This window comes from Heterodontus francisci, unplaced genomic scaffold (assembly GCF_036365525.1).
Source record: "Heterodontus francisci isolate sHetFra1 unplaced genomic scaffold, sHetFra1.hap1 HAP1_SCAFFOLD_591, whole genome shotgun sequence".
NCBI lineage: Eukaryota > Metazoa > Chordata > Chondrichthyes > Heterodontiformes > Heterodontidae > Heterodontus > Heterodontus francisci.
Window position 1 is genome coordinate 598,386 of NW_027140238.1, and position 72,089 is coordinate 670,474.

Consider the following 72,089-nt stretch of genomic DNA (forward strand, 5'->3'; position numbering starts at 1 on the left):
TCTGTGTATAAAATGGTGGGAGCTTTACATCAGTGTAAAAAATGGAGGGAGCTTATCTTCTGTGTATAAAATGGAGGGAACATCCCCTCTCTGTACAAAATGATGACAGCTCTCCCTCTACATTTAAAATGGAGGGCGCTCCTCCAATGTGTATAAAATGGTGGGAGCTCCCCCTTTACAAAAAAATGCAGGGGAAGCCCACAGACATCTCATCCTTTTTAACTCACTTTTTAACCATTTTCTTACCAGAGACAGGGTTCGTACAATATAAACAGAAGCATGGTCAATTCCGGTCTTAACTGGTGCATTGATAACTGAGACTAATGTAAAAGGTATAGGGGATGCAGCGGTCTCGAGTACAAAAGTCAGGAAGTGATGCTAATCCTTTATAAAATAATAGTTTATCCTCGTTTGGAGTATTGTCTCCAATTCTGGACACTACACATTAGGAAGGACATAGATGCTTCGGTCAATGTACAGAAAAGTTTTGCTAGCATGGTTCTAGGGGTGATACGCTGATAGACTGGAGAAGCGGGCGTTGTTCTCTTTATGGTGGAGAAGTTTAAAAAGTGATTTAATAGACGTGTTTAAAATCATGAAAAGTTTGGATAGCGTAAACAAAGAGAAACTGTTTCCAATGGCTGAAGGATCAATAACCAGAGAACGTAGACTGAAGGTGATTGGCAAAAAAAAAAAGAGGCAACATGAAGGAAAACCGTTTCTTTTTAACAATACTCGCTTTGGGTTTGAAATGCACTGTCTGATGGTACCATGGATATTGATTCAATAGTATCTTTCAATAGGAGAATTGGATAAATAACTGAAACAGGAAAAGAATGAAGTGTTGGGGAAGAAGAGGAGAGTGGCACTAAGTGGACTGCTCTTCAAAGGAGCTAGCACAGATTCAATGGATCGAATCACCTCCTACTGTGTTGTACTACTCTTTGATTCTATAGTCATCTTCTGAGAGAGACAGAGATAGACGAGGTGAGGGAAAGAGAGGGAGAGAGATAGACGGGGTGAGGGAAAGAGAGAGAGAGAGGGATAGACGGGGTGAGGGAAAGAGAGAGAGAGAGAGATGGGCTGATGGGGATAGAGAGAGACAGGGTGCGGGAGAGAAAGATACCTGTGATGGAAAGGAATAGAGAGAGAGACAGGCTGAGAGAGAGACACACACACACGGTCAGGGAGTGGGCGAGGAATAGAATGTCTCCTCGGGATGGGATGTGCTCGAGGGGCCGAACGGCCTCCTCCTGTCTTCCTAAGGTCTTTATTAATATTACATCCTGATATAAACAAGGCCTTGGTCATTTTTTAGCAAATGAAATGCAAGTAATTAACAAGTTCTCCTTTAAAATTATTAATTCGAATTCACAATAGTATTTGTGTGAATTTGGGGTTGACAGATAATATGCTGTTTATTAACATCACTGAATAAATTAATATTGAAAGATTCAATGTCATTTTGTTCCCATCCTTGTTCAAAGTCCTACTGATTCCCTCGAAGTTCTAACCCGAAGGAGCATTTCTGGCAGTGCGGGGTCCCTTTAAGAGGTTGGGACTGACTCTCTCCCTCCTCCCTCCACCCCCCTCGGGGTCACAGTGCTGGGTCAGGGGTCACAGACTGTACAGACACTGGGATTGACCAATGACCCCTGACCCCAAAGGCAAGAAAAGGAAAGCAAAAATTCTCCTGGTCCCTGTGAAATCAGATTGACAATAAGTTGAAAACCCGAGAGTGAGATATAAAAGGAGAAAAGAGAGATTATGATGCTTGTGAAAACATTATTTAAACAGAAGGAAATATTTGTGTTTATCTGTCTAAGTTGGTCAATGTGAATATATGTGTCTCTGTGTGGGTTTTTCTCTCTCTCGATCAGTGGGAGTGGATGTGCCTGGGTATGGATTTCTATGTGTGTGTGTGTGTGTGTGTGTGTGTGTGTGTGTGTGTGTGTGTGTGTGTATGTGTGTGTGTATGTGTGTGTGTGTGTGTGTGTGTGTGTCTGTGTGTGTGTCTGTGTGTGTGTGTGTCTGTGTGTGTCTGTGTGTGTGTGTCTGTGTGTCTGTGTGTGTGTCTGTGTGTGTTTTTATCTGGCCGTGTTAGTCTGTCTGTGTTTACTTGGCTGTCTTTGTGTCTCTGTCTGTTTGTGTTTCCAATTCTGGATGTGAGGGTGGGCGAGGACACTAAGGACACACTCTAATCTCTTATTAAAGATCTTTCATCTTAACAACTCCAATAAATATACAGAAATATCCTGCACAAAATATCAACCAGTTGTATCTTAATACTTGTCAGGACAAAAGTTCCCCTCTCAAACACGGCCTATGAATGGTTTATATGGGCTGATGATACAAAGATAGGTGGTACTGTAAGCTGTGAGGAGGGCACAAAGATACTGCATTGGCAGATGGACGGGTTAAGCGAGTGGGCAAGAAAGTGGCTGCTGGAATATCATGTGGAGAGATGTGAGGTTCTTCACTTTGGCCAAAAGAATAGAAACAGAGAATATTTTTCAAATGGTGAGAAACTATTAAATGTTGGTATTCAGAGGGATTTCGGTATCCTTGTACACAAATAACAGAAAGTTAACATGGAGGTACAGCAAGTGGAGTGTTGGCCTTTATTGCAAGGAGGTTAGAGTACAAGAGTGAGGAAGTCTTGCTGTAATGGGACAGGGTTTGGTGAGCCCACACCTGGAGTACTGTGTACAGTCCTGGTCTCAGTACTGAAGGAAGGATATACTTGTCTTAGAGGTGAGGAGGAGAGGGAGGGAGATACAGGGTAAGGGGGAGAAAGAGAGGGGGGGTGAGGGGGAGAAAGAGAGAGAGGGGTGGGTGAGGGGGAGAAAGAGAGAGAGAGAGACCGGATGATGGAGAAGGCAAGAAATAAAAAGTCCCAAAGGTGCAGCACAGGGTCCATTAAAAAGCAAAATCTGACACCAAACCCATATAAATTGAGATTAAAAGCTCGATCAAAGAGGTTAGTTTTAAGGAACATCTTGAAGCAAGTATGAGAGGTCGAGAGGCGGAGAGGTTTAGGGAAGGAATTCCCCAGTATTAACAGGCAGTGACATTAATTCCTGATTGTCGGTAGAGATTTGTTAGGAAAGGTTATTAATGTTTACGGAGCCGAGACAGCTCAATGTGGATAAGGAGCAAATCAGCCAAGACCTGAGTGAATGGCGGGACAGGTTTGAGGGGCCGAATGGCCTTCTCCGTCTTCCTAAGGGCTTTAATAATATCACTGCCAATGCATTTCTGTTTGAAAAAGGAAGTGATGTGAATCCTTTATAAAATAATAGTTTGTCCCCAGCTGAGGTGTTGTGTCCAATTCTGGGACCACACTTTAGGAAGTACATGGAGGCTTTGGTGAATGTACAGAAGAGATTTACTAGAACGGTTCCTGGATGAGATTATTACAGTTACACTGATGGACTGGAGATGCTGGGCTTGTTCTCCTTAGAGCAGAGAAGATTAAAAGGAGATTTCCCTTTCGTGAAACCATGTTGACATTGTTTGATTGCACTATGTCATATTTCTCAAGCGTGTGCAGGTACTGAGGGACCTGGAGGATCACGACCAGTGATCTTTGAAGGCGATAGGATATATTAAGAGAGTAATTCATAAGACGTATGCGATCTTAGTCTTCAGAGAGACAAAGAGAGAGAGGGAGGGAGCGACGCGCAGAAAGATGGAGGGAGAGACAGGGAGAGATAGGCAGATTTGAGGAGAGATTTTACATCTAACCGTGTTAAAAAAATATCAGAAAGATCAAAATCTGAAAAATATGGCCACACACAACAACTGAAGTCACACACCATCCTCACTTGGAACTATATTGCACTTCCTTCACTGTCACTGTGTCAAAAATTTGGAACACCCTCCCTAACAGCACTGCAGCTGTACCAACCCGCCATGGAGTGCAGTGGTACAAGAACATGGCTCACCACCACCCTCTCAAAGGGCAATTAGGGATGGGTAATAGATGTTGGCCTTGCCACTGACACACATGTCACTTGAATCAAATTAATTTTAAAAACACAGAAAATTGACACTAAGCCACTTCAGAACTGTCACAATATTAAACAACGGGCTTGGGGGAATTCCTGAACAGTCAGATTTATAGACTCAGGGCCTGGGGGAAACTCTGAATTGTCACAACTTTAAAGATAGGTCCTGGAGGAAATACTGAGCTGTGACAACTGTAAACGTAGGCCCTGGGGGAAATACTGAACTGTCACAACTGTAAACACAGGGACTGGGGGAAATACTGAACTGTCACAACTTTAAAGATAGGTCCTGGAGGAAATACTGAGCTGTCACAACTTTAAACATAGGGACTGGGGGAAATACTGAACTGTCACAACTGTAAATACAGGGACTTGGGGAAATACTGAGCTGTCACAACTCTAAACACAGGGACTGGGTGTAATACTGAACTGTCACAACTGTAAACACAGGGACTGGTGGAAATACTGAGCTGTCACAACTTTAAACACAGGGACTGGGGGAAATACTGAACTGTCACAACTGTAAACACAGGGACTGGGGGAAATACTGAACTGTCAGAACTTTAAACATAGGGACTGGGGGAAATACTGAACTGTCACAACTTTAAACACTGGGACTGGGGGAAATACTGAACTGTCACAACTGTAAAGACAGGGACTGGGGGAAATACTGAACTGTCACAAATTTAAACACAGGACCTGGAGGAAATACTGAGCTGTCACAAATTTAAACACAGGACATGGAGGAAATACTGAGCTGTCACAAATTTAAACACAGGACATGGAGGAAATACTGAGCTGTCACAAATTTAAACACAGGACATGGAGGAAATACTGAGCTGTCACAAATTTAAACACAGGACCTGGAGGAAATACTGAGCTGTCACAAATTTAAACACAGGACCTGGAGGAAATACTGAGCTGTCACAAATTTAAACACAGGACCTGGAGGAAATACTGAGCTGTCACAAATTTAAACACAGGACATGGAGGAAATACTGAGCTGTCACAAATTTAAACACAGGACCTGGATGAAATACTGAACTGTCACAACTTTAAACACAGGGCCTGGAGGAAATACTTAGATGTCACAACTGTAAACACAGGTCCTGGATGAAATACTGAGCTGTCACAAATTTAAACACAGGTCTTTGATGAAATACTGAGCTGTCACAAATTTAAACACAGGTCTTGGATGAAATACTGAGCTGTCATAACTTTAAAAAAGGGTCCTGGGGGAAATACTAAACTGTCACAACTTTAGACACAGGGCCGTGAGAAAATACTTAGCTGTCACAACTGTAAACACAGGGCCTTGAGAAAATACTGAGCTGTCACAAATTTAAATACAGGTCCTGGATGAAATACTGAGCTGTCATATCTTTAAGACCGCAATTGTTGACAACGCGATCGGTAGGTGGCGCTGTTTTGGCACATGCGCAAATACAGCATGTGCCACGAAAACGTCACAACTTGCGACTGTGGCAGCTGCCAGGACGAAAGATGGCGCTGCTCAAAGAAGCACAGAGATGAAACCTGAAAAACACGTGGCAGAATTCAATGGCCGGAGTGAGAGAGTGGAGCGGGCCGGGGAGAGCTGCGCGGGGGCCGGGGACAGCATCGCGGGGAGACCAGCGATGGCGGTGCCGGCGGGCGAGGGGGGGGGGAGGGAGAGGAGGAGGGAGGGGGGAGAAAGTGGGAGGGGGAGGGGGGAGAAAGAGGGAGAGGGAGGGGTGGAGAAAGAGGGAGAGGGAGGGGGGAGAAAGAGGGAGAGGGAGGGGGGAGAAAGAGGGAGAGGGAGGGGGAGGGGGTAGAAAGAGGGAGAGGGAGGGGGAGAAAGCAGGAGAGGGAGGGGGGAGAAAGAGGGAGAGGGAGGGGGAAAGAGGGACGGGGAGGGGGGAGAAAGAGGGAGAGGGAGGGGGAGAAAGAGGGAGGGGAGAAAGAGGGAGAGGGAGAAAGAGGGAGAGGGAGGGGGAAGAAAGAGGGAGAGGGGGAGAAAGAGGGTGGGGGAGGTGAGAAAGAGGGAGAGGGAGGGGAGAAAGAGGGAGGGGGAGAGGGGGAGAAAGAGGGAGAGGGGGAGAAAGAGGGAGAGGGGGAGAGAAAGAGGGAGAGGGGGAGGGGGAGAGAAAGGGGGGAGGGGGAGGGGGAGAGAAAGAGGGAGAGGGGGAGAGAAAGAGGAAGGGGGAGAGGGGGAGAGAAAGAGGGAGAGGGGGAGAGAAAGAGGGGGAGGGGGAGAGAAAGAGGGGGAGGGGGAGAGAAAGGGGGGAGAAAGAGGGAGAGGGAGGGGTAAGGAAGGGGGGAGGGAGAAAGCTGGGGGGAGAGGGAGGAAGGGGAGAGAATGGGAGAGGAGCAGCGGAACGGATGAGGAGTGCCTTTTTCAGTGCATGCGCCATAAACACAACAGCAAAAGACTTACTGGCCAGTGCCTGGACCCGGTGACACCAAGGTCTTCACACGCTCGCTCCCCGCGGCTCTCTGAGGCCTCTCGCTTCCGGCCCTCTCCATTCAGCCGTTCCCTCCAGCTGCGGATGCCCAATCCAGTTGCTTTCTCCCCAACCCAGTTGCTTTCTCTACTTCTCCACAGTTCTTCAGGCATTGCAACTGTTTGGTCCCTGCATTTTGCATACTCCCTCTCCCCACCCCTCCCCGCTCTCCCCACCCCTCCCCCTCTTCACCCACCCCTCCCCCTACCCCACCCCCACTATAGTTGAATATCTGAAGTGCAGTTGCAAAGTCGGGGAAATAGCATGCAAAACAAAACCTCAACAATTCTGTGTTTAATTATTGAAAAGTTTTATTAAGTTCATTAAGTATCCGAGGAACTGCTGTGCATGGATACATGAGTGTTGTGTCCAGCATTCCCGTTAGACAGACAGGCCGAGTCTCTGCTATGCACAGCTAAAGAGATTGTTCCTGGAGAGCCTTGTGGTGAATAAACGCTTGGCTCTCTATTCCACTACTGTATTGTCCATGTAAAGAAGGCAAAGTCACAAGAGTCTGAGCTCAGTCTATTCTTGGTGAATGTTCCCCAAGCGCATTCCAATGTGCATTCCCAATTCATCCATAAATGCAATGTTCCTTTCCACATCGTGACGAGCTCCGCAGCATGATCCAGTTGCCTTCGTTGCTTGAATGCTGACCTTAAGTCTCAAGGATTGTTTTCTCGACGGCATGTTTTACATGGATAGAAGAAAAGCAAATCAGAGTCAGAGCTTGCCTCCCTCTATCCACTGAAATTACTGTTGTGCACACCTTTTTAAGTTCTGCAGTGAAGGCACCAATTGATAACGTCGCCAATGAAGCACTTATTACCCACCTCAGATGCAGGAATCAGCACATCCTTGCGTCCTCTCCCGCACTGCCACCTTTGCTTGAATGCCGTCCTTAAGTGTCAAGGATTGTTTTCTCAAGGGCACGTTTTACATGAAAGAAAATAAGGAAAGCACATCAGTGTCAGAGCTTCCCTCCCTCCAATGAAATTACTGTTGAGCATGCTTTGTGTTCTGCGGTAAAGGCATGTACTGATAACACCGCCAATGAATCACTTAGTACCCACCTCAGCCGTAGGAGGCAGGATGATGTTACTGCCCCTATCTCGTGATGGTTCAATGCTGCTCTCAGGAAAAACATGAATGATGTGAGGGTGCTGGAAAAGAAGCACATTTCTTTTGGGCTATGAACATAAAGCTGGCCATTTAGCCCAGCAGTTCCCTGCCAGTGGTTATGTTACTCGTGCGTCTTTCCATCCATTCCCATTTAATCCTGCCTACGACTATCACCAGTTGTGTTCACAGCAAGAGCATTCACATTTCTGCTACCACTGGACACGGCATGCTTGTTTCTTTTAGTGCTCAGTCTCTTCTTGCTGGATGTTCCCCAAGTGCTTGACCCCTTTGGACGCCCTCTCTGCTTGACAGGCAGCAACTGGCAATTGCGGAGTCTCACAAGGCTCTGCATGGTTGTTTCAACGTCGGATGGGGCAACAGGTGGCTGTGTGTCCATGAGCACTGCCCTGATGGGTGTCGGAGCAGGTAACTGTGTGCCCATGAGCACTGCCCTGATGGGTGTAGGAGCAGGTAACTGTGTGCCCATGAGCACTGCCCTGATGGGTGTAGGAGCAGGTGACTGTGTAACTGAGCAGCAAGGAGAGGGTACCGCAGGTAGGGGAAATGGAGATTTGAACAGGCAGGCATATGTATGGTCCATCAGATCATTAGGCCAGGGGATGAGACGCTCAGGATCCAGGGTTTGTGACACGTGACTGATGTCCAGCACGCGGCCACCTCCATCCGAAGGTGCTTCCGGGCAATTGTTGGGCATAGTAAATGGCTCCATCTCATCAGCCAGTCCTGGCTGCCAGCGGAGAGTCTGTTTCCGCAGCCAGTCCAGTCTCCTCATGAATGCTGCCGTTCCACTCTGCAGAACGGCCTGTTGTAGCTGGTACAATTGATCTGAAAGCAAGCGGTAGTTTTCATTGTGGCTGAGGGGCCTTGGCTGTTCCTCTGCAATCACAATGGCAGCAGCCATGCCTGTTATCGTTGGTGTCTGAGATGCATGCCAGCGACAATTGGAAGCGAGCCTGTCCAAAGGCAGACCCAGATGCCTCTGCACAACAACAGCATGTTTGCCAGGCAACAAAGTCTGAATGGAGAAGATGCAGCTTCAGGTAGCCGGGCCATCATGTATCTACAGTGTGTACTGTTTGGCGCCAGAAATCACAGTCACTGTGCCTTCATCCTGCTACATGCGGTGGCCCAGACAATGGAAATGTTTTCCGAGCAACTCACAACAGGGACTGGAGAACATGCGGTGGCCCAGACAATGGAAATGTTTTCAGAGCAACTCACAACATGGACTGGAGAACATGCGGTGGCCCAGACAATGGAAATGTTTTCAGAGCAACTTACAAAGGCAGAGCAACTTACCTTGGAACAATCTCCTGTGTCAAATAAAAATGAAGCACGTCTCCAAAACGAATAAATAATTCAGATAAAATGCGAGAAAATGCCCGACGAAACCTCCCCTCCTTCCACTTTCAAAAAGTCGCGCCGAAGTATTGACGCATGCGCAGAGGACAAACTGGCGCGTCGGCGAGGAAGACGAAATAACGCGATGACGTCACTGCGCATGCGCACAACAGTGGTGGCAGGTAGTACCGCAGCGCATGCGCAGAGATGAAGAGACTGTGTGCGCATGCGCGTACCGCGTCGTCTGCGCAAAGCGGTCCTGGTAAGCCAGACCGCAGCGCATGCGCAGGGGGCATGAGACCGTCTGCGCATGTGCGCACCGCGGCGCATCCTGATGACGTGTACGATTAAGTAGCGTTGTCATGAATTACTTTGTTTTGTTTTTAGTGATGTCCACTAGAGAAGAAAATATCCTGGTCTGGCCTACATGTGACTCCTGATCCACAGCAATATGGTCGCCACTTAAGTGCTCTTTAAAATTGCCTATCTAATGACTCAGTGCAAGAGCAATTAGGGATGTGAAATAATTGCTAGCCGAGCCAATGATGCTCACATCCCACAAACGAATAAATATAATGTAGGCCAGACAAGGTAAGAGTAGCAGATTTCTTTCCCTAAAGGGACATCCGTGCACGAAATGAGTTTTAACATCACTCAAAAATGGTTCATGGTCACCATTACACTAATTTCTTTTTAATTCCAGGTTTATGAATTGAATTCAAATTTCACCATCTGCCTTGGGATTCGAACCCATGGCCCATGAGCATTAGCCTGAGCTCTGGATTACTAGTTCAGTGAGATTACCACTACGCCATACCTCCCCAAATTACTGTAAATCCTGTAAGAAAGAAGGTTTGTTTTTCGTCTTGTCCATCTTGAACTTTTGCTTATTTGTCTTATCTTTAATCAACGCTATAACTTCTTCGTATTTCTCCTCGAAGACCCATTTAACATCTTTATAAGACATGACTTTATTAATTTGCATTACATATTCTCGTGTAAATGCCTTTGGGTACATTAAGGTCGCCACACCCTCCTAAAGCGGGTTCCCTCTCAAAACCTGTGTTGGCCAGTCTCGCGATCCAGAGATCCTTCCATTCTTCCCAAAAGTGTTTGGAATGTGCCAAGTCTCAGAATGTAAGATTCGAGAAGATGGTGGTTGATAACCCCCTTCTAAGGTGAAAACAGATTTGGCAGCACAAAGCTTGTTGTGAATCGACTTAATTGAGATAAAGGCAAAGACAAGTTAGTTCAGTTTTAAGGTAAACCATAGTCACAAGCTCAGGCAATAATTAACAGTCTAACACAGATCCTACCCATATTTGAGACTGGAAAACAGAGCGCATAACTCTTTTTCTTGCAGCGTTTGGTCTTCAAGTTTTTGGTAAGTCTAGCTTTCTCTGGTCTCCTGTTGTTCTCAAATTCTCTGCCGTACAGTGTCAAAGACAGGACTTCTTTTATCCTGGCAGCTTTCCAGTTAACTATCCCCTCTGCAAATCAGTGACTAGTTTTGTATTAAAGGATGTCTTTTTTAACCAACCAAGGATCATGATCTGATGGTTGCTAAACGTTCCAATTTTCACAAGTGTTGTGTTGATTACTTTACCCAATGCTCTTACATTTCTAGTTTCCTTATCTGAGTAAGAGACAAATCTAGATCGATGCTGTTTCCACTGTCTGCTCTCATGGTCTCACCCTTTTGCAAATAAGCATTTCAAAACATGACATAATCTCCCAGAATCCCTATAACTTGATATCTTGTCTCTACTGTGCCCTATTTCTCAAGTTTCCCCACTTTACCAGACTACAAGGAAGGGTTCTAATAAAGCTAAATGTTAGTTTCTAACAAAAAATCAATTGTTAGTTTATGATATCTAGATTTTAACAATGAGTACACTGGTTAGTAGATTGTAGTAACCTAATAATCCTACACAGATGAGTGATTGAGCGTTTTCAGTGCCTAATTTGCTGAGGCAGGGGCAGAGGACAAAGATGTTCGGGGGGTGAAAGTGGCGTCACTTCTGCTGAATCCAATATGAAGTCAGAAGCTCAGGTCAGGGATGAATAGGGATCGTATTTTACACAACATCATATTCAGCCTGATGCAACAGCTAAGAATGACGATGGAATCAATGGAAAGGGTTTGGAGTTTGTGGCAGAGCCAAAGGTGGATGCTTCACTCTGCCCCATGTATAATTGGAGGAAATTGCAGCTCATGGGAAACAGACTGCTAGAGTCTGATAAAACAGAGGCAGTGGAGGGTCGAGAGAGACGATGGAGAGCTGGAAATGGGGGTTGTCAGCACCCATGTGGAAGCGAACCCCATATCTGTAGATATTGTCGCCAGCGGGCAGTGTGTAGATGCGGAAGAGGAGGGAGCAAGAATGGATTGATTCCAGAGGTAACAGTGCTGGTGTGGGAAGAGAGGCCATGGCTGGAGATGCTCTGGTTACAATCAGATCCGTAATATTGGAACCAGGCGGGGGCAGTTCCACTGAAAGTTACCAATGACAGAGGTATGGTAAGATCACGGATGGATTTGCTGCATGTTTGGAGCAGTGACTGGAGATGAGGAGTGGTGAGGACATGGAAAATTTTTAATCCATGGGAAGAATTATAAATTGAAGTACTTAGAGGACTGGGATCCAATGCAGGTCAGTTAGGCTGAAGATGTTGGCGAGCTGGACTTGACGAGGGTTGGACATGGAAGCAGGGATTTGGAGCAGTTGATAGTGGACGAATGTGGAATATGAGTCTCCGGTCAGAGGTGAACTAGAGGAAAGGAGTAAGGAGTTGGCAAAATTCTAATTTTCCCAGAGGCATTAACCACAGTAAAATAAACAGGTAAATATCTACAGTGAAATAGCAGAGAGAAGATTGTCTTTTATTCTTTCATGTGATGTGGGCTCTGCTGGAAAGCTCATCATTTGTTGTCTTTGACAACTTGCTGGGCCGTTTCAGACGTCAGTTAAGAGTCAGCCGCATTGCTCTGGGTCTGGAGCCACATGTAGGCCATACCAGGTAAGGATGTTAGATTTCCTTCCCAAAAGTATTTAGCGAAACAAATGGGTTTTTACAGCAATCGATGATTATTTCATGGCACATTTAAATAGAATAGTTTTCAATTGCAGACTTTTGTTAATTAATTGAATTTAAGTTACAGCAGCAGTCATGGTGGTATTTGAACCCTGTCCGCAAGCTTTTAGGTTTTGGGCTGTGGGCGAAGTCATTGGGGTTCTGGGTTGCTAGTCCACTGTTATTATGATTCCGTGACTGCCTCCCCAATGGACGTGTACAGTGTCTGTAACCTAATATCACCCACAATAGTTTTTAGGCTGCAAACCTGAATGTGGTCCCGAATCAAGGACTCAAATTTCATATTTTAATTGGGAAAAGGCAGGAACAGAGTGAACCAGAATTGCTTTTGTCCCTGGATTCAGGGTACACTACAGGCAGATCAGCGACATTTAACAATAGAAAAGCCAGGAGTCAACAAGATTAAAACAATAATATGGAAAATGAATGTTACGCCTCTCATAATTGTAATATCCATCCAGTATATTATATTCAATGCGAGAAGTATAACAGGCAAGGCAGATGAACTTAGAGCTAGGCTTAGTAATTGGATCTATGATGTTGTTGCTATTACAGAGACTTGATTGAGGGAAGGACAGGATGGGCAGCTAAATGTTCCCGGATTTAGAAGCTACAGGCGGGAAAGAGGGGGATGTAAAAGGCGTGGGGGAGTTACATTACTTGTTCAGGAGAATATCACAGCTGTACTGCGGGAGGACACCTCGGAGGGGACGTGCAGCGAGGCAAATGGGTGGAGCTCAAGAATAGGGAGGGTGCAGTCACAATGTTGAGGGTTTTCTACAGGTCTCCCAACAGCCAGCAGGAGGTAGAGGAGCAGATATGTGGACAGATTTTGGAAAGATGTAAAGGTAACAGGGTTGCTGTGGTGGGTGATTTTAACTTCCCTTATACTGATTGGAACTTAGTTAGTGCTAGGGGCTTAGATGGGGCAGAATTTGTAAGGAGCATCCAGGAAGGCTTCTTGAAACAGTATGTAGATAGTACAGCTAGGGATCGGGCCATACTGGACCTGGTATTGGGGAATGAGCCTGGGCAGGTGGTCGAAGTTTCAGTGGGGGAGTATTTAGGGAACAGTGACCATAATTCCACAAGTTTTAAGATAATTGCGGATAAGGATAAGAGTAGTCCTCGGGTGAAGGTGCTAAATTGGGGGAAACTAATTAGAACAATATTAGGCAGGAACTGAAGAATTTAGATTGGGGCGGCTATTTGAGGGTAAATCAACATCTGACATGTGGGAGTCTTTCAAACGTCAGTTAATAAGAATCCAGAACTAGAATGTTCCTGTGAGGAAGAAGGATAAGTTTGGAAAGTTTCGGGAACCTTGGATAACGAGGGATATTGTGAGCCTAGTCAAAATGAAGAAGGAAGCACTCATCAGGGCTGGAAGGCTAGGAACAGACGAATCCCTTGAGGAATATAAAGACAGTAGAAAGGAACCTAAGCAAGGAGTCAGAAGGGCTAAGAAGGGTCATGAAAAGTCATTGGCAAACAGGATTAAGGAAAATCCCAAGGCTATTTATACATATATAAAGAACAAGAGGGTAACTAGGGAAAGGGTTGGCCCGCTCAAGGACAGAGAAGGGAATCTATGTGTGGAGCCAGAGGAAATGGGCGAGGTACTGAATGAGTACATTGCATCAGTATTCACCAAAGAGAAGGACTTGGTGGATGATGAGCCTAGGGAAGGGAATGTAGATAGTCTCAGTCATCTCATTATCAAAAAGGAGGAGGTGTTCGGTGTCTTGCAAAGTATTAAGGTAGATAAGTCCCCAGGGCCTGATGGGATCTACCCCATAATACTAAGGGAGGCAAGGGAAGAAATAGCTGGGGCCTTGACAGAAATCTTGCATTCTCATTGGCTACAGGTGAGGTCCCAGAGGGCTGGAGAATAGCCAATGTTGTTCCTTTGTTTAAGAGGGGTAGCAAGGATAATCCAGGAAATTATAGGCCGGTGAGCCTTACATCAGTGGTAGGGAAATTATTAGAGAGGATTCTTCGGGACAGGATTTACTCCCATTTGGAACAAATGGACTTATTAGCGAAAGGCAGCATGGTTTTGTGAAGGGGAGGTCCTGTCTTACTAATTTGAGTGCGTTTTTTGAAGAAACGACAAAGATGATTAATGAAGAATGGGCAGTGGATGTTATCTATATGGACTTTAGTAAAGCCTTTGACAAGGTCCCTCATGGCAGACTGGCACAAAAGGTGAAGTCACACGGGATCAGAGGTGAGCTGGCAAGATGGATACAGAACTGGCTCTGTCATAGAAGACAGAGGGTAGCAGTGGAAGGGTGCTTTTCTGAATGGAGGGATGTGACTAGTGGTGTTCCACAGGGATCTTTGTAGTAAATATAAATGATTTGGAACTAAATCCCATTTCATATTCCATTCCCTACACTCGCCACAAGACAGAAAATACATTTTATATTCATAGCACAAAGCACAGAAATGATTTTAACTCTAAATATTAGATTATATTTCAGTGATAATCTGATCTATTACGGTGGAGCTTTGAGAGAGGGGACAGTAACTGCAATAAGATGGGGACACCAGCTGATGGAGCTGGCGAGACGGAGCAGTAACTGCAATGAGACAGGGACACCAGCAGATGCAGATGGTGGGAGGAGATTGTTGCTGTCGGGAGACCGGGACACCAGCAGTTTAACAGGGAGCCTAGCAGATGGAGATGGAGAGAGGGGGCAGTAATTGAAATCAGACTGGGAAACCAGCAGATTGAGATGGTCAGAGATCGCAAAACTGCCTTGAGACAGGGGCACCAGCAGATGGAGATGGTGAGAAGAGATACTTACTGTCGGGAGACAGGGGCGCCTGCAGGTGGAGGTGGTGAGAGCCGACAGTAACTGCAGTGAGAGAGGGAGACCAGCAGATGTTGTCTTTGAGTTCGACCAATACCTGCAATGACGCAGGGACAGCAGCAGATGGAGATGGTGCGATTGGGCAGTAACTGCAGTGGAACAGCGACACAAGCAGATGGCAATTGTGTGAGGGAGCAGTAACTGCAGTGAGACAGGGACACCAGCAGATGGCGAGGGAGAGAAGGGGCAGTAACTGTATTGAGACAGGGACACCAGCAGATGGAGATGATGAGAGAGGGAAAAAGCTGCAGTGAGACAGGGACACCAGCAGATGGAGATGGTGATGGTATATACATTTATGAGTAGCCTTGATAGGATAGGTTGGAAGAAACTTTTTTCAATTAGTAGAGGCGTCAATAACCAGGGGTTATAAATTTAAGGTAAGGGGCAGGATGTTTAGTGGGGATTTGAAGAAAAGAAATTTCACCCAGAGGGTGGTTGTGATCTGGAACACTGCCTGAAAGAGTGGGAGCGGTAGGAGCCCTCAAAACATCTGAGAAGTATTTAGATGATCGCTTGAAATGCCATAGCATACAAGGCTGCGGGCCAAGTGCTGGAAAATGGGATTAGAATAGATGGGTGCTTGATGGCCAGCACAGATACGATGGGCTGAAGGACCTGTTTCTGAGCTCTATAACTCTATGACTGCAAGACAGTATCTTGGGTTTTATTAATAGGTGGCCTAGAGTATGAGAGCAGGAAAGGTATATTGAACTTGTATAAGACACTAGTTCAGCTTCAGCTTTAGTATTGTGTCCAATTCTCGGTGCCGCACTTGAAGAAAGATGTGAGGGCATTGGAGACAGTGCACGAGAATTCACGAGAATGGCTCCAGGGTTGAGGAATTTCAGTTCTGAAGATAGATTGAAGAAGTTAGGGCTGTTTTCCTTGGAGAACAGAAGGCTGAGATGTGACTTAATAGAGCTGTTTAAAATCATGAGAGGTCTGTAAAGAGTAGATAGAGAGAAACAGTTCCCACTCGTGAAAGGATCGGGAACGAGAGTCCAAAAATTTAAATAATTTGGTAAGAGAAGCAAAAGTGACACAAAAAAAAGCTTTTTCACACAGCGAGTGGTTAAGGTCTGGAACACGCTGCCTGAGAAAGTGGTGGAGTATATTTCCATTGAAGAATTCAAAAGGAATTAGACAGGAAGAGGAAAGAAAATGAAAACTGTGCAGGGTCATAGAGAGAATGCAGGGGAATGGGACTGAGGGAATCACTCTTTCAGAAAGCCAGTGCAGACATGATGAGCCGAATGGCATCCTTCGACACTGAAACAAATCTGTAAATCTGTGAATTTGTGAATAGGAGCATAGGAACATTAGGCCATTCAGCCCATCGAACCTGCTCCACCATTCAATACGATCATAGAAAAAAGAACAAAGAACAAAGAAAATTACATGGCTAATCATTCAATTTGACGTCTTTTGCACATGCGATCCTCATATCCCTTTATGTTATTTGTATTTAGAAATCTTTCAATCTCTGCTTTAAAAATACTCAATGACTGAGCTTCCACAGCTCTCTGGAGTAGAGAATTCCAAAGATTCAGAACCCTCTGAGAATAGAAATTTCTCCTCACCTCTGTCCGAAGTGACTTCCCCCTTCCTTTGAGTTGTGACCCCTGGTTCTAAACTCCATGTGCAGTCTCACCAAGCTTCGATACAATTGAAGCAAGACTTCACTACTCCTCCCGTGATAAAAGCTAACATACCAGTAGCCTTCCCAATTGCTGGCTGCACCTGCCTCTTAACTTTCAGTGACTTATTGACGAGGACACCCAGGTCCCTTTGTGCACCTACACTTTCTAATCTCTTACCATTTAAGAAATACTCTGCACATCTATTCCTTCTATCAAAATGGATAAACTCACCTCCTGACTCCATTCCTCCATTTCACTCCTGACTGGCCAGGCAATCCCCACCTGCCATCAATGTCAACTGATCAAAAACACTGCTGTACATGTCCAGTCCTCACCAAGTCTCGCTGTGAGGCTCCTGCATAACAGGGGTCTTGAATAACACTGAGAGCTACTTCAGTGACAGCGTCGTCAGTTGCACAGAGTTTGCAATAATGCCCAACACACCTTTCCATCTGCTTTCCAGATTCAGTGATAATTACCACTGTATTTATCTAAATGGAGCCGTTTTAGTTACTGCTGGCCCCATTGCTTTGTTAATTCCTTCATACACCCCTCTAGCATTCCTGGAGTCAGCAGCAGATTGTGTGTTGTTGCAGATTCAACCAGTATTTATTGGCGCAGTGCCGGCAGGCTGCTAAGAATTATTCCTGGCAGCTCTGAGAGGATCTAGCATTTTTTGTTGTTGTTGGCAATACGCTTGTAGTTCATGGAGGTTTTCATTTTAATTACAGTCACTGTCTCCATTTCAGTCCAATAAGTCTCAAAGCAGTCAGCCTTCCTCTGATCTCTTTTCCATACACAGTGAGTGCAGAGTAACAGATGGTGACGTTCAGATGATCCTATTTCGACACCACACTCAGAACTGTGGTGTTGTTCTCTGAAAGAGCCTCATAAAGAATGTTTCGGAACTCCTGGGAGCGTTTTGGTTCAGTGGTTCGGAAAATGTTGATCTTCTTTGATGGGTAAAGCTTCCTGGGATGAAGCTTGGCCTTGATACACACCAGGGAATTATCAGCGTCATCGTCAGCACATTGATATCTGCGAGTGATGAGGGCACTGTTGAGGGTGATAAGTCTTGTGATGATAAGATCTCGCCGGTGCCATGAAAATGTTCTCAGATGCTGTCAGCACATCATTTAGCACGGTTGATCTGAGTAGCTTTTTGTCACAAAGGGTCCATGGTGTCAGTATAACTGTAATAAATTCTGTCCATTTCCGTTCGTCTTTCTATTCCCCTGGTACACTATTCACGTTGGTCAAGAGTCGGTACCCACCCTTTCGTTGAACTCCCCTTGAAGATACAGTCCCAGGGTTTTGGGAATACTCCTGATGGCAGCTTCAAGTGTCTCATCCAGTTGATCCTCGATGTCTGGGAGGGAGGCGAATTTTACAGCATAGATGCACATGGGATTAACTGGGCCCACACTTGCTGATAGGAGAAGATTACTAAGCCTCTCGAAGCCTCCAGCCACGAGTTCCAATCAAGGAAAGTAGTGTTTTTTTTAAATTACTGTGAAACACACTTCATGCTCACATGTTGCCTCTTTGTACTTTCCAATGACTGAAGAACATGTAGTGTTTCTCATTAAAGTAACCTCCAGGAGCGAGTCTGTTTTCTTATATGTTACTTACTCCCCTGTTAATTGTTATCAAATGAAATAAAACAATTAACAGTAACTTTATACCCTGTGTATGAGCTGGCAATCCTGAGTAAACAATCACTGGGACTGTATTCCACTGTGTATCAGTTACCAAGTCGAAAGTGGTAACTAATTGTAACATAATTCCCCTTAAACTGTTATGAAACCCAATGTTAGAATTCGCAATAACTTTAGGTCATGTATATTAGTTATTAAGATGAATTCAACAATGGTGTATCGTGTCCGAGTAAACCAATATTTTTTAAAGTTCATTGCTGGCTAGGCCAGAATTTAATTCCCAAAATTAATTGACCTCGAGAAGGTGTTGGTGAGCTGTCTTCTTGAACCGCTGCAGTACATGTGGGGTAGGCACACCCACAGTGCTGTTCGGAAGAGAGTTCCAGAATTTTGACTCAGCGACAGTGAAGGAACAGTGATATAGTTCCAGGTCAGGATGGTGTGTAACTTGGAGGGAGACTTGCAGGTGGTGATGTTCCCATGCATTTGCTGCCCTTTTCCTTCTAGTTGGTAGAGGTCGCAGGTTTAGAAGGTGTTGTCTAAGGAGCCTTGGTGACGTTGCTGCAGTGCATCTTGTAGATGGTACACACTACTGCCACTGTGTGTCGGTGTTGGAGAGGGGATATGTTGATGGATGGGGTACCAATCAAGTGGGCTACTTTGTCCTGGATGGTGTAGAACTTCTTGAATGTTGTTGGAGCTGCACCCATCCAGGCTAGTGGAGAGTATTCCATCACAGTCCTGACTTGTGCCTTGTTGATGGCGGACAGGCTTTGGCGAGTCAGGAGGTAAGTTACTCGCCACAGAAGTCCTAGCTTCTGACCTGCTCTTGCAGCCAATTCAGTTTCTGGTCGATGGTAATCCCAGGATGTTGATAGTGGGGGATTCAGCGATCAGAAATTCATTGAATGTCAAGGTGACATGGTTATATTTTCTCTTGGTGGAGATGGCTTTTGCCTGGCACATGTGTGGCGTGAATGTTATTTGCCACTTATCAGCCCAAGCCTGGATATTGTCCAGGTCTTGCTGCATTTCTACACGGACTGCTTCAGTATGTGAGGAGTCACGAATGGTGCTGAACATTGTGCAATCATCAGCAAACATCCCCACTTCTGACCTTATGATTGGAGGAAGGTCATTGATTATGCTTAGGCCTAGGACACTACCTTAAGGAACTCCTGCAGTGATGCCCTGGAACTGAGATGATTGACACCTACCTTCCTTTGTGTCAGGTACAACTCCAACCAGGGAAGCGTTTCCCCCGATTCCCAGTGACTCCAGCTTAGCCAGAGCTCCTTGATGCCATCGGCCACCGAATGACGGCACAGTGACACAGTGGTTAGCACGGCAGCCTCACAACTCCAACCAGCCGGGTTCGGTTCTGGGTACTGCCACGGCGGAGGCTGCAAGTTCTCTCTGTGACTTTGTGGGTTTTCTCTGGGTGCTATGCTTTCCTTCCACATGCCAAAACTTGTGGGATTAAAGGTAAATTACCGATTATAAAAAGTACCCTGGAATAGGTAGGTAGAAGGAGAATTAAGGGATTAATGTAATGTTAGTATAAAATGGGTGGTTGATGGTCGGCACGGACTCGGTGGGCCGAAGGTCCTGTTTTGGTGACTCGAGATGCTGCCTTGATGTCAAGGGCAGTCACTCTCATCTCATCTCTTGAGTTCTGCTCTTTTGTCCATGTTTGAACCAAGGATGTAATGAGGTCAGGAGCTGAGTGGCCCTGACGGAACCCAAACTGAGCATCACTCAGCAGGTTATTGCTAAGTAATTCCCGATTGATAGCACTGTCGATGACACCTTCCATCACTTTACTTATGATTGAGAGTAGACTGATGAGGCGGCAATTGTCCGGGTTGGATTTGTCCTGCTTTTTGTGTACAGGACAGAGCTGAGCAATTTTGCACATTGCCAGGTATATGCCAGTATTGTAACCTTATTTTCATGTGTACCAGTCATTTTGCAATTATGCCATTAACAGTAAGCTTATTCCCACTTGCATTGCATCTATCCTCGTACAATAATCTACTGCAACGTTATTCCCTGTTCATTAGTTATCAGGCACAATAAACAACTTATTGTAAACTTATGCTCTGTACATTAGTTATGAGGTCCAATTTTGTAATTAATGGTAACCCTCTTTCCCGTGTATTGGTTCGGGATCTCAATCTATCAATTAACCGCTGCTTGATTAGCTGTACACGAGTTATCAAGCACAATGCAACACTACTTGCAAATTTATTCCATTGTGTATCGGTTATCAAGGCCCATTTAAGAAATAATTGCAACTTTATTCCCTTGCATGTGGTTATGTAGCACAATATAACAATTTACTGTCTATCCTCTTTCCTGCATGTTCGTCATCGTGTCCACTTTAACAATTAACTGTAAATTTATTCCGAATTTTATTGCTTGTCAAGCCAAATTTAGCAATTACCTATCGTGTTGTACTCATGTTCAGTCATTATTTCGATCCGTATAAGAATTAACACCTTTCATTCGTGTATAACAATTGAACAATTAACCATGAAATGGTGCACCAGCTTATTCACCTTCCTTTGATCATAATCCAATATAACAATTCACTGTAGTTGTTTGACCCTTGCATAATTTATCATATCAAATATAAATAATGTATTTTCCCCATGTATTGTTTAAGATGTTCAATTTTCTAATTAACTGTAACTCTGTTAAGCCGTTTATTAGCTATTGTGTCCAAATTAACAGGTGACTATAGCCTTATACCCCATACAAGGGTTATTATGAACAACTGAACAATTAACTAATGGCATTTGCCCCAGTGTATTTGTTATTTTCAATTGAAAAAAGGGACAGTAACTTTATACCTCTACATACAGTCTATCTGGCCAAATGTACTTATTAACTGTAATTTTTATACCCTGTACTAGTTATCAGGTCCAATTTAACAATTGGTGACAACGCTATTCCTTGTGAATTACTTCTCAGGTCAAATTAAATAATTAATTCTGACTTTGTTCCCCTGTGTATTGATTATTATGTCTGATTAAACAACTGACAATAACCCTATTCCCCTGTGTATGAGTTACCATGTGTAATTCTACTGCGACAAAATTCTGCATTGGTTACCATACCCAATTGAATATTTCATTTGCCAATCAATTTCCTGTATATTGTTATCAAACCCAATACATCAATGACGTTAAATTTAGGCACCAGTATAACAATTGCCATATCAGATTTAAATTGCGATATTTTTTTCCCTTAGGTGCTGTTAAATAAATATAATAACTGTAATATCCTTAAATGGTTCATTAGCTTCCATGTCCAATTTAGCATTGCAGTGATGTTTTTAACCCATATATTCTAATCCCGACCAATTAAATGAATGATTTTATTATCTCGTGCTTTTGTTACATTGCGGCACAGTGGCGCAGTGGTTAGCACCGCAGCCTCACAGCTCCAGAGACCCGGGTTCGATTCCAGGTACTGCCTGTGTGGAGTTTGCAAGTTCTCCCTGTGTCTGCGTGGGTTTTCTTCGGGTGCTCCGGTTTCCTCCCACAAGCCAAAAGACTTGCAGGTTGATAGGTAAATTGGCCATTATAAATTGTCACTCGTATAGGTAGGTGGTCGGGAAATATGGGGATATGGGATTAGTGTCGGATTAGTATAAATGGGTGGTTGATGTTCGGCACAGACTCGGTGGGCCGAAGGGCCTGTTTCAGTGCTGTATCTCTAATCTAATTAACGGCAACTATATATCCTGTGTACCAGAGATCTGGTCCAATATTGCAATTACTTGTCCCTTTCTTCCCTTGTACATTGGTTATCATGTACACTTAAACAATTAATTGTAAATTACTCACCTGTGAATTATTATCAAACACAGTATAATAATTAACTGCAACTAGATAGCCTGTATATGAGTTATCAAGCCCAATTTCGCAAGAACTGGAACTTTATTTCACTGTGTATCAGTGATCAAGCCTAATTTGTCATTTGCCTGTAATTTTATTTCTTTGTGTATGAATTATCATGACCAATTTAACCATTAAACATAATTCAATTTTATCACAACAAACCTATGCCTGCTTTGTTATTTCCAAATTAACAAACAGCTGTAGTTTTTAACCCATACACCGGTTATCAAGAACCATTTAACAATTAACTAATTCTATTAGCTAATGTATTAGTTATAAGCATTTGAATAATTTACTTCCACTTTATTCTGCTGTGAATTGCCATAAAACCCAAATGAACTTCCAATGCAAATTTCTTCCCCTGTGTATTTTCTCAATTTCAATTTCATAACTAAATATAGTCTTTACACCATGATGTTTTTTAAAAATCAAGCCCAACACAGCAAGTGTGCTATCTATCATGTTCAATGTGATGAATAACTGCAACTTCATTTGAAATTGTTCACTTTGGCAGGAAGAATAAAGACAAAGCAGAGTATTACTTAAACGGAGAATGACTGCAGAAATCCAAGGTAAGAGGGACCTCGGTGTTCTAGTGCAGGAGTCACAGAAAGGTAGTATGCAGGTAAAGCAAGCAATAAAGAAGGCTAATGGAATGCTATCCTTTATTACAAAGGAAATTTAAAATAAAAGTAAGAATGTTATGCTTCAGTTATACAAGGCATTGTTGAGACCACATCTCGAATATTGTCTGCAGTTTTGGTCTTCCTATTTAAGGCAAGATGTAAATGTGTTAGAGTCAGTTGAGAGGAGCTTTACTGGATAGATACCTGGAATAAGCGGGTTGCCTTTTGAGTAAAGTTTGGCAGACTAGGCTTGTTTTCACTAGAGTTTAGAAGAGTGAGGGGAGAATTGATTGAAGTACATAGGATCCTGAACGGCCTTGACAAGGAGGCTGTGGAAACAATGTTTCCTCTGTCGGCGAGACCAGACCTAGAACATCGAACATGGACCTAGGGGGCACTGTTTTAAAATTAGGGGTGCCCTTTTCGGACAGAGATGTGGAGATTTTTTTTTTCTCGCAGAGCGTTGTGCAACTTTGGAACTCTCTGCCTCAGAAGGTGTTGAAAGCGGGGTCATTGAATAATTTTAAGGCGGGGTAGATAAATTCTTGTTAGGCAAGAGAATCAAATGTTATCGCAGGTAGATGGGAGTGTGGATTTTGAGACACTAACAGAGCAGCCATGATCTTATTGAATGGTGGAGCAGGCTAGATGGGCCGAATGGTCTGTTTATGCTCCTAATTCATATATTCGTATGTTCATATTCCTCTGTGTATTGGTTATCATTTCCAATTTAACAATTAACTCAAACATTATTTCCATTAGTATGTCTTATCAACCCGATTGAACAATTAGATTTACCTTTATACTTCTGTGCATTCAGCATTATCTTCAATATATTAAATAATTTGTGCAGTTTTGTAAGTTGTGTACTTGTTATTAGGAACAGTGCAACAGTTAGCAATAACATTATAAACAGTGTATCCCTTATCAAATCTAATATAATAATTAACTGTAACTTTGTTGATCTGTGTATTAGTGATCCGCTCCAATTGTGCAATTAACTGTAAATGTATTATTCTGTGCATTAGTTATCAAGGATAATTTCACAATTAAGTGTAATTTAACTTCCATTAATAATATTTAATGAATTTTATTTAGGCATTAAAAGTAAAGTAAAATACTGTGGCTGTTGGAAATCTGAATTGAAAAAAATTCCAATGTGAGGTCATGCAGCTGGAACTTTAACTCAGTCTCTCTCTATATATTTGTGTTGCCAGGTATTCCATTGTCTCTCTGGCGCTTTCTGTTTTATATTTAAACCTGTGCATTGTCGATCTAAATGTTATCTCGAACGTTATTGCTATGAGAACTATTATCAAGCCTAACATAGAAAATAGCTTACTTCGTTCCATCAATATGGAACAACTAACTGCAAAATCATCCTCGAGGAACAGCATCTCATCTACCGATTAGGCACACTGCAGCCTGCCGGACTGAACATTGAGTTCAATAATTTCAGAGCATGACAGCCCCCCATTTTATTTTCATTTTTAGTTGTTTTTTCTTTCTTCCTTTTTCTTTTCTGCATTTATTACCCTTTTTTTGCATTTATTTCATTTCATCTTAGTTTGTTCAGTTTGCTTATCCACTGTCTTTTTTCATGTTTGCACTTGCTGCTGTTCAATATTCAGTCCGTTAACACCTTTTCTGTACTAATGCTTTGTCTTTCAACACACCATTAACATATTGTTTGCCTTTGCTACATGACCTTTTGGTCAGCGATGTGGCCTTGTCCAATCCACACCTCATCCTTTGTTATCTCTTGCCCCACCCCACCTCACTTGCTTATAACCTGCGACATTTTTAATATTTGTCAGTTCCGAAGAAGGGTCACTGACCCGAAACGTTAACTTTGCTTCTCATGCCACGGATGCTGCAAGACCTGCTGAGTGGTTCCAGCATTTCTTGTTTTTATTTCAGATTTCCAGCATCCGCAGTATTTTGCTTTTATTTTATGCAAAATCATCGCTCTGTGTCTGCTTCTCAAGACCAATGTAGCGATGAAAATGAATATTTCATACTGCAGACAAATAGTTAGGGCGAATATAAAAATTAACTGCAGTTTATTCCCCTGAGTATTATTTTCATGAGAAATGTGACAATTAACTGTAAATTTCTCCATCTGCGCTTTGGCGTCATGAGAAATTTGATGATTAATCATCAGTTTATTGCTCTGGTTAGTTGTTGTCAAGCCGATGTTAAAGATGATTGTTAAAATGTCACTGACCCCCGAGGACAGCCGACTGACTCAACGGTATTTAACTCATGGAATCCAGGCAGAGAAAACTGTCTCCACTGAATGTACTAAACCAGGGGAGAACAGACCAACCCCTCCGTCTCGGTGTCACAAAACACAGGGGAGAGAGAGGCCCGAGCCCATTGCCCCCGCATGACTGACTCAAGGGGGGCAGCAGACTGACTCCACTGTGTCTGTATCATCGACCCCGGGGAGAGCAGACTGACACCACTGTGTCTGTATCACTGACCTGAGGAGAGCAGACTGACCCCACTCTGTCTGAATCATTGACCAGGGGAAAGCCGATAGACCCCATTGTGTCTGCAGCATTGAGCCCAGGGGGAGAGCAGACTGACTCCAATCGGTATGTATCACTGATCCCGGGGGAGAGCAGACTGACCCACTGTGTCTGGAACACTGACCCCAGGGAGAGCAGACTGTCCCCATTGTCTCTGTATCACTGATCCCCGGGAGAGCAGATTGACCTAAATGACTGTATCACTGGCTGCGGGGAGAACAGACTGAACCACTGTGTCTGTATCATTATTAAAGTATCTCCACAGCGAGACTGACTGAGTGGGTTTGTTATTATAGTATCGCCATAGGGAGAGTCACAGAGTGGGTCTGTTATAATCGTACCCCCACAGGGAGAGTCAATGAGTGGGTCTGTTATTATTCTATCTCCTCAGAATCACCGATGGGACTGTTCTTATGGGACCTGAACCGGGAGCGTCACAGAGTGGGTCTGTTATTATCGTATCTCCACGGGAAGAGTCAGTTTGTGGGTCTGTCACTATAGAATCTGAACATGGAGACTGTTCGGTTCTGTTCTTACAGAATCTCTGCAGGGAGACTCACTGAGTGCGTCAGTAATTATACTATCTCCACAGGGACAGTCACTGAGTAGGTGTATTTTTATAGTTTCTCAACAGGGAGAGACACTGAGTATGTCCGTTATGATCGTATCACCACAGGGAGAGTCACTGAATGTGTCTATTACCAAGGTACCAGAACAGGGAGAATAACTCAGTCTTCTTCTTTGGCCTCCTTGTCTCGAGAGACAATGGGTAAGCGCCTGGAGGTGGTCAGTGGGTTGTGAAGCAGCGCCTGGAGTGGCTATAAAGGCCAATTCTAGAGTGACAGACTCTTCCACAGGTGCTGCAGATAAAATTGGTTGCTGGGGCTTTTACACAATTGACACTCCCCTTGCGCTTCTGTCTTTTTTCCTGCCAACTGCTAAGTATCTTCGACTCGCCACTCTTTAGCCCCGAAATTATGGTTGCCCGCCAGCTCTGGCGATCGCTGGCAACTGACTCCCACGACTTGTGATCAATGTCACAGGACTTCATGTCGTGTTTGCAGACATCTTTAAAGCGGAGACATAGACGGCCGGTGGGTCTGATACCAATGACGAGCTTACTGTACAATGTGTCCTTGGGGATCCTGCCATCTTTCATGTGGCTCACATGGCCAAGCCATCTCAAGCGCCGCTAATTCCGTAGGGTGTGTAAGCTGGGGATGTTGGCCGCCTCGAGGACTTCTGTGTTGGAGATACGGACCTGCCACCTGATGCCAAGGATTCTCCGGAGGCAGCGAAGATAAAATGAATTGGGACATCACTCTTGGCTGACATGCAGTGTCCAGGCCTCGCTGCCATTGAGCAAGGTACTGATGACATAGGCTTGGGATACAATCGGACTTGTGTGTTCCATGTCAGTGCGCCATTTCCCCACACTCCCTTGGCCAGTCTTGACATAGCAGTGGCAGCCTTTCCTATGCGCCTATTGATTTCTGCATCGAGAGACAGATTACTGGTGATAGTTGAGCCTAGGTAGGTGAACTCTTGAACCACTTCCAGAGCGTGGTCGCCGAAATTGATGGATGGAGCATTTCTGACGTCCAGCCCCATGATGTTCGTTTTCTTGAGGCTGATGGTTAGGCCAAATTCGTTGCAGGCAGCCGCAAACCTGTCGATGAGTCTCTGCAGACACTCTTCAGTGTGAAATGTTAATGCAGCATCGTCAGCAAAGAGGAGTTCCCTGATGAGGACTTTCCGTACTTTGGTCTTCTCTCTTAGCTGGGCAAGGTTCAGCAACCTGCGACCTCATCTTGTGTGGAGTAAAATTCCTTCTTTTGAAGACTTGAATGCATGTGAGAGAAACAGGGAGAAGAAGATCCCAAACGGTGTAGGTGCGAGAACACAGCCCTGTTTCAAGCCACTCAGGATAGGAAAGGGGTCTGATGTGGTGCCGCTATGCTGAATTGTGCCTTTCATATTGTCATAGAATGAGGTGATGATACTTAGTAGCTTTGGTGAACATCCGATCTTTTCTGGTAGTCTGAAGAGACCACATCAGCTGACGAGGTCAAAGGCTTTGGTGAGATCAATGAAAGCAACGTAGAGGGGCATCTGCTGTTCACAGCATTTCTCCTGTAGCTGACGAAGGGAGAACATCACGTCAATGGTGGATCTCTCTGCTCGAAAGCCACACTATGCCTCAAGGTAGACACACTCAGCCAGCTTCTGGAGCCTGTTTAAAGCGACATGAGCATAGACTTTCCCCACTATGCTGAGCAGGGAGATTCCACGGTCGTTGTTGCAGTCACCGCAGTCACCATTGTTCTTATAGATGGTGATGATATTGGCATCGCGCATGTCCTGTGGTACTGCTCCCTCATCCCAGCACAGGCAAAGCAGTTCATGCAGTGCTCAGAGTATAGCAGGCTTGGCACTCTTGATTATTTGAGGGGTAATGCCGTCCTTCCCAGGGGCTTTTCCGCTGGCTAGAGAATCAATGGCATGACTGAGTTCCGATTTTGTTGGCTGTACGTCCAGCTCATCCATGACTGGCAGAGACTGGTCTGCATTGAGGGCAGTCTCAGTGACAACATTTTCCCTGGAGTACAGTTCCAGGTAGTGGTCCACCCAGCGGTCCATTTGAGAGCGTTGGTCAGTGATTGTGTCCCCTGATTTCGATTTGAAGGAGACCTACTTCCTATTTAACAACAGATTAACAGGTTGGATCATGTACTAATTCATCTCTGCAGTATATTCCCACTGCTCCTGCTGGTTGACTATAAAGCTCTTGTTTCCTCCTTTCAGTTTGAGTCGATGTGATCTATAGACTGACATATTACTGAACAACTAGCATTTTGTTTCTGGTAAGCCACTTTCAGTCTGAACTTGAAAACGCATTAAATTCTGCATGTGGCCGATCATGTCTGCTAAATGTTGATCATCTTTCAATGTCAGAGTAACAGCTGTATCATGTTTAGTGTAGCTAACCGTTATTCTTCACTGGGGATTACCTTACTCTGAGTATAGATCGAGTTATTTGTTGTAACTAATTGGCAGTGTAACTGCAGCTGCCAGGAAGATGTATCCCTTATTTTGCTTGTCCTTATTATTTTGGCACATACTTATAGTCCTAGAATACAGACCAATTGCCTAGTTAAGAATCAGGGAAATCAAAATAAAGTGATATCACCGCACTTCAGATCAGTTAAAACTGCCCAGTATCACAGTGACTTACCTCAAATTGAGCAATTTAATTCCAAGGCTGTTGCCAATGTGCCAGGCAGAAAGAAAGAAACTGATCCAAATTTGAGCTGAATTTGTTCACTGGTAAATTTTACAAAGGCTTTTCATCACCACAGGGACCTCACTAGAAATATCCTAGAGGTTCTCGAATTGAAAGACTAATCTCCAGGACTGCTGTGAGCAACCCAGGAGAAAAATCATAGGGGCATTAAATACAATTGTGCTTTTAAAATACTTTCTGTGAAAGCTTTTGTTTCCTAGTTATAAAAATATTGCACATGGGGAGGAAGGTTGTTTCATTGAAAAAAGAGAATCAACCAATCGAGTAATGAAGCATCAATTTGCTTTCTAATTGGCACAGGAAGGTGAAATACCATGGGGGGTGACCAATGGTGAGTGTGTGGCAGTGGGGCAGACCAATTGGAGGCAGGAGAGAAGTCCGAATATCTTGTGATGAATTATCCAGGAACATAGGCAATCAGTTAACAACCATTACCACACAGTCAGCCAGTACAAATTGCAAAATCAATGAATGGAGATCGGCGGACACTGCGAGACCACATCAGTACAAATCCTTGGAAAATGTTCCAACATTGAAAATCTCTTTCCATAACTCAAAAACTAAGGTCTAAATTTTACTCGACATCCGCGTCGGGAGTTGTGGCGGGAGAGCCCGGAAAATTCTTCCAGGAGAGGCCCGCCAAGACTCCCGCCTTATTTTAACTAGCGGTGGCAGGACCTCGGTGCGGCTCTCCCCATCCTCTCAGCAGCGCCACCCCAATTTGCATATGCTAAGCGTTACATACGTTGCCTGATTATGCATCACGCTGCTCTCACCTCCTCAGTTCCTCATTTTTCCCTGAACGGGCAGCTGTCACGTGCCGTCCCATTCATGAATATGAGAAGCTGGCAGGACAGGACAATAGCCAACAATTGGACACAGTGCAGGTAAGTCTCTGTCTATCAATGTGTCCACCCGCATACCAGAAGGGAGGTGGGAGGGGAGAAGTCAGTATCGGAGTCTGCACTCTGCATAGTGGAAGGGAGGTGGGTGGGAAATGGTGTTACTTAGGGCACAGCTCTGCATCGTTGAAGGGAGGTGGGTGGGGGAATGGTATTACTTGGGGCACAGCTCTGCATAGTTGAAGGGAGGTGGGTGGGGGAATGATATTACTTCGGGCACAGCTCTGCATAGTTGAAGGGTGGTGGGTGGGGAATGGCATTACTTAGGGCACAGCTCTGCATAGTTGAAGGGAGGTGGGTGGGGAATGGTATTACCTGGGGCATAGCTCTGCAGAGTTGAAGGGAGGTGGGTGGGGGAATGATATTACTTGGGGCACATTTCTATACAGTTGAAGGGAGGTGGGTGGTGGATTGATATTGCTGGGGGCACAGCTCTGCAGAGTTGAAGGGAGGTGGGAGGGGGAATGATATTACTTGTGGTACAGCACTGCATATTTGTCGGGAGGTGGGTGGGGGAATGATATTACTTGGGGCACAGCTCTGTATAGTTGAAGGGAGGTGGGTGGGGGAATGATATTACGTGGGTCACAGCACTGCATAGCTGAAGGGAGGTGGGTCGGGGAATGGTATTACTCGGGGCACAGCTCTGTATAGTAGAAGGAAGGTGTGGGGGGAATGGTATTACCTGGGGCACAGCTCTGCAAAGTTGAAGGGAGGTGGGTGGGGGAATGATATTACTTGGGGCACAGCTCTGCAAAGTTGAAGGGAGGTGGGTGGGGGAATGATATTACTTGGGGCACATTTCTAGACAGTTGAAGGGATGTGGGTGGTGGATTGATATTGCTGGGGGCACAGCTCTGCAGAGTTGAAGGGAGGTGGGTGCGGGAACGGTATTACTTGGGGCAGAGCTCTGCATCGCTGAAGGGATGTGGGTGGGGGAATGATATTACTTGGAGCACAGCTCTGCATAGCTGAAGGGAGGTGGGTGGAGGAATGATATTACTTGGAGCACAGCTCTGCATAGAAGAAGGGAAGTGGGTGGGGGAATGGTATTACTTGGGGCACAGCTCTGCATAGCTGAAGGGAGGTGTGTGGGGAATGGTATTACTTAGGGCACAGCTCTGCATAGCTGAAGGGAGGTGTGTGGGGAATGGTATTACTTAGGGCACAGGTCTGCATAGCTGAAGGGAGGTGTGTGGGGAATGGTATTACTTAGGGCACAGCACTGCATAGCAGAAGGGATGAGGTTGGCTGAATGGTATTACTGGGGGTACCGCTATGCATAGTTGAAGGGAAGTGAGTAGGGGAATGGTATTACTTTGAGCACAACTCTGCATAGTTGAAGGGAGGTGGGTGGGGGAATGTGATTACTTTGGGCACAACTCTGCATAGCTGAAGGGAGGTGGGTGGTGAATGGAATTACTTAGGGCACAACTCGGCATTGCTGAAGGGAGGTGTGTGGGGAATGGTATTACTTAGGGCACAACTCTGCATAGCTGAAGGGAGGTGGGTGTGGAATGGTATTACCTGGGGCACAGCTCTGCATAGCTGCAGGGAGGTGGGTGGGGAATGGTATTACTTGGTGCGACTTTCTGCATAGCTGAAGGAAGGTGGCTGGAGAATGGTATTACTTGGGGCACAGCTCTGCATAGCTGAAGGGAGGTGGGTGGGGATTGGTATCACTGGGGGCACAGCTATGCAAAGCTGAAGGGAGGTGGGTGGGGATTGGTATTACAGGGGGTACAGCTATGCATAACTGAAGGCAGGTCGGTGGGGAATGGTATGAATGGGGGAACAGCTCTGCACAGTTGAAGGGAGTTGGGTGGGGGAATGATATTACTTAGGGCACGGCACTGCATAGCAGAAGGGATGAGGTTGGCTGAATGGTATTACTGGGGGTACCGCTATGCATAGTTGAAGGGAAGTGAGTAGGGGAATGGTATTACTTTGAGCACAACTCTGCATAGTTGAAGGGAGGTGGGTGGGGGAATGTGATTACTTTGGGCACAACTCTGCATAGCTGAAGGGAGGTGGGTGGTGAATGGAATTACTTAGGGCACAACTCGGCATTGCTGAAGGGAGGTGTGTGGGGAATGGTATTACTTAGGGCACAGCTCTGCATAGCTGAAGGGAGGTAGGTGGAGAATGGTATCACATAGGGCACAATTCTGCATAGCTGAAGGGAGGTGGGTGTGGAATGGTATTACCTGGGGCACAGCTCTGCATAGCTGCAGGGAGGTGGGTGGGGAATGGTATTACCTGGTGCGACTTCCTGCATAGCTGAAGGAAGGTGGCTGGAGAATGGTATTACTTGGGGCACAGCTCTGCATAGCTGAAGGGAGGTGGGTGGGGATTGGTATTACAGGGGGTACAGCTATGCATAACTGAAGGCAGGTCGGTGGGGAATGGTATGAATGGGGGAACAGCTCTGCACAGTTGAAGGGAGTTGGGTGGGGGAATGATATTACTTAGGGCACAGCTCTGCATATTTGAAGGGAGGTGGATGGGGGAATGATATTACTGGGGGCACAGATCAGCAGAGTTCAAGGGAGGTGGGTGGGGGAATGGTATTAGTTGGGGCACAGCTATGGATAGTGGAAGGCAGGTGGGTGGGGGAATGATATTACTGGGGGCACAGATCAGCAGAGTTGAAGGGAGGTGAGTGGGGGAATGATATTACTTGGGACACAGCTCTGTATAGTTGAAGGGAGGTGGATGGGGGAATGATATTATTGGGGGCACAGCTCTGTATCGTGGAAGGTAGGTGGGTGGGGGAATGATGTTACTGGGGGCACAGCTCAGCAGAGTTGAAGGGAGGTGGGTGGGGGAATGGTATTACTGGGGGCACATCTCTGCACAGCTGGAGCGAGGTGTGTGGGGGAATGGTATTACTCGGGGAACAGCTCTGCATAGCTGAAGAGAGGTGGGTGGGGAATGGTATTACTTGGGGCACAGCTCTGCATAGCTGAAGGGAGTTCTGTGGGGAAAGGTATTACTTGGGGCACAGCTCTGCATAGCTGAAGGGAGTTGGGTGGGGAAACGTATTACTTGGGGCACAGCTCTGCATAGCTGAAGGGAGTTGGGTGGGGAAAGGTATTACTGGGGGCACAGCTACGCATAGCTGAAGGGGAGTGGGTTGGGTAAGGTATTTCTTAGGGCACAGCTCTGCATAGCTGAAGGGAGGTGGGTGGGAATGGTATTACTTGGCGCACAGCTCTGCATAGTTGAAGGGAAGTGGGTGGCGAAAGGTATTACTTAGGGCACAGCTCTGCATAGCTGAAGGGAGGTGGGTCGGAATGGTATAACTGGGCGCACAGCTCTGCAGAGCTGAAGGGAGGTGGGTGGGGAATGGTATTACTTCGGGCACAGCACTGCACAGTTGGAGGGAGGTGGTTGGGGAATCATATTACTGGGGGCACAACTCTGCATAGCTGAAGGGATGATGCTGGGGAATGGTATTACTTGGGGCACAGCTCTGCATATTTCAAGGGAGGTGGGTGGGAATGGTATTACCTCGGGCACAGCTCTGCATAGCTGTATGTAGGTGGGTAGGGAACGGTTGCTGGGGGCACAGCTCTGAATTTTTGAAGGGAGGTGCGCGTAGAATGGCATTACTTAGGGCAAAGCTCTGCATAGCTGAAGGGATGAGGTTGGGGGAATGGTATTACTGGGTGTACAGCTCTGCATAGTTGAAAGGAGGTTGGTGGGAAATGGGATTACTTTAGGCACAACTCTGCATTGCTGAAGGGAGGTGTGTGGGGAATGGTATTACATAGGGCACAGCTCTGCACAGCTGAAGGGAAGTGGCTGGAGAATGGTAATACTTAGGGCACAGCTCTGCATAGCTGAAGGGAGGTGGGTGGGGGAATGGTATTACTTAGGGCACAGCTCCGCATAGCAGAAGGAGTGTGGGTGGGGAATGGTATTACAAAGGGCACAGCTCTGCATAGCTGAAGGGGGGTGGGTTGGGTAAGGTATTACTTAGGGCCCAGCTCTGCATAGTTGAAGGGAAGTGGGTGGGGAATGGTATTACTGGGGCACAGCTCTGCATAGTTGAAGGGATGTGGGTGGGGAATGGTATTACTTGGGGCACAGCACTGCATAGCTGAAGGGAGGTGTGTGGGGAATGGTATTAGATAGGGCACAGCTCTGCATAGTTGAAGGGAGCTGGGTGGGGAATGGTATTAGTTGGGGCACAGCACTGCATAGCTGAAGGGAGGTGCGTGGGGAATGCTATTAGATAGGGCACAGCTCTGCATAGTTGAAGGAAGCTGGCTGGGGAATGGTATTACTTTCGGCACAGCTCTGCATAGCTGAAGGGAGTTGGGTGGGGAATGGTATTAGAAAGGGCACAGCTCTGCACAGCTGAATGGAGGTGGGTGGGGAATGGTATTACCTTGGTAACTTCTCTGTATAATTGAAGGGAGGTGGGTGGGGGAATGGTACTACATTGGGCACAGCTCTGCATAGTTGAAGGGATGTGGGAGAGGAAAGGTATGACCAAGGGCGCAGCTCTGCATAGTTGGACGAGGTGGGTGGGGGAATGGTGTTACGTAGGGCACAGCTCTGCATAGTTGAAGGGAGGTAGGTGGGGAATGGTATTCCTTGGGGCACAGCTCTGCATAGCTGAATTGAGATGGTTGGGGAATGGTATTACCTAGGGCAAAGCTCTGCATAGCTGAAGGGAGGTGGGTGGGGGAATGGTTTTACTCGGGGCACAGCTCTGCAGAGCAAAAAGGAGGTGGGTGGGTGAATGGTATATTTTAGGGCACAGCTCTGCATAGCTGAAGGGAGATGGGTTTGGAATGGTATTACTTAGGGCACAGCTCTGCATAGCTAAAGGCAGGTGGGTGGTGAATCGTATTACTGGTGGCACAGCTCTGCATCGATGAAGGGGAGTGGGTTGGGTAAGGTATTACTTAGGGCACAGTCTGCATAGTTGAAGGGAAGTGGGTGGGGGAAAGGTATTACTTGGGGCACATCTCTGCATAGTTGCAGGGAGGTGCTTGGGGAATGGATTACTTAGGGCAAAGCTCTGCATAGTTGAAGGGAGGTGGTCGAGGAATGGTATTACTTAGGGCACTGCGCTGCAAGGCTGAAGGGAGGTGGATGGGGAATGGTATTACTTAATGCACAGCTCTGCATAGTTGAAGGGAGGTGGATGGGGAATGGTATTACTTAAGGCCCAGCTCTGCATAGTTGAAGGGAGGTGGGTGTGGAATGGTATTACTTAGGGCACAGCTCTGCAAAGTTGAAGGGTGGTGGGTGGGTAATGATATTAATTGGGGCACAGCTCTGCGTAGTTGAAGGGAGTTGGCTGGGGAATAGTATTACCTCGGGCACAGCTCTGCATAGTTGAAGGGAGCTGTGTGGGGCATAGTATTACTTAGGGCACAGCTCTGCAAAGTTGAAGGGAAGTGGGTGGGGAACGGTATTACTTGGGGCACAGCTCTGCATAGTTGAAGGGAGGTGGGTAGGGAATGGTATTCATCAAGGCACAGCTCTGAAAATTTGAAGGGAAATGGGTGGGGAACGGTATCACTTGGGGCACAGCTCTGCGTAGCTGAAGGGAGGTGGGTGGGGAATGGTATTACTTGGGGCACAGCTCTGCATAGTTGAAGGGAGGTGGGTGGAGAATGGTTTTACATAGGGCACAGCTCTGCATAGCTGAAGGAGAGTGGGTTGGGTAAGGTATTACGTAGGGCACAGTCTGCATAGTTGAGGGGAAATGGATGGGGGAAAGGTATTACTTGGGGCACGGCTCTGCAAGGCTGAAGGGAGGTGGGTGGGGAATGGTATTACTTCAGGCACAGCTCTGCATAGTTGAAGGAATGTGGGTGGGGTATGGTATTACTGCGGGCACAGCTCTGCATAGCTGAAGTGAGGTGGGTGGGGAAAGGTATGACTGTTGGCACAGCTCTGCATGGTTGAAGGGAGCTGGATGTGGGAATGGTATTACTAAGGTCACAGCTCTACATAGTTGAAGGGAGGTGGGTGGGGGAAAGCTTTTACTTAGGGCACATCTCTGCATAGCTGAAGGGAGGTGGGTGGGGAATGGTATTAGTTAGGGCACAGCTCTGCATGTTTGAAGGGAGGTGGGTAGGGAATGTTATTACTTGGGACACAGCTCTGCGTAGTTGAAGGGAGTTGGCTGGGAAATAGTATTACTGGCGGCACAGCTCTTCATCGTTGAAGGGAGGTGGGTGGGGAATGGTGTCACATGGGGCACAGCCCTGCATAGCTTAAGGGAGGTGTGTGGGGAATGGTATTATTTCGTGCACAGGTCTGCATAGCTGAAGGGAGGTGGGTGGGGAATGTTATTACTGGGGGAACAGCTCTGCATTACTGAAGGGATGTGGGTGGGGAATGATATTACTTAGGGCACAGCTCTGCGTAGCTGAAGTGATGTGGGTGCGGAATGGTATTACTTTGGGCACAGCTCTGCATGGCTGAAGTGAGGTGGGTGGGGAATGATATTACTTCGGGCCCCGCTCTGCATAGCTGAAGGGAGTTGGGTGGTGAATGGTATTACCTAGGTAACATCTCTGTATAGTTGAAGGGAGGTGGCTGGGGAATGGTGTTACTTAGGGCACCGCTCTGCATAGTTGAAGGGAAGCGGGATGGGAATGGTATTACCTGGGGCGCAGCTCTGCATAGTTGAAGCGAGGTGGGTGGGGGAATGGTATTTCAGAGGGCACATCTCTGCATTGTTGAAGGGAGGTGGGTGGGGAATGGTATTATTTTGGGCACAGATCAGCATAGCTGAAGGGAGGTGTGTGGGGAATTATTTTAATTAGGGCCCAGCTCTGCATAGCAGTCGGGAGGTGGGTGGGGAATGGTTTTACTTCGGGCAAAGCTCTGCATAGCTGAAGGGAGGAGGGTGGGGGAATGGTATTAATCGGGGCAAAGCCCTGCATAGATGAAGGGAGGTGTGTGGGGAATGGTATTACTTAGGGCCCAGCTCTGCATAGCTGAGGGGAGATGGGTGGGGAATGGTATTACTTACGGCACAGTTCTTCATAGCTGAAGGGAGGTTGGTATGGAATGGTATTACTTGGGGCACAGCTCTGCATAGCTGAATGGAGGTGAGTGGGGTAATGGTATTACTGGGGGCACTGCTCTGCACAGTTGAAGGGAGGTGGATGCGGAATAGTATTACTTCGGACTCATCTCTGCATAGTTGAAGGGAGGTGGATGCGGAATGGTATTACATGGGGCACAGCTCTGCAAAGCTGAAGAGAGGTGGGGGAGGGTGGTATGCTATTACTTGGGGCACAGCTCTGCATAGCTGAAGGGAGGTGCGTGGGGAATGGTATTACCTAGGGCTCAGCTCTGCATAGCTGAAGGGATGTGGGTGGGGAATGTTATTAATTAGCGCACAGCTCTGCATAGGTGAAAGGAGGTGGGTGGGGTAATGGCATTCCCTGTGGCACAGCACTGCATAGCTGAAGCATGGCGGTTGGGGGAATGGTATTACCTAGGGCACAGCTGTGCAAAGCTGTGGGGAGGTGGGTGGGGGAATGGTATAACCTAGGGCACAGCTCTGCATATTTGAAGCGAGGCTAGTGGGGAATGGTATTACTTGGGGCACAGCTCTGCATATTTGAAGCGAGGCTGGTGGGGAATGGTATTATTTGGGGCACAGCTCTGCATATTTGAAGCGAGGTGGGTGGTGAATGGTATTTCTTGGGGCACAGCTCTGCATTGTTGAAGGGAGGTGGTTGGGGAATGGTATTACATAGGGCACTGCTCTGCATAGTTGAAGGGAGGTGGGTGGGAATGGTATTACTTAGGGCACAGCTCTGCATAGTTGAAGGGAGGAGGGTGGCAAATTGAGCATCTTAGGGCACAACGCTGCATAGCTGTAGGGAGGTGGGTGGGGATTGGTATTACCTAGGGCACAGCTCTGCATAGCTGTAGGGAGGTGGGTGGGGATTGGTGTTACCTAGGGCACAGCTCTGCATAGCTGAAGGGATGTCGGTGGGGGAATGGTATTACCGAGGGCACAGCTCTGCATAGCTGAAGTGAGGTGGGTGGGGAATGGTATGACCTAGGGCACGGCTCTGCATAGCTGAAGGGAGGTGGGTGGGGGAATGGTATTACGTAGGGCACTGATCTGCATAGCTGTAGGGATGTCGATGGGGGAATGGTATTACCTAGGGCACAGCTCTGCATATTTGAAGCGAGGCTGGTGGGGAATGGTATTACTTGGGGCACAGCTCTGCATAGTTGAAGGGAGGTGTGTGGGGGTAAGACCTTACTTACGGCACAGCTCTGCATTGTTGAAGGGAGGTAGGTGTGGAATGGTATTACTGAGGGCACAGCTCTGAAAAGTTTAAGGGAGGTGGTTGTGGAATACAAAGAACAAAGAACAAAGTAAATTACAGCACAGGAACAGGCCGTTCGGCCCTCCAAGCCTGCGCCGATCCAGATCCTCTATCTAAACATGAAGCCTATTTTCTAAGGGTCTGTATCTCTTTACTTCCTGCCCATTCATGTATCTGTCTAGATACATCTTAAAAGACGCTATCGTGCCCGCGTCTACCACCTCCGCTGGCAACGCGTTCCAGGCACCCACCACCCTCTGCGTAAAGAACTTTCCACGCATATCCGCCCCAAACTTTTCCCCTTTCACTTTGAACTCATGTCCCCTTGTAATTGAAACCCCCACTCTGGGCGAAAGCTTCTTGCTATCCACCCTGTCTATACCTCTCATGATTTTGTACACCTCAATCAGGTCCCCCCTCAACCTCCGTCTTTCTAATGAAAATAATCCTAATCTGCTCAACCTCTCTTCATAGCTATCGCCCTCCATACCAGGCAACATCCTGGTGAACCTCCTCTGCACCCTCTCCAAAGCATCTACATCCTTTTGGTAATGTGGCCACCAGAACTGCTCGCAGCATTCCAAATGTGGCCGAACCAAAGTCCTATACAACTGTAACATGACCTGCCAACTCTTGTACTCAATACCCCGTCCGATGAAGGAAAGCATGCTGTATGCCTTCTTGACCACTCTATTGACCTGCGTTGCCACCTTCATGGAACAATGGACCTGAACACCCAAATCTCTCTGTACATCAATTTTCCCCAGGACTTTTCCATTTACTGTATAATTCACTCTTGAATTGGATCTTCCAAAATGCATCACCTCGCATTTGCCCTGATTGAACTCCATCTGCCGTTTCTCTGCCCAACTTTCCTGTCGATCTAATTTCTGCTGTATTCTCTGACAGTCCCCTTCACTATCTGCTACTCGACCAATCTTAGTGTCGTCTGCAAACTTGCTAATCAGATCACCTATACTTTCCTCCATATCATTTATGTTTATCACAAACAACAGTGGTCCCAGCACGGATCCCTGTGGAACACCACTGGTCACACGTCTCCATTTTGAGAAACTCCCTTCCACTGCTAATCTCTGTCTCCTGTTGCCCAGCCAGTTCTTTATCCATCTAGCTAGTACACCTTGGACACCATGCACCTTCACTTTTTAGGTTTAGAGAGAGAGATACAGCACTGAAACAGGCCCTTCGGCCCACCGAGCCTGTGCCAACCATTAACCACCCATTTATAATAATCCTACTCTCATCCCATATTCCTACCACATCCTCACCTGTCACTATATTCCCCTACCACCTACCTATACTGGGGGCAATTTATAATGACCAATTTGCCTATTAACCTGCAAGTCTTTTTTAGCTGTGGGAGGAAACCGGAGCACCCGGAGGAAACCCACGCAGACACAGGGAGAACTTGCAAACTCCACACAGGCAGTACCCAGAATTGAACCCGAGTCATTGGAGCTGTGAGGCTGCGGCGCTAACCACTGTGCCACTGTGCCGCCATGGTGAACCTGTTCAAACGCCTTACTGAAGTCCATGTGTATGACATCTGCAGCCCTTCCCTCATCAATCAACTTTGTCACTTCCTCAAAGAATTCTATTAAGTTGGTAAGACATGGCCTTCCCTGCACAAAACCATGTTGCCTATCACTGATAAGCCCATTTTCTTCCAAATGGGAATAGATCCTATTCCTCAGTAACTTCTCCAGCAGCTTCCCTACCACTGACGTCAGGCTCACCTGTCTATGGTTACCTGGATTATCCCTGCTACCCTTCTTAAAGAAGGGGACACAATTAGCAGTTCTCCAGTCCTCCAGGACCTCACCCGTGTTTAAGGATGCTGCAAAGATATCTGTTAAGGCCCCAGCTATTTCCTCTCTCGCTTCCCTCAGTAACCTGGGATAGATCCCATCCGGACCTGGGGACTTGTCCACCTTAATGCCTTTTAGAAAACCCAACACTTCCTCCCTCCTTATGCCGACTTGACCGAGAGTAATCAAACATCTGTTCCTAACCTCAACATCCGTCATGTCCCTCTCCTCGGTGAATACCGATGCAAAGTACTCGTTTAGAATCTCACCCATTTTCTCTGACTCTACGCAAATCTTTCCTCCTTTGTCCTTGAGTGGGCCAATCCTTTCTCTAGTTACCGTCTCGCTCCTTATATATGAATAAAAGGCTTTGGGATTTTCCTTAACCCTGTTTGCTAAAGATATTTCATGCCCCCTTTTAGCCTTCTTAATTCCTCGTTTCAGATTGGTCCTACATTTCCGATATTCTTTCAAAGCTTCGTTTTTCTTCAGCCACCTAGACCTTATGTATCAAAAACAAGAAATGCTGGATTCACTCAGCAGGTCTGGCAGCATCTGTGGAAAGAGAAGCAGAGTTAACGTTTCGGGTCACTGACCCGAAACGTTAACTCTGCTTCTCTTTCCACAGATGCTGCAAGACCTGCTGAGTCAATCCAGCATTTCTTGTTTTTGTTTCAGATTTCCAGCATCCGCAGTATTTTGCTTTTATTTTAGACCTTATGTATGCTTCCTTTTTCCTCTTGGATCGTCTCACAATTTCACCTATCATCCATGGTTCCCTAATCTTGCCATTTCTATCCCTCATTTTCACAGGAACATGTCTCTCCTGCACGCTAATCAACCTCTCTTTAAAAGCCTCCCACATATCACATGTGGATTTACCTTCAAGCAGCTGCTCCCAATCTACATTCCTCAGCTCCTGCCGACTTTTGGTATAGTTGGCCTTCCCCCAATTTAGCACTCTTCCTTTGGTACCAGTCACGTCTTTGTCCATGAATATTTTAAAGCTTACAGAATTGTGATCACTATTCCCAAAGTAGTCGCATAAGATTCCATCCACCACGTTCTTGCCCACTCACGAAGTCTGTCCAAATCCCCTTGAAGCCGCTTTGCATCTTCTTTACAACACATTTTCCCACCTAGTTTTGTCTCAGGCATGAACATTTGGACCCCACATCCAAATCATTGATAAATATTAAAAAAGCACCGAAACCGGGTGACCCACAGACGCCCAGTGGGAGGGGAGCATATTTAAAAAAGCATGATGTTCGACAAAGAGTCAAGCTCCCTCTGCACTTTCCCCATCAAACACTCCCAGGGCAGGAACAGCACGGGGTTGGCTCCTCTGTGATTGGGAATACTGAGTGCCTCAACGAGGTGTAGCTAACATTGCTGCAGTCAATTGCTGGAGGTGCTGCTGGAGAGGGAGAGCTGAGGAGGGAACTGCAAAAACCTTTCAACAACTTTTGCTGCAGTGGAAAGAATTTGGAATAAGGCTGTATTTCGAGGTGTGTGTTGAGCACCAGACTCTTACTTCATTTGGACTGTTGTGGGAGGTGGAAGAGGCCAGAAGAACAAGGGGTGGGGGCTGTACAATTCTGCAGGGAGCTGTGCAGTTGCACTAATGTTGCAGGAAAGCTCCCTCCCCTCCCCAATTGCACAGTCTGAGTCAGCTGAAGCTGCCTGGCTACAGAGACACAAGGATCGAACTGGAGCCTGGGCAGCTTTCAGCTGACCCAGGTGAAGAACCCTCCCACAACCAGAAGATCACAAGTCTTTACAGTGCTCTGAGTACCACCCTTTAAGGAAAAAGAAGCAAAGTCATCGCTTGCAGCCTGTCTTTCCCCTTTCCTGTATACCCTCAGCCTCTCTCCAAACCTCCTAGTTGGTTCCTTTGTTTGTTTGTTTGTTTGCTTGCCTGCAATTTGGGGGTGGGTTTGGCTCTTGAGCCACGGCAAGCCCATCATCACCGGTGGCGGGGCCTTCTCATACCTATTCGGCTGCTGCCTCTGTGGCCGCCTGTGTAACCCCGTCACCTTTTAAATTAATTGCTTCGTGCCATGGGGTAAAGAGCTATCTCCACACCAATATGTCTATAGAGGCCTGTGGAAAGGCAATGGCCAAGGTTGTCGGCCGTCGGCCATTGTGGCATCTTCAAAAATGTGCGGGAAGGCTGTGTTCTTCCTGAAGACCGAGCGGGCCGTGTCCCAGGCCCTGAATAAAGGGTTCACTGTGGGTGGGACTTTCCTGCAGGTGGACTCTCTGGGGGCCACTGCGCAGCGGATATTGTTATCAAACGTCCCGCCCTTTATTCCCAGTGAACTCCTCCTTCTCCACCTGCACCTTCTGGGGGAGGTGAGGTCGGAGATCACCCCAGTCCGGCTTAGTCTTCGGGAGCACAGCCTCCAACATGTCTACTCCTTCCGCCGCCAGGTATTTATGCAGCGGCGTGGGAGGAGGACACGGAAGGCCAATTTCAAGTGGAGTTCCAGGGGACGGCCTACCGCGTCTTTTGGACCTCGGAAGGGGCGCGCTGCCATGTCTGCAAGGGGATGGGGCATGTTCGTAAATACTGCCCCAACCTCCCGGCCGCCAGCTCCACCTCGGCGGCCCAGGGTCCTCCCACTCCCCCCACACATCCAACAGACACTCAGTCGGTTCCAGAGGCTGTGGTTTTCACAGCCTCCAGTTGGGAGTAGAGTGCCCGTCCGAGTGGAAGGAAGATGCGGAGGCAAAAGAAACATCAAGAGGCGCGTCCCCTGGACACAATGAAACAACCCGTGCCTGAGCTCAGCCCAAAGCCCGTTCTCACGGAATCCACCTGTCCCAGGGCTGGGCTCAGGTCCAGGGTGATTAAAATGAGGGAGGGTGCGGAGGCGGAGGACTCTGATGACATGGAGGTCTCTGAGCCTCTGCGCCCCAGTGGGAAAAAGAGGAGAAGGCAACCCTCCACAGAGGTAATGAGGGGCCCTGAGGCGCAGGGCCCATCTGTTGGAGGGGAGCTGTCTCCTGTTTCGGGTCCCCAGGTTTCCCCTACCGCCACCACCAAGGCGACAATGTCCAGGCAGGAGCACCCTATTCCTCAGGATGGAGTGGAGGTGAAGGCCCCTGTACTTGAGGCCCCTCCTGAAGGAGTAAGTGGGGCCCTACTTGTGGTGAGGGAGCCTGGGGACGCCGCCCATTCTGCCATTGATACTTTCTGCCACTGCTACTGGGTCGGGTGCCCTGAGTGCCAGTGTCCACCACCAACCAGGAGACACCCGACCCGGTTATAACTGAGAATGCTGCCCCATATGCTGGGCCTGTGGGTGCTGGCAGAGCGGAAGATGGCCTCCTCTCTCTGCCTCTGGTCTCGGCTCCAGCTGGATTTCCGGACCCGGGAACCTCTGTCTCCCCTGGACCACTCATTGGCCTGGGGACGGAGGTGGAGGGGGGTCCTGAACTGCTGGCGCCAACAGGCTCCAGTTTCACAGTAGAACCCAGAGAGGACTCCTCCACCATCGATCCTGGGGTGGGATCGTGACGGAGGCAGGACCAGCTGGCGCGGCCGGGACGTCCGCCCCACAGTGTGTGGTGGATGTGTCGGCCGCTGGCGGTGACGACCCGGAGGAGGATGGGAATTCGGTGTGGGGCACGAAGGATGACCTTGATTCCATCGCCAGTGAGGTGGTGGAGTCCCTCGTGCCTCCCACCGAGTTTCCTTTCATCCCCACATCGGAACTCCGGGATTTCCTCGCAGTTTGCAGGCGTTGTCGTAATGAAGTTCAGCTGGCCCTCAGCCGTTGGTCGAATCTGGCGCTGATCATCCAGTCCATCCATGCCGCCCTTAAGAAAGTGGGCAAGCACGCGGGCATGAAACTGTTTGAGAGGTGCCGTTTTAATGTATTCCTCAATGGGTTGCTGGGGGAGTGGAGGGCCAAGTGCACTACCACTCCCTCCTCACTGTGAGCTGTTGGTGACGGGTTTTAATTACCTTTGACATGACGATAACCATAGCCAGCCTCAACATCAACGGCAGCAGGGTGTCTCACCGCAGATTTCACAATCTCTCAGTCCTCAGGGAAGGGAGGTACGCGGTGAGCTTTCTGCAGGAAACCCACAGCATTCCAAAAGACGAAGCCACCTGGCTCCTGGAGTGGCAGGGTGTGGTCTACATGAGTCACCTCATCCCTATTTCTAGTGGGGTGGCTATCTTGTTGGCCCCGACTTTTCAGCCAGAGATCTTGGGGGTCAAGGAGCCAGTGCCGGGCCGCTTGCTCCATATCGCTGTTCGCCTGGGTAGTGTGCCACTCCACTTTGTGATCGTGTACGCACCCAGGCCCGGCGCGTTGCAAGCGTGCTTCTTTGAAGAAGTGTCCGATCTCTTGAGCTCCAGCGATAGCGGCGAGTGCATCATCCTCGGGGGAATTTTAACTGCACCCACGAGGTGGGGGATCGTTCTGGTCCCCAGCGCGGCCAATCGTCTGTGGAGAGGTTGAGGGGACTGATCAGCTCCCTTAACTTGATGGACGGCTGGCGGAATCTCCATCCCGACTCCAGCGCCTTCACGTGGAGGTCTGGAGGAGGAGGGTCCCGAATCGACCGCCTGTACTTTTCGCAGGCGGACGTCTCCCGCGTCTCGGCGGCCTCCATGCGGCTGGTGCCGTGCTCGGACCACCGCCTGGTGTGGGCGGAGTTCACTCCGCTCCGCACGCGGGCGGGGTCCGCGTATTGGCACTTTAGAATAGGCTGCTGGAGGACGAGGGATTTCGGGAATCATTCTGTCGATTCTGGGCCGACTGGAGACGGAAGCAGGGGGGCTTCCCCTCCTTAATGCTATAGTGGGATGTGGGCAAGACTACTATCAGGAGTACGCTAAGGGGTCGACCAAGAGGCGGGAGGCCGAGATCGGGCACCTTGAGAGGGAGGTGCTCGACTTGGAGTCCCGCCTCAGTCATGCCGTCATGGACCCGGCCCTGTGGCTGGCGTAGAAAGAGAAGAAGGGCGCGCTGAGGGAGCTGCAGCTCATAGGGTCCCGAGGCACGTACGTGAGGTCATGGATCCAGATCCTGGAAGATTTGGACCGCGCCTCACCCTTCTTCGACTCGCTGGAAAAATGGCGGGGGGTCCGTAAGAAGCTCGTCGAGCTGCTGGCCGACGACGGATCCACCATCACGGATCCATAGGGAATGGGCCTCCTGGTCCATATATCTTACAGTGTGTTGTTCTCTCCAGATCCATCCAGCGAAGATGCGCTCAGAGTTTTGTGGGAGAATCTGCCGCAGGTCAGCCCTGAGAGCACCAAAGGATTGGAGGCTCCGCTCACATTGGCGGAGCTGACTGGCACCCTCCACCAGCTTACAAGGGGCAAATCCCCAGGGCTGGATGGGTTGACCGTTGAGTTCCTCAGGGCGTTCTGGGACGTCCTGGGGGACGAATTACACGCGGGTTCTGTGGGAAAGCCTGGCGACCGGGGAGATGCCCCTCTCGTGGCGCAGGGTGGTCATCGTCCTGCTGCCAAAGAGGGGCGATCTCCGCCTGCTTAAAAACTGGCGTCCGGTCTTCCTCCTCAGCATGGATTATAAGATCTTTGCCCGGGCTATGTCTGCCTGCCTGGGCTCCGTGCTGGCCCACATGATCCACCCCGACCAATCCTACACGGTCCCGGGCCAGTCCATCCAGGAGACCCTATCTGGTCCGGGACCTGATCCATATTTCCCAGAGGAATGGTCAGTCGGTCGTCTTTCTCTCACTCGATCAGGAGAAGGCGTTCGACAGGGTGGATCACAAATACCTTTTTGGGACTCTGTGCGCTTTCAGTCTCGGGCCGCATTTCGTGTCCCGGGTCCGACTTTTATACGCCGCCACAGAGTGTCTAGTCAGGGTTAACGGGTCATTGATACCACCCCTTCGCTTTGGGAGAGGAGTGCGTCAGGGATGCCCCATGTCTGGCCAATTGTACGCCATCTGCATGGAGCCCTTCCTGTGCCTGCTTCACAGTAGGTTGACGGGATTGGCTCTGCACGAGCCGGCCATGCGGGTCATCCTCTTGGCTTACGCCGACGACGTGCTCCTCGTCACAGATCCCGTTTACTTGGGGAGGATGCGCGACTGCCAGCAGACCTTTTCTGCTGCGTCCTCCGCGAGGATCAATTGGGAGTAATGTTCCGGACTCCTGGTCGGTCGGTGGTGGGTGGACTCCCTGCCGGAGGAGTTGACATCTTTTGCGTGGAGCACCACGCACCTCCTCTATCTGGGAGTCCACCTTAGCCCCGCTGAGGAAGCCTTGCCGGAAAACTGGCAGGAGTTGGAGACGAAAGTCACCACTTGGCTGGGGCGCTGGACAGGACTACTGTGATTTCTTTCCTACAGGGGCCGAGCGCTGTTCATAAACCAACTGGTGGCCTCCATGTTGTGATACCTGTTGGCCACTTTGGCCCGGCCCCTGCATTTGCCAACAAGATCCAGAAGAAACTCGTCGATTGCTTCTGGGGCAAGAGGAAACACTGGGTCTCTGCCGCGGTCCTGAGTCTCCCGATAGAGGAGGGCAGCCAGTCGCTGGTGTGCATCCGCACCCAAGCTGTGACTCTCTGCCTTCGGGCCCTGCAGAGATACCTGTACATCGAGCGTCCTCCTAGATGGTGTGCGCTGGCGATGTATTTTATCTGCCAGTGTCACTGCCTTCAAGACGACACGCAGCTCCCGGTGGAGTCAATTAGCTGCACCTCTCTGAGGGAGTTGCCTGTCTTTTACCGGGATCTATTCCGAGTCTGGAACATGGTCGCCTCCAGTCAGAGTGCTGCCCCGCCGGCAGAGGAGAGCGCCTCGACTGTCCGGGCGGCCGACTCCGGGGACAGTCCGGCGGGCAGCGGAGTAGCCGAAACCCCCGGGACGCCCCTCACTGCGGGTGGCGAGTGGGCTCGGGAGTGCGGAGCGATCCCGGCCGAGCCGACCCCCGCTCGGCCGGAACTGCTCATCGGACCCAGGCCCCGAAACCCTCCTCGGGAGCCGGTCCCGCACAACCCGCGCCGCCTCTCACAAATGCCCTCCATGCCATTCCAATCGGCGCAGAGGGGTTTCCTGTTCGGGGTGCTCCTGCACACTCTCCACTTCCTCGCCCACGTCAGCCGGCCAGACATGCCCTGGCGGTCTGCGTTGCCATCTGGCGGCGAGGGCAAACCCCGATGGAGGTCTCTCGATGCGGGAGTCTTCCCCCTTTATATCGGGGACCTGGGGTGGAGGGTGTTGCATAGGGCAGTCCCGTGCAATAGGCTTTTAAGTAGGTTCACGAACTCCCAGGCCGCCTGTACTTTCTGCGGCCTGGACGAGTCCGTGTTCCACATATATATGGAGTGTGCGAGGTTGCAGCCCATCTTGAGTATCTGAAGGGGCTGCTCCTCAGGTTCTCGCTGCACTTCAGTCCCACGCTCCTGATCTTTGAGCACCCGGTGCGGAGGGGTGTGGGCCGGGAGGAGGATCTCCTCGTTGGTCTGCTCATGGGCCTGGCCAAGGTAGCAATTCACAGGTCCAGGCTGCGGGCCGTCGGGGGTTCCGTCGTCCCCGATTGCCTGCCCCTCTTCCGCGGTTAAGATCGCGCCCAGGTGTCCCTGCAGAAGGAGCATGCGGTGTCCGCCGGTACGCTTGAGGCCTTCCGGGACCAGTGGGCACCGCAGGGACTGGAGTGCATCATTGACGCCGGGAATGGCATTTTAATTTGAGTCTTTTGATTATTTATCTTGTGTTAATAAAGTTATTTTTCAAATGTAAATATGTACATAAAGGGGGCCTAAGGATAAAGGCCCCCTCGACAATAAAAAAAAACGGGGTTGACTGCTGCCTAATTGGATTACTATGTGCTGATGGCAGCAACGAGGTTCAGCTGACTGCTGCAGTCAGTCAGTTGCAGGAGTTGCTGCTGGGGAGCGTAGCTGCCACAGGAGAAGCAAGTGCTCCAGTTTTCAACAACTTTGATTGCAAGAGACTTTAATCAGGCTGTGTTTGGAGGTAGGTGAGAAGAACCTGAAGCTTTCGTTGTGTTGGATTATTTCAGGAGGCTGCAGAGGCAGGAAAACAAAGGGTGGGACTGCCATTTCCTAAAGCAGCTGTGCATTTTCACTAAACACACAGTCATGCTCATTTCACAACCCAATTGCCCAGCCTGGGTTGGCAGGAGCTGCCTGACTAAGGAAAGAACAGAGGGAGGATAGTGCCTGGACAGCTTTCAGTTGACCCCGGTGAAGATGCCTCCTGTAACTGGAAAAAAAGAAGACTAGAAAACAAGGAAACATTTCAGAGACGGTTTTCTGTGCTCACCGCGACACCATAGCCATGCCATCGCTCCCAGCCTGTCTCTTTATTGCACTCCAACAGCCTCTCCCCTAATTTATTTATTTTGTAATCATTGATTTGTTTTGTTTCTTTTCTTTTTGCAAAACTTCGCAATTTGTGGGCGTACTATTGGGGTTGGCGTGTCTGTTTACCCGTGGCCAGCTGTCCTTCACCGTGGAACGGTCCTCGAACACCTCTGTGACCGCCAACGTGATCCCGTCACCCTCTAAATTAATAACGTATAGCCAAGGGGTAAAGAGTTGTGACCACCCCAACATGTTTACAGAGACTGCATAAAGCCAATGGCCGACGTTGTCGCCCCTCGGTCATTGTTCCAGCCTCGAAGATGTGCGGGAAGGCTATGTTCCTCCTGAAGACCGAGCCGGCGATGTTCCTGGCCCAGAGTAAGGGGCTCACAGTGAGTAGGACTTTCCTGCCAGTGGATCCTCTGGGAGCCACTGCACAGGAAGTCATGCTATCCAATGTCCCGCACTTCATTTTTGGTGAGCTCCTCCACCCCCACATGCAACAGCTGGGGGACGTGAGGTCGGGGAGCACCCCAGTCCCGCTCGGTCTTCGGGAGGACAGCCTCTGGCATGTGGACTCCTTCCACCACCAGTTATATATGCAGCTAGTGAGGGAGGAGGTCACAGAGGGCCAATTAAGTGTCGAGTTCCAGGGAGCGGCCGACTGTTTTCTGGACCTTGGATGGGGCGCGGTTCCATGCCTGTAATGGGGTGGGGCATGTTCAGGCGAGCTGCCCCATCCCACAGACCGCCATCGCCCACTCCGGGACTTCTTTACAATATGCAGGGGTTTCTGCTATAAAATTCATGTGGTCCTCGGCCTATGGTCGAATCTGGTGCATCAGTGCCTCCCTCAAGAAGGTGGGGAAGGGCATGGGCATGAAACCTGTTGAGAGGCGTCGGTATAAACCATTTCTCAATGGGTTGCTGTTGAAGTGGAAGGCTAGGTGCACTTCCACTTCCTACTGCCAGTGACGTGTTGGTGACGATTTTCCATGTACATTTGACATGAAGATAACTATAGCCAGCCTAATGGCAGCAGGGAGTCACTCCGCTGATTTCAAAAGTTTAGGGGGGATCTGCGTGGAACGTTCTTTACGCAGACGGTGGTGGGTGCCTGGAACGTGTTGCCAGCGTGGTAGACGCGGGCATGATAGCGTCTTTTAAGATGTATCTAGACAGATACATGAATGGGCAGGAAGCAAAGAGATACAGACCGTTAGAAAATAGGCGACATGTTTAGATAGAGGATCTGGATCGGCGCAGTCTTGGAGGGCCAAAGGCCCTGTTCCTGTGCTGTAATTTTCTTTGTTCTTGTTACCACATTTTTTCAGCCCTGATGTTGAGCTAGCACCGTTCCACCAAAAGGACAGTATTTTAAATCCAGCATAGCGGATCTGATACCAACAGTTAAACTTCACTGTGTGAGATTAACGTCTCTTAGTTTTGTACCGAGTGTTTATCAGAAAATGATTTGAATTAAATTTTCTCTGATGTGAGCAAATCCAGACCTGTAAAATCTTTCAAATATATTCCATTAATTAGCAGTGGAAAGAATACTGCGTGAATCTACTTTGTTCATTGAAATGGAACCAGCAAAAACCAGAGACAAGAATTTCCCATGGAGACTGGTATTAAATACAGGCAGTAAACGACTGAAATTAACTCATTTCACTCAGGCACTTTACATATATAGTAAGCATTTTATGTGTATATTTGTGCAATCTAATGTAACATTTCACAGAGATTTCACATCACTAAAGTGCATTTGCCAAAGTATTGGGAAGGCGAGATAATATGAGAGCAGAAGTCTGATGGCACTGGTAGGAAATGGGAGCAGATTCCTTGTTGCCGAGTTCAGGTAATTTCAGCGGTAAATTGCCATGTCAGTGAATCTCTATGCAATATACACTGGTCAGTTTACACTCAGATAGTGCCCCTGAACCATGGAGTCGGTCCGCTGTCAATGACACATGGATACTGTTGCGGGGGACGACTTACCATTGGTAAGCAATGGGGTGCAGGTCTCTGGCACAGAGTCTGTCCCTGTTGCTCAGAAGGGAAAGGGGAAGAGGAGCAGAGCATTAGTCATTGGGGACTCCATAGTTAGGGGAACAGATAGGAGGTTCTGTGGGAATGAGAGAGACACACGGTTGGTGTGTTGCCTCCCAGGTGCCAGGGTACGTGATGTCTCGTATCGTGTTTTTGGGAACCTTAAAGGGGAGGGGGAGCACCCCCAAGTCGTGGTCCACATAGGCACCAACGACATAGGTAGGAAGAGAGATGGGGATTTAAGGCAGAAATTCAGGGAGCTAGGGTGGAAGCTTAGAGCGAGAACAACCAGAGTTGTTATCTCTGGGTTGTTGCCCGTGCCACGTGCCAGCGAAGCGAGGAATAGGGAGAGAGAGGAGTTGAACACGTGGCTGCAGGGATGGTGTAGGAGGAAGGGTTTTGGTTTCCTGGATAATTGGGGCTCTTTCTGGGGTAGGTGGGTCCTCTACAAACAGGATGGTCTTCACCTGAACCAGAGGGGTACTGATATCCTGGGGGGGGGAGATTTGTTAGTGCTTTTCGGGGGGGTTTAAACTAAATCAGCAGGGGAATGGGAACCTAAATTGTAGATCCAGTGTACAGGCTGTTGAGAGTAGTGAGGTAGGGGATAAGGCTACAGGGACGAAAGAGGGCACTGGCAAGCAAGAACTTGGTTTAAAGTGTGTCTACTTCAACGCCAGGAGCATCCAGAATAAGGTGGGTGAGCTGGCAGCATGGGTTGGTACCTGGGATCCTGATGTTGTGGCCATTTCGGAGACATGGGTAGAGCAGGGGCAGGAATGGATGTTGCAGGTTCCGGGATTTAGATGTTTCAGTAATAACAGAGAAGAGGGTAAAAGAGGGGGGGGTGGCATTGTTAATCGAGGAAAGTATTACAGCAGCAGAAAGGATGTTTGAGGACTCGTCTACTGAGGTAGTATGGGCCGAGGTTAGAAACAGGAGAAGAGAGGTCACCCTGTTGGGAGTTTTCTATAGACCTCCGAATAGTTCCAGAGATGTAGAGAAAAGGATAGCGAAGATGATTCTCGACAGGAGCGAGAGTAACAGAATAGTGGTTATGGGGACTTTAACTTTCCAAATATTGACTGGAAATACTATAGTTCGAGTACTTTAGATGGGTCTGTTTTTGTCCAGTGTGTGCAGGAGGGTTTTCTGACACTGTATGTTGACAGGCCAACCAGGGCCGATGCCACATTGGATTTCGTACTGGGTAATGAACACGGCCAGGTGTTAGATTTAGATGCAGGTGAGCACTTTGGTAATAGTGATCACAATTCGGTTAGGTTTACCTTAGCGATGGGCAGGGACAGGTATATACAGCAGGGCAAGAATTATAGCTGGGGGAAAGGAAATTATGACGCGATTAGGCAAGATTTAGGATGTGTAGGATGGGGAAGGAAACTGCAGGGGATGGGCACAAACGAAATACGGAGCTTATTCAAGGAGCAGCTAATGCGTGTCCTTGATAAGTATGTACCTGTCAGGCAGGGAGGAAGTTGTCGAGCGAGGGAGCCGTGGTTTACTCAAGTAGTTGAAGTGGTTGTCAAGAGGAAGAAGGCGGCTTATGTTACGATGAGACGTGAAGGCTCAGTTAGGGCGCTTGAGAGTTAAAAGCTAGCCAGGAAGGATCGAAAGGGAGGGCTAAGAAGAGCAAGGAGAGGATACGAGAAGTCATTGGCGGATAGGATCAAAGAAAACCCTAAGGCTTTCTTTAGGTATATCAGGAATAAAAGAATGACTAGAGTTAGAATAGGGCCAATCAAGGATAGTAGTGGGAAGTTGTGTGTGGAATCAGAGGAGATAGGGGAAGCGTTAAATGAATATTTTTCGTCAGTATTTGCAGTAGAGAAAGAAAATGTTGTCGAGGAGATTACTGAGAGACAGCCTACTAGGCGAGATGGGATTGAGATTCACAAGGAGGAGGGGTTAGCAATTTTGGAAAGTGTGAAAATAGATAAGTCCCCTGGGCCAGATGGGATTTATCCTAGGATTCTCTGGGAAGCCAGGGAGGAGATTGCAGAGCCGTTGTTGTTGATCTTTATGTCGTCATTGTCGACAGGAGTAGTGCCGGAAGACTGGAGGATACCAAATGTTGTCCCCTTGTTCAAGAAGGGGAGTAGAGACAGCCCTGGTAATTATAGACCTTTGAGCCTTACTTCGGTTGTGGGTAAAATGCTGGAATAGGTTAAAAGGGATAGGATTTATAATCATCTTGAAAAGAATAAATTCATTTGCGATAGTCAGGTTTTGTGAAAGGTAGGTCGTGCCTCACAAACCTTATTGAGTTTTTCGAGAAGGTGACCAAACAGGTGGATGAGGGTAAAGCCGTGGATGTGGTGTATATGGATTTCAGTAAGGCGTTTGATAAGGTTCCCCACGGTAGGCTATTGCAGAAAATACGGAAGTATGGGGTTGAAGGTGATTTAGAGCTTTGGGTCAGAAATTGGCTCGCTGAAAGAAGACAGAGGGTGGTGGTTGATGGCAAATGATCATCCTGGAGTTTAGTTACTAGTGGTGTACCGCAAGGTTCTGTTTTGGGGCCACTGCTGTTTGTCATTTTTATAAATGACCTGGATGAGGGCGTAGAAGGGTGGGTTAGTAAATTTGCGGATGACACGAAGGTCGGTGGAGTTGTGGATAGTGTCGAAGGGTGTTGCAGGGTACAGAGGGACATAGATAGGCTGCAGAGCTGGGCTGAGAGATGGCAAATGGAGTTTAATGCGGAAAAGTGTGAGGTGATTCACTTTGGAAGGAGTAACAGAAATGCAGAGTACTGGGCTAATGGGAAGATTCTTGGTAGTGTAGATGAGCAGAGAGATCTCGGTGTCCAGGTGTTAAATCCCTGAAAGTTGCTACCCAGGTTAATAGGGCTGTTAAGAAGGCATATGGTGTGTTAGCTTTTATTAGTAGGGGGGTCGAGTTTCGGAGCCACGAGGTCATGATGCCGCTGTATAAAACTCTGGTGAGGCCGCACCTTGAGTATTGCGTGCAGTTCTGGTCACCGCATTATAGGAAGGATGTGGAAGCTTTGGAAAGGGTGCAGAGGAGAATTACTAGGATGTTGCCTGGTATGGAGGGAAGGTCTTACGAGGAAAGGCTGAGGGACTTGGGGTTGTTTTCGTTAGAGAGATGGAGGAGGAGAGGTGAATTAATAGAGACATACAAGATAATCAGAGGGTTAGATAGGGTGGATAGTGAGAGTCTTTTTCCTCGGATGATGATGGCAAACACGAGGGGACATAGCTTTAAGTTGAGGGGTGAAAGATATAGGACAGATGTCAGAGGTAGTTTCTTTCCACAGAGAGTAGTAGGGGCGTGGAACGCCCTGCCTGCAACAGGAGTAGACTCGCCAACTTTAAGGGCATTTAAGTGGTCATTGGATAGACATATGGATGAAAATGGAATAGTGTAGGTCAGATGGTTTCACAGGTCGGCGCAACATCGAGGGCCGAAGGGCCTGTACTGCGCTGTAATGTTCTAATTCTAATTCTAATTCTAATTCTAATTCTCCAGTACAGTATGATGCAATCATCAATTTGTCTTGGCAAAAGTGGATGGGCCAGGAAATGATCTTTACGGGAATTCATTTGCCCTCCTTAATATAATTACATAAATACATTCAACGCTGCAATAAACTTGAGCTGGGATTATATCTGCTGCTCCTCTGACCAACTGACTGCTACTGGCAGGAAAATTGAAGCTGAGCGACTCAGTGGAAGTTTCAGCTGAAGGAACAGAAATCATCGTTTCTCATACTAATGGTGGGAAGATTTGGAAGTTATCAGGAAATGTCACTGAACTCACACCCACACATTTAATGTTTTTATTCCTCCTGGCTCAATACTTTCCTTTCTGTGACCGTCACGACACATCCATACATATTACTGCCCACACATTTATTGTACATAACCATGAAGATACATTGCTTTTATCAGTTTTACTCTCACTGCCCATCCAGATATATGATTGATCCCAATTATACTGTTATTGCTCATCCTGATGCAACACAGACCTCGTATAATTGCCACTATCCTTCCAGATATGTGTTTGATCCCTATTTTACTGTTGCTGCTCATCCACATACAACACAGACCTAACTTTTACTGCTACCACGGATCCAGATATATGGTTGATCCCTATGTACTGTTCATGCTCATCCGGATACAACACTGAATTCACTTTTCCGGTTAATGCCCACCCAGATATATGATTTCTCCCTATTATGCTGTTACTGTTCATCCAGATACAACACAGACCTCACGTTTCCTGTTACTACCCATCTTAATATATGATAGATCCTTTATTTACTGTTGCTGCTTATCCAGTACAACACCGACCTCACTTTGACTGTTACTATCCATCCAGGTATATGATTGGTCCCTATTATACAGTTAAAGCTCATCCATATACAAACCGAAGTCACTTTAATTGTTACTACCAATCTAGACATATAATTGATCCTCATTATACTATTAGGGCTCATCCAGACACCACACTGACCTCACTTTAACTGTTATGAACCGTTCAGAGATATGATTGATCCCTATTATACTGTTACTGTTCATCCAGATACAACACAGACCTCACGTTTCCTGTTACTGCCCAACCCAATATACGATAGATCCTTATTTTACGGTTACTGCTTATCCAGACACAACACTGACCTCACTTTTACTGTGACTACCCATCCAGATATGTAATTGATTCCTATTATGCTCCTACCGTTCATACAGATCCAACACTTATCTGACTTGTACTGTCACTACCCATCCAGATATATGACTGCTCCCCCTTATACTGTCATGGCTCATCCAGACACGACACTGATCTCTCTTTTATATTTACTACCCATGCAGATATATGACTGATCCCTATTGTTAGCGGGAATGAATCTAGAAGAATCACTCGACACTCAGGTCTGCTCCAATGTCAAACAGTTTATTTAGTTACGCCAGCGGAGAGCAGGTCACTGGTCTGTCCAGATGCCTCTCCACTGATCAAAGGAAAATCCACAACAGATATACAGTTACCCAAACCATCCCGGCTGGACATAATCCAATCATAACGGTTATTGATTACATATATTACATTCATTGCCAATAAAATTATTAATTATGCATCATGTGGTCGTGGGGATAGCTCATGGTACTCCCCTGACCATCTCAGCTTGTTTACCAAACACTCCTTATCAATTATCCTTGAGTCTTCACAATGAATCCTTCTACTTCTATCAGGCCTGCATTCCCAGTTGCTTTGTGTAGTCCACAATTAGACAGAGCAGCTGTCTTATGCACTGATATGGGGGGCCCTCCTTGGTCAGGCTAATTACCTGTGCTAAGCAATACCATGCTCAAGGCTGCAAGCTAACTAACTTGTCCCACAATGCCTTGGGTACATACCCCATTTTGTAACAATATGTGGCGACACTTACATCATATACATGTATATATGTATTTATTTAGCTGCATCGGCCACAATCTTTCCCTCTACACTATTATATAGTTACGGCTCATCCAACACCACATTGACCTCACCTTTACTGATTCTATACATGCAGTTAAGTGATTGATCCATATTGTATTGTTACAGTTCACCCGGACACCACACTGCCCTCGCTTTTACTATTACTAAATCTACACATAAATAATTGATCCCTGTTTTGCTGTTACTGCTCAGCAGACACAACACTGACTGCACTTCCATTGTTACTACCCATCCAGAAGTATGACTGATCATTATTATTCCGCTACTATTGATCCAGATACCACACTGACCTCACTTTTACATTTACCACTCATCCAGATATATGACTGATCCCTACTATGGAGCTACAGTTCATTCAACATCACACTCACCTCACATTTACTGTTAATATGCATGCAACTAACTTATTGATCCCCATTATACTGTTACAGCTCATCCAGACACCACTCTGACGTCGCTTTTACGATTACTAAATCTGTACATATATAATTGATTCCTATTATACTGTTAATGCTCACCAGTCACAACACTGACCGCACTTTTACTGTCACTACCCATCTTCTGGTTACCTCCCACAGACAAAAGACTTGCAGGTTGATAGGTGAATTGTACATTATAAATTGCCACCAGTATAGGTAGGTGGAAGGGGAATATAGGGACAGAGGATGTGGGAGGAATATGGGATCAGTGTAGGATTAGTATAAATGGGTGGTTAATGGTCGGCACAGACTCGGTGGGCCGAAGGGCCTGTTTCAGTGCTGTATCTCCAAATCTTAAAAAAAAGCTTTATATATGACTGATCCCTATTATACTGTTCCGGCTCATGCAGACATCACACTGACCTCGTTATTGCTATTACTTCCCCTCCATATCTATGATTGACCCCTATTATACTCTTGCTGCTCATCCGGACACCACACTGACCTCACCTTTACTGTTACTATGCTTCCAAATATGTAATTGTTCCTGATTATACTGTTATGGCTCATCCAGATACCATACTGACCTCACTTTTGCTGTTACTACCCTTACAGATATAAGTCTTTTCTCTATTATGCTGTTACTGCTAATCCAGGCACCAGACTGAACTCACTTTTACTGTTACTACCCGTTCAGATATGTGATTGATCCACATTATACTGTTCCTGCTCATCCTGATTCATCAGTGACCTCACGTTTGTGTGATCGGAATTCCTCCCCGACCCCCCTCCACCCCCCCCCCCCCCCCCACGCCCCCCACCTGCCCAACTGGACTTTAAAGCTGGACTTTGTGAAGTATGGGGAAGGAACCCCAATCCCCACGGACATCAGCACTGTGAATAAAAGCTAAATCACAACCCAAAGCACACTGAGGTAGGCTGCATTCCGATGAGTCAATTTTCAAACATCCCGACATCACAACAGAACTGATACCATTAAAGGACTGGAATTTGGGACATTATAATAACAGCGACACAGCATAACTGCCATCATGTTAAGTGACTGGGGAGGCCATTTTTTACAACTAACTGGCTCCAGAGCACAGCATGCACTCCTGTCAAGACAGAAGAGAAACACTTTCATGGATATTAGCTTTGGCGCCTGGGTTACCTCACCTTGGTGGAGTTCATTGTTCTCGGTCAGGGAAATCACATCAGCACTAAATGGATCTCTCTGGACCAGGCAGGTAACAGAGGAAAAGGATTAAAAGGTGCTAGGTGCTGGCCATCCAGCAGGATGCCTTTAGGAGATGTAAGGAGGGAGGTCCCCCTCTATGTATAAAATGGAAGGAGCTCCCCCTCTGCGTATCAAATGGAGGGTGCTCCCCATCTACATAGAAAATGGAGGGAGCTCCCCCTCTACGGATAAAATGGAGAGAGCTCCCCCTCTACGGATAAAATGCAGGGTGCTCCCTCTCTGCGTATAAAATGGAGGGAGCTCCCCCTCTCCGTATAAAATGGAGGGAGCTCCCCCTCTCCGTATAAAATGGAGGGAGAAAACCCTCGATGTATTAAATGGAGGGAGATATCCTTTTATGTATAAAATGGAGGGAGATCCCTGTCTTTATAACTCATGGAAGGAGATCTCCCTCTACATACAAAATGGAGGGAGTTTCATCTGCACGTATTAAATGAAGTGGGATCCCACAGACACCTCACTCACTTTAAAACACTTTATAACTATTTTATACCAGCTACAGGGTCGAATACAATGTAAGCAGAGGCATAGTCAAATTCTTTCTTAACTGGTGCATTGGAGTGAGGGAGAGAGAAAGAGAGCGCCAGATGGGGCGAAGCAGAGAGATGCAAAATTAGGTGGGCATTAAGTTGTCAGGAGGACACCAAGAGGCTGCAAAGGAAGATGGACGGGTTATGAGCAGGCATGAAAGTGGCAGCTGGAATATTAGGTGGAGAAATGTGAGGTTCTTCACTTTGGCAGGAAGAATAGAAACATAGAACATTTTGTCAAATGGTGAGAAACCATTAAATGGTGGTGTTCAGAGGGATTTGGGTGTCCTTGTACACAAATCACAGAAAGTTAACCTGCAGGTACAGGCTTCAATTGGGATGGCAAATGGACTGTTGTACTTTATTGCAAGGTAGTTAGAGTACAGGAGTGAGGAAGTCTTGCTGCAATGATACAGGGTTTGGCGAGCCCATACCTGGAGTACTGTGTACAGTCCTGGTCTCAGTGATGAAGGAAGGATATGCTTGTCTTAGAGGTGATGTAACAAAGGTTCATCAGATAATGACAGAGCAAGCTTGAGGGGCCGTATGGCCTAGTCCTGTTCCTATTTCTTATGTTCTTATGATAGGAAGGGAGAAAAGGACAAAGTGGTGATGAAAGAGGGAAAGACACAGCAAATGATGGGGAGAGGCAGAGGGCAAGATGGGGAGGTAGTGAGAGAAAGGTGGGTTGGATCACACAGCTGAATAGCTCGCTACATGCCCCCACAGAATTCAGAGGCAGATCTGTAGTGTGCAATCACTGAGATAGATTTGAACTCTGTATCCACTGATTCACTGCTGTAAATTTGAATTCAATTAATAAATCTGGAATTAAAAAGCTAGTCTAATGATATCCGTGAAACCAATGTCGATTGTTGTAAAAACCCATCTGGTTCACTAATGTCCTTTAGGGAAGGAAATCTGCTGTCCTTACCTGGTCTGGCCTACATGTGACTCCAGACCCACAGCAATGTGGTTGACTCTTACATGCCCTCTGAAATGGCCCAGCAAGCCACTCAGTTCAAGGGTAATTATGGATGGGCAATAAATGCTGGCCTGGCCAGCGGCGCCCACATCCCATGAATGAATAAAATTTAAAAAAAAATGTTACCACGAGAGGAAGCCTCCTTGCAGGGCACTGGTGCGAATACACTGATGGATATCTGTTTGAAATAAAGCTGACCAGGTCGGGGTTCATTCTGGACTCCCCTGAACCCTCCCGCCAGCCTTTGGAATGACTCATGGATTCACGTCGAAGGGAACTTGTTAATGGTTCACGTAGAATTGCCCTCTTTACTGATGTGTTAATAATGCAGATGGGATCCTGAGTTTCATGAACAGGTCTAGAGTGTGAAAGTCAGGAAGTGAAGCTAAACCTTTATAAAACAATAGTATGGCAGCAGCTGGAGTATTGTAACCAATTCTGGGAATACACTTTAGGAAGGACATGGAGGCTTTGGTGAATGGACAGAAGAGATTTATGAGAACGGCTCCAGGGATGAGATTATTACAATTCTGCTGATCGACTGGAGAAGCCGGGCTGTCCTCCATAGAGCAGAGGAGCATAAATAGAGTTTTGATCCAAGTGTTTAAAATCATGAAAGATGGAGTAAAATAGAGCGAAACAGATGGAATTGGCAACAAGACAGCAAGAAAGGAACAGGAAACACGGATTGCAGGAGAGAAAGATTTCACCTGATGTTCCTGGCGGTGTCCCCTCTGTCATGGGGCAGGGGGCGGGCGGGGGGGATTGCTGGGGGGTGAACAAAGAACAAAGAACAGTACAGCACAGGAACAGGCCATTCGGCCCTCCAAGCCTGCGCCGATCTTGATGCCTGCCGAAACTAATACCTTCTGCACTTCCGGAGCCCATATCCCACTATTCCTTTCCTATTCATATATTTGTCAAGAAGTCTCTTAAACGTCGCTATCGTATCTGCTTCCACCACCTCCCCTGGCAGCAAGTTCCAGGCACTCACCACCCTCTGTGTAAAAAAACTTGCCTCGCAAATCCCCTCTAAACTTTGCCCCTTGCACCTTAAACCTAAGCCTCCTAGTAACTGACTCTTCCACCCTGGGAAAAAGCTTCTGACTATCCACTATGTCCATGCCACTCATAACTTTGTAAACCTCTATCATGTTGCCCCTCCACCTCCGTCGTTCCAGCGAAAAAAATCCGAGGTTTTCCAACGTCTCCTCATGGCTGATGCCCTCCAGACCAGGCAACATCCTGGTAAACCTCCTCTGTACCCTCTCCAAAGGCTCCACGTCCTGCTGGTAGTGTGGCGATCAGAATTGCATGCAATATTCTAAGTGTGGCCGAACTAAGGTTCTGTAAAGCAGCAACATGACTTCCAATTTTTATACTCTATGCCCGGAACGATGAAGGCAAGCATGCCATATACCTTCTTGACTACCTTATCTACCTGCGTTGCCACTTTCAGAGACCTGTGGACCTGTACGCCCGGATCTCTCTGCCTGTCAATACTCCTAAGGGTTCTGCCATTTACTGTATACCTCCCACGTGCATTGGACCTTCCAAAATGCATTACCTCACTTTTGTCCGGATTAAACTCCATCTGCCATTTCTCCGCCCAAGTCTCCAACCGATCTATATCCTGCTGTATCCTCTGACAATCCTCATCATTATCCGCAACTCCAGCAACCTTTGTGTCATCCACAGACTTACTAATCAGACCAGCTACATTTCCCTCCAAATCATTTATATATGCTACAAACAGCAAAGGTCCCAGCACTGATCCCTGCAGAACACCACTAGTCACATCGCTCCATTCAGAAAAACACCCATCCACTGTTACCCTCTGTCTTCTGTGACTGAGCCAGTTCCGTATACATCTTGCCAGCTCACCTCTGATCCCGGGTGACTTCACCTATTGCACCAGCCTGCCATGCGGGACCTTGTCAAAGGCTTTACTAAAGTCCACATAGACAACATCCACCGCCCTTCCCTCATTAATCATCTTCGTCAATTCCTCAAAAAACTCAATCAAATTCGTAAGACACGACCTCCCCTTCACAAAACCATGCTGTCTCTCGCTAATAAGTTCGTTTGTTTCCAAATGGGAGTAAATCCTGTCCCGAAGAATCCTCTCCAATGGTTTCCTAACACTGACGTAAGGCTCACCGGCCTATAATTTCCTGGATTATCCTTACCACCCTTCTTAAACAAAGGAACAACATTGGCTATTCTCCAGTCCTATGGGATATCACCTGTAGCCAATGAGGATGCAAAGATTTCTGTCAAGGCCCTAGCAATTTCTTCCCTTGCCTCCCTCAGTATTCTGGGGTAGATCCCATCAGGCCCTGGGGACTTATCTACCTTAATGCTTTGCAAGACACCCGACACCTCCTCCTTTTTGATAATGTGATGACTGAGACTATCTGCATTCCCTTCCCTAGGCTCATCATCCACCAAGTCCTTCTCCTTGGTGAATACTGATGCAAAGTACTCATTTAGCACCTCGCCCATTTCCTCTGGCTCCACGCATAGATTCCCATCTCTGTCTTTGAGTGGGCCAACCCTTTCCCTGGTTACCCTCTTGCTCGTTATATATGTATAAAAAGCCTTGGGATTTTCCTTAATTCTGTTTGCCAATGACTTTTCACGACCCATTTTAGCCCTCCTAACTCTTTGCTTAAGTTCCTTCCTACTGTCTTTATATTCCTCAAGTGCTTTATCTGGTCCTAGCCTTCCAGCCCTTACAAATGCTTCCTTTTTCTTTTTGACTCGGCTCACAATATCCCGTGTTATCCAAGCTCCCCGAAACTTGCCAAACTTGTCTTTCTTCCTCACAGGAACATGCTGGTCCTGGATTCTAATCAGCTGACGTTTGAAAGACTCCCACAGGTCAGATGTTGGTTTACCCTCAAACAGCTGCCCCCAGTCTAAATTCTTCAGTTCCTGCCTAATATTGTTATAATTAGCCTTCCCCCAATTTAGCTCCTTCACCCGAGGACTACTCCTATCCTTATCCACAAGTACCTTAAAACTTATGGAATTATGGTCACTGCTCCTGAAATGCTCCCCCACTGAAACTTCGACCAACTGGCCGGGCTCATTCCCCAATACCAGGTCCAAAATGGCCCCATTCCTAGTTGGACTATCTACATACTGTTTCAAGAAGCCCTCCTGGATGCTCCTCACATATTCTGCCCTACCTTTGCATCTTTCCAAAATCTGCTACATATCTGCTCCTCTACCTCCCGCCGGCTGTTGGGAGGTCTGCAGTAAACCCCCAACATCGTAACTGCACCCTTCCTATTCCTGAACTCCACCATATTGCCTCGCTGCATGACCTCTCTGAGGTGTCCTCCCACAGTACAGCTGTGATATTCTCCTTAACCAGTAATGCAGCTCTCCCACCCCATTTACACCCCCCTCTACCCCGCCTGAAGCTTCTAAAACCTGGAACATTTAGCTGCCAATCCTGCCCTTCCATCAACCAAGTCTCTATAATAGCAACAATATCATATTTCCAAGTACTAATCCAAGCTCTAAGTTGATCTGCCTTACCTATCATACTTCTTGCATTGAAACAAATGCACTTCAGACCACCAGTCGCGCTGTGCTCAGCAACATCTCCCTGCCTGCTCTTCCTCTTAGTCCTACTGGCCTTATTTACTATGTCCTCCTCATGTACTTCACTAGCTGTCCTACTGCTCTGGTTCCCACCCCCCTGCCACGCTAGTTTAAACCCTCCCGAGTGATGCGAGCAAACCTTGCAGCCAGGATACTAGTGCCCTTCCAGTTTAGATGCAACTCGTCCTTCTTGTACAGGTCCCATCTGTCCCTGAAGAGAGCCCAATGGTCCTGATATCTGAAACCCTCCCTCTACACCAGCTGCTCAGCCACGTTTTTAGCTATCTTCCAATTTCTCGCCTCACTGGCACGTGGCACAGGGAGTAATCCAGAGATTACAACCCCAGAGGTCCTGTTTTTTAACTTACTACCGAAGTCTCTAAACTCCCCCTGCAGGACCTCATCACTCTTCCTGCCTATGTCATTGGTACCGATGTGTACCACAACCTCTGGGTGTTCACCCTACCCCTTCAGAATGCCCTCTGTCCATTCAGAGACAGCCTTGACCCTGGCACCAGGGAGGCAACATACCTTCCCGGAATCTCTTTCACGTCCACAGAAGCGCCTATCTGTGGCCCTGACTATAGAGTCCCCTATAACTATTGCTCTTCTGCGCTTTGTCCATTCCTGCTGAAGAACAGTGCCAGCCGTAGAGCCACATCTCTGGCTGCTGTTGTTTTCCCCTGATAGGCCATTCCCCCCAAGAGTATCCAAAACAATATCCTTGTTAGAGAGGGAGTTAGCCACAGGGGAATCCTGCATTGACTGCCTGCCCCTTCTAGCGGTCACCCATCTATCTGCCAGCACCTTGGGTGTAACCAATTCTCTAAAACTCCTGTCTATGACGCTTTCTGCCACCTGCATGCTCCTAAGTGCATCCAGTTGCCGCTCAAACCGATCCATGCGGTCTGTGAGGAGCTGCAACTGGGTACAGTTCCTGCAGATGTTGTCGCCCAGGAACGCTGGAAGCGTCACGGACTTCCCACATCTCACAGGTGAAGCACTTCACCCCTCTAACTGAAATTTGTATCATTAATTAGTTAATTGATGCAAAATAAATAAATACTTATTAAATCTTTTTGTCTTTGATCTGTATGTCGTCATTGTCGACAGGAATAGTGCCGGAAGACTGGAGGATAGCAAATGTTGTCCCCTTGTTCAAGAAGGGGAGTAGAGACAGCCCTGGTAATTATAGACCTGTGAGCCGTACTTCAGTTGTGGGTAAAATGTTGGAAAAGGTTATAAGAGACAGGATTTATCAACATCTTGAAAAGAATAAGTTCATTAGCGATAGTCAGCACGGTTTTGTGACGGGTAGGTCGTGCCTCACAAACCTTATTGAGTTTTTGCGAAGGTGACCAAACAGTGGATGAGGGTAAAGCAGTGCACGTGGTGTATATGGATTTCAGTAAGGCGTTTGATAAGGTTCCCCATGGTAGGCTATGGCAGAAAATACGGAAGTATGGGATTGAAGGTGATTTAGAGGTTTGGATCAGAAATTGGCTAGCTGAAAGAAGACAGAGGGTGGTGGTTGATGGCAAATGTTCATCCTGGAGTTTAGTTACTAGTGGTGTACCGCAAGGATCTGTTTTGGGGCCACTGCTGTTTGTCATTTTTATAAATGACCTGGATGAGGGTGTAAAAGGGTGGGTTAGTAAATTTGCGGATGGCACTAAGGTCGGTGGAGTTGTGGATAGTGCCGAGGGATGTTGTAGGGTACAGAGGGACATCGATAGGCTGCAGAGCTGGGCTGAGAGATGGCAAATGGAGTTTAATGCGGAAAAGTGCGAGGTGATTCACTTTGGAAGGAGTAACAGGAATGCAGAGTACTGGGCTAATGGGAAGATTCTTGGTAGTGTCGATGAGCAGAGAGATCTTGGTGTCCAGGTACATAAATCCCTGAAAGTTGCCACCCAGGTTAATAGTTCTGTTAAGAAGGCATATGGTGTGTTCGCTTTTATTAGTCGGGGGATCGAGTTTCGGAGCCACGAGGTCATGCTGCAGCTGTACAAAACTCTGGTGAGACTGCACCTGGAGTATTGCGTGCAGTTCTGGTCACCGCATTAGAGGAAGGATGTGGAAGCTATGGAAAGGGTGCAGAGGAGATTTACTGGGATGTTGCCTCGTATGGAGGGAAGGTCTTACGAGGAAAGGCTGAGGGACTTGAGGTTGTTTTCATTGGAGAGAAGGAGGAGGAGAGGTGACTTAATAGAGACATATAAGATAATCAGAGGGTTAGATAGGGTGGATAGTGAGAGTCTTTTTCCCGGATGGTGATGGCAAACATGAGGGGACATCGCTTTCAGTTGAGGGGTGATAGATATAGGACAGATGTCAGAGGTAGTTTCTTTATGCAGAGAGTAGTAGGGGCGTGGAACGCCCTGCATGCAACGGTAGTAGACTCTCCAACTTTAAGGGCATTGAAGTGGTCATAGGATAGACATATGGATGAAAATGGAATAGTGCAGGTCAGATGGTTTCACAGGTCGGAGCAACATCGAGGGCCGAAGGGCCTGTACTGCACTGTAATGTTCTAATTCTAATTCTAAATTATGATGCACTTCACTATGTGGTCCCTAGTGCTAGATTTCTACAGTTTCTATTAAATGTTTTTTAAATCCAGTCATCTCCTCCCTCTGGTTTAGTTAATCTACTTATTAATTAGTTAATTAGTGTTTTAATCAATTTTTATCAGTTTTATTTTCAAATTCGGTTCAGATTGCCTACCAGCCAATCAGGTCACAGCTATCCTGTGACGTCACCTCTTCAGTTTTTTTCCCACCCAAGGTAACTTACTCTGTCTACTCACCGCTCCGGAACTCCACCCTCCGTCTCTGCTCCGACAATCCCCGAGGTAAGTTTTTTTTTCTCACCGCTCCGGAACTCCGCCCTCCGAGTCAGCTCCGAGAATCCCCGAGGTAAGTTTTTTTATCTACTCACCGCTCGGGAAACCGCTCTCCGAGTCTGCACCGAGAATCCCTGAGGTTAGTTTTTTATACTTACTGCTCTGGAACTCCACCCTCCGGGTCTGCTCCGAGAATCCCCGAGGTTAGTTTTTTTTGACACTCACCACTCTGGAACTCCGCCCTCCGAGCCTGCTCCGAGAATCCCCGAGATAAGTTTTTTTTTATACTCACCGCTCTGGAACTCCGCCCTCCGAGTCTGCTCCGAGAATCCCCGAGGTAAGTTTTATTTGATGCTCACCGCTCTGGAACTCCGCCCTCCGAGTCTGCGCCGAGAATCCCTGAGGTAAGCTTTTTGTACTTACTGCAGCGGAACGCCGCCCTCCGAGTCTGCTCCGAGAATCCCCGAGGTAAGTTTTTTTTTTTCTCACCGCAGTGGAACGCCGCCCTCCGAGTCTGCTCCGAGAATCCCCGAGGTAATTTGTTTTTATACTGACCGCTCTGGAACTCCGCCCTCCGAGTCTGCCAAGTTCCCTGGCATTACTGGTATGACATTTGTTTCCTCCTCACGAAGACAGAACCAAAGTATGCAATTAGTTGGTCAGCCGTTTCTTTATTCCCCCATTATCAATTCCCGTTTCTGACTGTAAGGGCCCTACATTTGTCTTCACTAATCTTTTTCTCTGCAGAGACCTATAGAGACTTTTACAGGCAGTTTTTATGTACCCCACAATCTCGCTCTCGTACTCTATTTCCCTTCTTAATCACTCCTTTGGGCCTCCTTTGCCGAATTCTAAACTGCTGCCAGTCCTCAGGTCTGTTGTTTTTATCTGGCGAATTTATTTGCCTCTTCCTTGGATCTAATGCTATCTCTAATTTTCCTTGCAAGCCATGGTTTCGCTGCCTTTCCCATTTTATTTTTGTGCCAGACAGGAATAAACAGTTGTTCAATTTCATCAATGCGCTCTTTGAATGTTTGCCATTGCCTTTCCACCGTCGTCCCTTTAAGTAACGTTTCCTAATCCATCATAGCCACCTTGCGCCTCATACCTTCATAGTTTCCTTTACTAAGATTCAGGACGCTCGTCTCAGAATCAACTACGTCACTTTCCATCTTGATGAAGAATTCTATCATACTATGGTCGCTCATCCCCAAGGGGTCTCGCACAACCAGATTGTCACTTATTCCTCTCTCATTACACAATACCCAATCTAGGACGGCCTGTTCTCTGGTTGGTTCCTCAATGTATTGGTCCTGAAAACCATCCCGTATACACTCCAAGAATTCCTCCTTTACAGTATTGTGACTAATTAGATTTTCCCAATCTATATGCAAATTAAAGTCACCTGTGATTAGAGATGCTCCTTTATCGCATGCGTCTGTAATTCCCTGTTCAATGCCATTCCCAACGCCCCCACTGCAGTTGGGTGGTCTATATACAACCCCCAATAATTTTTTATGCTCCTGTGTGTTTCTCAGCTCTACCCATATAGATTCCACATTGCCAGAGCTAGAATTAGAATTAGAATTAGAATTAGAACATTAGAGCGCAGTACAGGCCCTTCGGCCCTCGATGTTGCGCCGACCATCTGACCTACACTATTCCATTTTCATCCATATGTCTATCCAATGACCACTTAAATGCCCTTAAAGTTGGCGAGTCTACTACTGTTGCAGGCAGGGCGTTCCACGCCCCTACTACTCTCTGCGTAAAGAAACTACCTCTGACATCTGTCCTATATCTTTCACCCCTCAACTTAAAGCTATGTCCCCTCGTGTTTGCCATCATCATCCGAGGAAAAAGACACTCACTATCCACCCTATCTAACCATCTGATTATCTTGTATGTCTCTATTAAGTCACCTCTCCTCCTGCTTCTCTCCAAGGAAAACAACCTCAAGTCCCTCAGCCTTTCCTCGTAAGACCTTCCCTCCATACCAGGCAACATCCTAGTAAATCTCCTCTGCACCCTTTCCAAAGCCTCCACATCCTTCCTATAATGCGGTGACCAGAACTGCACGCAATACTCAAGGTGCGGACTCACCAGAGTTTTGTACAGCTGCATCATGACCTCGTGGCTCCGAAACTCGATCCCCCTACTAATAAAAGCTAACACACCATACGCCTTCTTAACAGCCCTATTAACCTGGGTAGCAACTTTCAGGGATTTAACACCTGGACACCAAGATCTCTCTGCTCATCTACACGACCAAGAATCTTCCCATTAGCCCAGTACTCTGCATTGCTGTTACTCCTTCCAAAGTGAATCACCTCACACTTCTCCGCATTAAACTCCATTTGCCATCTCTCAGCCCAGCTCTGCAGCCTATCTATGTCCCTCTGTACCCTACAACACCCGTCGACACTATCCACAACTCCACCGACCTTCGTGTCATCCGCACATTTACTAACCCACCCTTCTACACCCTCATCCAGGTCATTTATAAAAATGACAAACAGCAGTGGCCCCAAAACAGAACCTTGCGGTACACCACTAGTAACTAAACTCCAGGATGAACATTTGCCATCAACCACCATCCTCTGACTTCTTTCAGCTAGCCAATTTCTGATCCAAAGCTCTAAATCACCTTCAATCCCATACTTCCGTATTTTCTGCAATAGCCTACCGTGGGGAACCTTATCAAACGCCTTACTGAAATCCATATACACCACATCCACGGCTTTACCCTCATCCACCTGTTTGGTCACCTTCTCGAAAAACTCAATAAGGTTTGTGAGGCACGACCTACCCATCACAAAACCGTGCTGACTATCGCAAATGAACTTATTCTTTTCAAGATGATTATAAATCCTATCTCTTATAACCTTTTCCAACATTTTACCCACAACCGAAGTAAGGCTCACAGGTCTATAATTACCAGGGCTGTCTCTACTCCCCTTCTTGAACAAGGGGACAACATTTGCTATCCTCCAGTCTTCTGGCACTACTCCTGTCGACAATGACGACATAAAGATCAACAACAACGGCTCTGCAATCTCCTCCCTGGCTTCCCAGAGAATCCTAGGATTAATCCCATCTGGCCCAGGGGACTTACCTATTTTCACTCTTTCCAAAATTGCTAACACCTCCTCCTTGTGAATCTCAATCCCATCTAGCCTAGTAGGCTGTCTCTCAGTAATCTCCTCGGCAACATTTTCTTTCTCTACTGTAAATACTGACGAAAAATATTCATGTAACGCTTCCCCTATCTCCTCTTATTCCGCACACAACTTCCCTTATTTAAGCATAAAATACTAGTCTTCGACCCACTCCTCTCTGTTCCAAACTGGATGTAAAATTCACGCATATTGCAGTTGCTGCTACCTGGAGATGCCTTTACTCTGAAGTCATTAATTAATCACTTTGCTGTCATGGTCGCTGTCTGACAATGTACTGATTCAGAGTGTGCGAGTTTTCCTGCATCAGTTGCTGCCCCGGTCACTGTCTGGAATTGTTCTGTCATGAATGGATGAGACCACGATTTTAATTGTGCTTGGTGCATTTTTGGAACAGTTTAAGCTTTTACTTCTATGTTCTAATTGTTAAAATGGAGGAGAGATATTATGTGATACAACTTGTCCATGAGCCACACTATTCACCCTGCCTTAAATTTGAAACTGCATCAATTTGAGAGTGCAGCCTTTCTGTTTCACAACTGCCTGCTGCCTGCACACACGTCAGTCTGAAACTTGCCTTCTAGCTGCCGTAACTTGAATTTAAGGCCTTTTGAGCAAGAACAATTAAAAATGACCACACTCTGGAAAATCCAGCCAGAAACAGAACTGTCGTCAAGCCTGTCTGTACCTAAACATCTCAAGAGCAAGAAAGTCTGAATTCTACCAGTTTCCTCTCCGTCTACAAGCAGATGACTCCAAAAATGCAGCTGTCTCCATTTATATCCGATAGTGCCAGCAGACTAAGTGGTGGAACAGTGGCGCGGTGGTTAGCACCGCAACCTCACAGCTCCAGCGACCTAGATTCAGTTCTGTGTACTGCCTGTGTGGAGTTTTCAAGCTCTCTCTGTGACCATGAGGGCTTCTTCAGGGTCCTCCGGTTTCCTCCCACAACCAAAGTCTTGCAGGTTGATCGAGAAATTGGCCATTGTAAATTGCCCCTAGTGTAGGTAGTTGGCAGAGGAATGGTAGAGATGTGGTAGGTAATATGGGATTAATGTAGGATTGGGATAAATGGGTGGTTGTTGGTCGGCAAATACTCGGTGGGCCAAAGGGCCTATTTCAGTGCTGAATCTCTAAACTAAACTAGAAATTTGCACGAGAAGAGATATTTCCAACAGCTCCTCCCCTATTTGGCATTTCGAATTGGTGATCTCCAATTTTCGGACCCTTTTTGCTCATTCGAACAGACACTAGTTTTAACTGAAATCCATATATCCATGTTAGCTTGTAGTTACGATAATTATCTATTTACTAAATGTCTTTGTCTTTTTGTGCCTTTAATCTGTCCAGACATGTTGGTATGCGTGCATTGTGAAGTTATTCCCTTTCCCCAGTTAAGAATGTGCATTAATAAACCCTACATCTTTTGTTCAAACTTAAAGAACTGTATTGATGCTGTCATGTATTATTAGGGATTAAGGGAAGGGAATAAATTCAATCAATAATCTAATTACAGAACGAGGCTGAAAAAAACAGAGAAATTTGTTCAGAGTAAGAAAATAGATTAACTATCTGTTCGTAACACAGAAATTGGGGGCTGAAATCCACAATAAACTCATGAAAGAGCAAACGACATGACCTGGTTTAAACTGTTCCTTTCCCAGGGTGTGTGAGAGGGACTCAGTACCACTCCAGCTGGGATTAAAACAGGCCTGGTTTGAATTGACCCTTTCCTGGTGTGTCAGTGGGAATCAGTGCTACTCTAGATGGGATTAACACAGGCCTGGTTTTATTTGGCCCTTTCCTATTGTGATTGGGACTCAGTATAACACCAGCTGGGGTTAACGCAGGTCTGGTTTGAATTGGCCCTTTCCCTTTTGTCATTTAACCTCTCCCCGCCCCGGCTCCGCTCCACCACAATCTTTCCTTCTTGTTCTACTCCCCTACCCTCCCCCCCGCCCCCCCCCCCCCACCACCGCAACCCAACGTGCTCAAAGACTGTTTCATTTCTAACTTTTTTCCAGGTATGATGAATAGTGGCAAACCTGAAATGTTAAATCTGTTTCATTCTGCGCAGATGCTGCCAGACCTGCTGAGTGTGTCCGCCACATTTTGTCCTCATTTCACCAGGCAGGAGCCGGTGTTCAGACAGGGAATTAGACAGGAGGGGGTGTTCACAAAGGGAATTAGAGAGGGCGGGGTGTTCGCAGAGGAAATTATATGGAAAGGGGCATTCACAAAGGGAATGAGACAGTAGGGGAGTGTTCGCCAGGACAGAATTAAACAGGAGGTTGTTGTTCACGGGGGGGTGGGGCGGGGAATTTTACGGGAGTGGGGTCTTCATAGGGGTTAATAGACGGGAGGACAGTGTGTTCACCAGTGCTGAATTAGACCGGAGGGGCTTTGAAAGGAAGGGTCTCTTCAAAGATGGGTCTGAACAATGGAGGCATTGTAAGAAAGATGTGAGGGCATTGGAGGGAGTTCAGAAAACATCAGGAGAACCGTTGTAGCGATGAGGAACTTCAGTTTTGACGATAGATTGCACAGGTTACGACAAGTATAATGAGAGAGGAAGTACTGGAGTGTCTGACATCCTTGAAAGTAGTTAAATTACCAGGGCTTGAAGGATTGTATCCAGGTTATTCAGGGATATCAGGGAGACAGTGACTGATGCTCTAAGTATCATATTCAAATCCTCACGAGATAAAGCCGAGATACCAGAGGATTGGAGGTCTGCAAACGTTGTGCCATTGTTTCAAAAGGGTGTGAGGAATAGACCAAATAACTGTGGGCCAGTCAGTCTGACCTCGGTGGTCGGCAGATTATTAGAATCAATTATGAGTGTTAGGATAAACTGTCACTTGGAAAGGAACGGATTAATCAGGAATAGTCAGCATGAATTTGTTAACAGAAGGTCGTGTCTTACTAACTTAATTGATATTTTTGAGGAAGTAACAAGGAGGTTCGATGAGGGTAGTGTAATTGATGTTGTCTGAATGGATTTAAATAAAGCATTTGACAAGTTCCCACATGGAAGACTGGTCAGCCCATGGGATACAGATGAATGTGGCGAATTGGATCCAAAATTGGCTCAGTGACGGGAAATAAGGAGTAATGGTCGTCAGATGTTTTTGCAAATGGAAAGCGGTTTCCAGTGGCGATCCAGAGGGCTCGGTGTTGGGTCACTTGCTGTTTGTAATATATATTAATGAGTTGAAATTAAATGTGGGAGGCATGAATGGGAAATTTGCAGATGACACAAACATTGGCCGTGTATTGACAGTGAAGAGGATAGTTGTAGACTGCAGAATTATATAAATGCTTGGTTGAGTGGGCGGAAAAGAGGTAAATGGAATTCAATCCGGAGAAGTATGAGATCAGCATTTGAGGATGGAAAACTAAGCAAGGGAATACACAATAAATAGGAAGATATTGAGAGGGGTAGAAGAAGTGAGAGACCGTGGATTGCATGTCCAGGTCCCTGAACGTGGCAGGACAGGTAGATAATGTGGTGAAGAAGGCATATGGAATGCTTTCCTTTATTGGCCGAGGTATAGAATACAAAAGCAGGGATGAAATGCTGGAACTGTATAAAAAGCTGGTTAGGCCACAGCAGGAGCATTGCGTACAGTTCTGGTCAGAACATTACAGAAAAGACATATTTGTTCTGGAGAGAGTATGGAGGAGATTTCCAATAATGCTGCCAGGG